The following is a 72,089-nucleotide window of genomic DNA, read 5'->3' as shown; positions in this document are numbered from 1 at the left end:
ACAAACCTAATTCCCCCAAAAAGTTGGGATATTGTGTAAAATGTAAAGAAAACAAGAATGCGATGATTTGGAAATCTGACATAAAGGATATTTTATTCACAATAGAACACAAGTTATATATCAGAACTTGATTTGTCACATGACTGTGCATCACAAGAGCATGTTAGAGGGTCAGAGTCTCTCAAAGTCAAAAATGGTCAGAGGCAGTGTTGGACTGGGGTGTCTAGGGCCCACCAGTAAAATTCATTATGGTGGGCCCTATCCGGCCCTATCTGGTGCCTATTTGCAGATTCTTAGTGCAGTAACTGTAATATGCTGTGCACCACTCTTGCAGGGTTGATCATCTAGGGTCCTACTAGGTTCCTTGGGTCGGGGGCCCACCACAAAAATCACCCGTTCCTTTTCTTAGAAGTTCACCAATCTGTCAAAAACTGCATCTAAAAATCTAAAAAGTTTCAGAAATAAAAAGTGTAAAATTAGAAGCACTAGTATGTTTAGCAAGTCCCTAAACCCTTAAAGATGTCTTAATAAAGGCAATGTCTCCTCAGGAGACCTAGTACCTCTTCTGAATGAAACACACACATTGAAGAAATACACAAGAAACAGGGGCATAGCTATAGAGGGTGCCAGAGTAGCAGTCACTATAGGGCCCTGGACCTGAGGAGGCCCCAAAAATCCCTCTGCTATATAAAATATACCACCATTCTAAATTCTAAGAAGCAATATCCAGTCATTCAAATCAAATAAAAATGTACATATGCATCTTCTGAACTAGGTCTTAGATTGTAATTCTTGGATTGTGGCTCCACCTTGTGCCAAAGCTCAAACATGACAAAGTGAAATTCTTTTAGTCTTTAGCATGTACATGTGTAATAGCACCCATAGGCTTGTCAGAAATTGTGCAAGTACTGACTATTACATGGGTTCCAAATTTTAGCAATCCATTCCCCCCATAGACATTATTGTTGTATCTCCACCACTGTGAAAAAATTTGGTGCTGATTTTGACGCTGATTCCACATCAATCTCGGCACGTAATTCAGCCCATAATCTGCTTCCTTTTGCTTTCAGTACAAGGTAGAGGTAGAAAAAAGCTGTAAAAATAAGCGTCTTGCTCGACCTTGATGAGGATTCTGTCGCTGATCGACCTGAGACTCTACATTTTTGGGTGTTGAATTATTGAAGTAGAGGCTAACTAAGTCTCTCCTATATGCAACCCTAACCTGGTTTGACATCGATACAGCAGTTGATGCCCCATACTAAGGCAGTGCTGCCTACTCGATCCTCAGCATACAGGGCAGCACCTGATTTTTCCCACTCCGTTCTATCATCTACCAATCAGCGAGTGAAAGTTCTGTTTTGTTTTACTGCTGTGAGGAGTCGGAGGGCAGGAAAACATGGGCATGGGCCCAGAAGAAGTGACATCCCGCGCCCAAAAGGTCTGGATTGGAAGAAAGGTAATTATAATGGGTTGAGGGGTTTATTTATTTAGGAAGGGCTAGCAGTGGGCAGGCTAGCTAAGGAAACAGGGAGGGGGTGCAAGTAAGAAAGGGAGGGTGAGAAAGGAAGGGGGAGGGAGTGAGAGAGGGAGGGGGTGTGAGTCAGCTCTGAGTGAAGCCCAAGGCATCATGGTAGTTGTAGGAAAATACAGAACAGGAAGATACCCAGGCAAACAAATGCAGAACATGCCAGGAACTGACAGACTAACTCAGAAATCACTTAAAACACTGCTAAAGGTATGTGGGTGCACTAATTATTTGAGTACATTAATCTATTAATAGCACTAACAGTCCTTTTTTTAAAAATATCTTTTTGTTCAGAAAACCCCTTTAATAACTACTATGTTCCTAAAGTATGAAATTAAGAAACCTTGCAAACATTTATGAATAAAAATCACCTACAGTTTTGTGTAAGCAACTCAATTCAGACCTATACATCTCCAGGGTTACCCTCTTTGTTTAATCTGACTCTGTAGACATGTGTTACTCCTTGTCCTTTGGCCTAATAGAAGTATTTATAACCTACAGTTAATAAAAGAAAAAGTGCAAATGGAAGAAGGCTGCACATGACTACAGGACCAGACTACAGAAAGGATTTGTGTGTAGTCTGTAACCATGGATACACCTAGGTCTGCATAAGGAGTAAGGATAAGTTCACACGGGTTTTTTGGACCGGAACCTGTGGCAGAGGCTGCCTCAGGTTCCGATCCGAAAACCAGGTAGCTGCGACTGAAAGCTGGTGCACTGCATCGGCATCCAGCCACGCACTCTGCTCCGGAATAGGCCCAATGAATGGGTCTAGTCAGGAGGAGGGTGTGTCTTCAGGCCGAATCGCGAGTCGACTCAGCCTGAAGAATGAGCATCTTGCTTCTTTTTTTCCGGGAGCCGGAAGAAACGGCTCCCAGAAAAAAGACCTGAGCGGCTCCCATTGATTTCAATGGGAGCTGTCTTTTTGGTCATGGTTTTGAGGTGGATACGACCTCAAAACCCTGACCAAAAACTCAGTGTGAACTTACCGTAAGGGTCAGTGCACACTGAGTGGTTTGGCGCTGATTTTGACGCTAAATGACCCCTAGTATAATAATTTCACTTCCGGTTCATGACAAACTTATTCAACCTGAAACACATGTCCTCTACTAGTAAAAAGTCACCACCGTTTGAAAGGTCTTTCATCGACAATCAATATTTCCTTAAAAGAACATTTGTCATTAGCCTTAGACCATGCATGGCTGGTATCAATGACCTTAACAGCCAACATGGACTCCAATGTGTTTGACTGTATTGGCAAAACAAATGGGTGTACAACCATCAAACAAATTCTATCCAATTTGTATAGCCATCTGGACTTTGTCTAACCATCGAGAATGCACACATGGTGGAATTGGATGGGATAGCTGAAACAAGAGCTTGGCCAACAGCCTTTGAAGGTGATGGGCGAGATCTTGGCCAACAGTCACTAAAAGGCCATCCAAATCTAAAGAAAATCTATCCCCTTACTTGAGTCCTACATTTCCTTTTGAGCCTATCCTACTAAGTTGTATATTTTTCTACCGCTTTGCCGTTTTAGTGCAGTGCATTAGCCCGAAACTTTTTCTCGCTGTTTTCTAAAGACATTTATGAGCAATGAGCAGATCATCTTAGATTTGAATACATGCTTCAGGGCATATTATTTCCTGTTATTGCTTTTTTCTTGGGCTTTTGAGCAGAGCTGTATTGTCGGCCTCTGCATTAGTAGATGATTTGAATGGCTGCTCTACGGTTTATTACTTAGATAGCATAAAAAAGACGAGGAGAAGGAAGATTAACCACTAGGATTTTTGACCTTGAAATGTGTAGAAGTTCATTTTATTGAATAATCCTTTCATACTTTATAACTTCCAGTAAGTGACAAAATCCATAAATGTGTAATAAAATGTTTGCGATGACTGCTTTTATGTCTGCTCATTTGGCTTTACGGCTGAGCTTTTAAGCGTCCATTTCCATACAATTTAAAAAACATTGTAAGTGTAGACAAAGTGCTTGATCAGACGACAAAACCGCTGAAGAAAGTGTCAACAAGCGGTGACTTGGGTCAGTCATCACCGTTCACTAAACATCTACTGTCAAACATCCACGGAAAGGAGACATTGATTACTATTTTTGTCTTCCAAGGTCACGGCCATCAAGTCTATCACTGAGTAATAATTTTAGATGTTTTTGATGCCGATGTAATGACAAGCCTGAAGTTCCATCATAAACCTTGTTATTTGTCACCAAGGTTGTATAGTTAGGCGTATAAAACTTTGGAAATTCCATCCGGGGCAATGTATTTAAATCAGTAATTCTAGAAGTTTTTGGAACCGCAGTCCATTCTGGTAGACTCTAATTGAGCAAATGTTTCATTTTTACATTCCCCCCAATTTTTGAACCCCAGAGTGAATAAAAAAGAATAGCATCTATAGAAGTTTTATCTATATACTACCATTGTTCGATAGGATTTCCATCACGGCAGATGTCTACACGGTAGTCCAATTTTGTGCAGACGTGTGCCTGCTTATACTCCGATATGACTTCATCCATTTGGATGCTGTGGTTGGGGGAGCAGTCCTTGATGTATCCCACTGAAAGAAGTCACTGGGTGTTAGATCGGGAGATCAAAGACGCGACAACATTGGTAAATTTTTGTTTCATTCAGGTATTGTTAAACATCGTAATGGAAATGTGCAGGTCCACCATCCAGCTAATGGACTGCATTTGGCAGATCTTCCTCTATCTGTGGAAATAGCCTTGTTTTAAATATGTTGGGGAAGGTGACATTTGTTTTTTTTTTTTAAATCATATCCGGCGTCCTCCCAATGTAGTCCGGTACTTCTGCTTCGGCGGCTTCTCGCTGTCTCTTCCTCAGTTCCACTGATTGGCCTCAGAGGTCATGTGTGGCTGGGAATTTTACCACACGTCAATGCTGGAACTGAGAAGACCGGACCGCGCTGAAAGGTATTGGAGCACTGTGGAAAAGTGAGTTTATGAATTTTTTTTTATTTTTTTCATTACTGCTGGCTGATTCAAAAATTAAATGGGTTGTCCATTTTTTCCTGGACAACCCCTTTAAACTACAGGCCTTTGCTTTTTCACCATCCTTTTTGAATTATCCTATAGTGTTGTATGTAACATCTTGGGATGTTGGAAAAATATCTTAAGACTATGAATTTTTTTTTTTCCTTCATGGCCACAAACAATCAGATGAAATTGTTTATTCAACATATTTTTGCATCTACGTGAGGTTTAATTGATTCTTTGCATTCACAAACCATTTAGAGACCCATTACCAGCATGGGGGTCCACTTTTGGCTTAAGTTTAATCTTCACAGTGGGTTCTACAATGGTGATACTACCATGCCATAACAAAAAGTTTTTTTTGGGAACTGTCATTAGATTTGGCTAAACATGTCTTCTAATATTGTGCCCAAAGAACTCTATGATTGATTAGTGCTGTAGGTACTCAATGCATTGAATACATGGTGTGGGAATATACTGCGGTTCAGATTTTGTGGTCAGTGGTATAAAACTTTCTCAATGTTGTGGTAGGCCTTCCATGTGCATGGTCTTTAGATGTAAGACTCCTGGAATTAGTAAAATATAGTGTCCACACCAAGTATTGTTGAATGTTATATCATCTTCTAAGTCCCCATCCCCCAAGCTCCAAGGTCTTTATTCCAGTGTAGTAATAGATTCTGATTTACCCAAGTACAAGTTACATATATGGAGCACTTTATACCGATCTCAGATCCATGGATCAATGTACAGCTGGCCATTGTGTCACTGCCATTGTAGACCGATTCTGACAAAGTTGTGCGCAAAAGTAAATACGTGAATGTGTTGTAAACTGTGAAAGTTGGAAGATGTCTGAGTCTATAAAGAGGTCCTACAACCCTCCCATATCTTAATTGTTCAATATGGAACAGCACTTAGGGTAAGTTCTCACAGGGTTTTTTGATCAGGATTTTGATTCTGTCTCAAGATCCTGACCAAAAAGACGGCTCCTATTGAAAGCAATGGAACAAATGGCTCCCAGAAAAAAAAACGGACATGCTCATTCTTCAGGCCGATTCGCCTTGCGATTTGGCCTGAAGACACTCCCTCCTCCCGACTAGGCCCTTTCATTGGGCCTAATTTGGAGCGGAGTGCATGACTGGATGCCGCTGCAGTGCACCAGCATTCAATCGCGGCAACCCATTTTTTGCTCTGGAACCTGAGGCGACCTCTGACTCAGGTTTCGGACCAAAAAACCCTGTGTGAACTTACCCTTACTCTGTGCTTGACCATTAGACTTAAAAACAAAATAAAATTTTTTTGCTTCCTTTTTCCAGACACCCTAGTGTTTACTAGCTGTTTATTGGTAATGTCCAACTTTTTCCCATACTCAGCATGTAAAGCCAAAGTATTGCAGAGTGGATAAGGGTCGGTTCACACTAGCATTCAGGGACTTCATCCCCCCATTTTGCTTAAAGTAGGCGGCGAAAGCAGGACTTTTTTCCTGCCAATTTCAGGCAGAAACTGAGCAAACCCAGCAGACCCCATTATAGTCTGTGGGGTCCATGGGTAACCAAGCAGACCCATAGAATGGAAACCTGAACACTTGTATGGACCTAGCTAAAAACTGTCCATTAAATATTGGCATTTTGGCCAATATCCATCAAGTACAAAATAAAAAAAAAGTTTCCATATATATATATATATATATATATATATATATATATATATATATATATATATTGGATGGCTTAGGAGAAAACCCCAGGCAGGTAAAAGTTGCATACAGCAAGTGTCAAGAAAATCTTTTAGATGCAATCCCGTTAAACTTTTCTTATGCAGGCTAAGTAAAGCAACTGGCCTATCCACAAGATCCCTAAATTTCCTATTGTTCCAATAAGACCCTTAGTCTGAGTTTACATAATCCTGAGTTTTTTGGTCAGGATTTTGAGGCCAAATTCGCCTCAAAATCCTCAAAATCAGTTCTTTTTTCCGGGAGCTGTTTATTGGACAAAAGAAGTGACACTCCCTCCTCCCGACAAGGCTCATTCATTGGGCCTAATCCAGTAGTGGAGTGCGCGACTGGATGCTGATGAGCTGCATCGGCATCAAGTCGCAATTACCAGTTTTTTGGTCCGGAAACTGAGGTGGCCATTGTCTCAGTTTCCAGCCAAAGAACCCCGTGTGAACCCGACCTCATTGTGTATTTGGTAGGTCCCAAGCAAGGCTATTATAATTCCTTTAACATACAGTAGCCCATTAATACTAAGATGAAGGTGATATATGAAATCTTTACAGCCCATATCAAGGTATGTAACTATATGGGGTGTAAAAGTAGCACTCATCTCTGTGCCCTAGTGTTTTGTAAGAACCAAGAAGTATGGGAGTATTTAAGAACCTTTAAATACAGAGAACTGTGCTAAATTTAGAGATGAGCGAACAGTGTTCTATCGAACACATGTTCGATCGGATATCAGGGCGTTCGCCATGTTCGAATTGAATCGAACACCGCGTGGTAAAGTGCGCCAAAATTCGATTCCCCTCCCACCTTCCCTGGCGCCTTTTTTGCACCAATAACAGCGCAGGGGAGGTGGGACAGGAACTACGACACCGGGGGCATTGAAAAAAATTGGAAAAAGTCATTGGCTGCCGAAATCAGGTGACCTCCATTTTAGACGAATAGTGGATTTCAAATCCGGGTCATATGAGAATGTGAACTTTGTGACTATGAGACAGGGATAGCTGTACAGGCAGGGATAGCTAGGGATAACCTTTATTTAGGGGGGAATGTTATTAAAAATAACTTTTTGGGGCTCTATCGGGTGTGTAATTGTGATTTTTGTGAGATAAACTTTTTCCCATAGGGATGCATTGGCCAGCGCTGATTGGCCAGAGTACGGAACTCGACCAATCAGCGCTGGCTCTGCTGGAGGAGGCGGAGTCTAAGATCGCTCCACACCAGTCTCCATTCAGGTCCGACCTTAGACTCCGCCTCCTCCAGCAGAGCCAGCGCTGATTGGCCGAATTCCGTACTCTGGCCAATCAGCACTGGCTAATGCATTGTATTGGCGTGATGAAGCAGTGCTGAATGTGTGTGCTTAGCACACACATTCAGCTCTACTTCATCGGGCTAATAGAATGCATTGGCCAATCAGCGCTGGCCAATGCATTCTATTAGCTTGATGAAGCAGAGTGTGCACAAGGGTTCAAGTGCACCCTCGGCTCTGATGTAGCAGAGCCGAGGCTGCACAAGGGTTCAAGCGCACCCTCGGCTCTGATGTAGCAGAGCCGAGGGTGCACTTGAACCCTTGTGCAGCCTCAGCTCTGCTACATCAGAGCCGAGGGTGCGCTTGAACCCTTGTGCACCCTCAGCTCTGCTACATCAGAGCCGAGGGTGCGCTTGAACCCTTGTGCACACTCTGCTTCATCAAGCTAATAGAATGCATTGGCCAGCGCTGATTGGCCAATGCATTCTATTAGCCCGATGAAGTAGAGCTGAATGTGTGTGCTAAGCACACACATTCAGCACTGCTTCATCACGCCAATACAATGCATTAGCCAGTGCTGATTGGCCAGAGTACGGAATTCGGCCAATCAGCGCTGGCTCTGCTGGAGGAGGCGGAGTCTAAGGTCGGACCTGAATGGAGACTGGTGTGGAGCGATCTTAGACTCCGCCTCCTCCAGCAGAGCCAGCGCTGATTGGTCGAGTTCCGTACTCTGGCCAATCAGCACTGGCCAATGCATTTCTATGGGGAAAAGTTAGCTTGCGAAAATCGCAAACTGACAGGGATTTCCATGAAATAAAGTGACTTTTATGCCCCCAGACATGCTTCCCCTGCTGTCCCAGTGTCATTCCAGGGTGTTGGTATCATTTCCTGGGGTGTTATAGTGGACTTGGTGACCCTCCAGACACGAATTTGGGTTTCCCCCTTAACGAGTTTATGTTCCCCATAGACTATAATGGGGTTCGAAACCCATTCGAACACTCGAACAGTGAGCGGCTGTTCGAATCGAATTTCGAACCTCGAACATTTTAGTGTTCGCTCATCTCTAGCTAAATTAAATTAGAATTAAAAAATTTGACCTTTGTTCAAAATATTTAAAATAAATGTCAGCCAACCTGGTCAACTGGTAAAAACTAATTACAAAAAGATTTTCTTTAAATAAATCGATTTTTTTTAAAACAAATATTTATTTGTTCCGTTTCCATAAATCAACCATTTTTAACAAATTATTTTTCTAAAATGAATAATTTTTATAGTCACCTAAGAAATAACACAACATTAGCATTCTGTACCATATATATCTGCGTGTAACCTTTTTGTTCACCAACCGTGCGAAATTTAATCACCAAAAAATTGGAGCGATCCATAAAAAGCTTTGCCTCATTGTTTGCTCCAAAGTAAACTCTAAGTTTAACGATGTGAATTATAGCTCAATAGGAAATGACCTAAGTGCATAAAACTCCAGATTTTCGGTTGTACTGGAAAGTGTTTTCACCCCTTTTCTTCTTCTTTCCTTGAGAGAGTGGTCCTCCGGGAGAAGAATTACCTTTCCTCCGCGCACTCCTCAAACCCCCTCCTGTGATTTAATTACGCTTGGGTCAGTAAAACAGCCAGCTGAATTAAATTAAATGAAAGAAACTAAAGACAACGTGGGCCGTCGTGATCCGTATCTTGACATTTCGCTGCAAAATGACAAGACGTGAGAAAAAAAAAAAAAATCAAAAAATTCTTTCGACTCGAAGTGCAAAAGGACATTCGGCAACAAGTAAAACACAGCTCGGTTTATGTAACATTTCCAGTTAAAAATCTATCTTTGTAGACAGTTCAGTGGAAAGTTAGTCTGAAAAAAAGTGGCGTATCGTATATCATGAATTTAATAGGGTTTTTAGGATTTTCACAAAGTGCCTTGACCAGACTTGCACAGCTGGAGGCTTCGCAGCAGGAGATCGAAAACACTGTATCTGTGTTTTTGAAACTCCTGCCAAAATCCATTGAATTTGATCTGGAATGACTATGAATCTTGGGAATGTACATTCACTTTTCTCCGTACTTATCCAAATAAAAAAAAAAAAAGTTGTCCTGGGAGAATTCCAGATGGAAACACTAAATGTGCATTATAAAGGATTTCCTATAAACAAAATTATTGTCCCAGATTTTGGATTTCGGCCTTGGTTTGAACAAAGGAGCTTTTGTGATGGTGAAAAAAAAAATAATAGTAAAAAAAAATTGCAAATTAATGGACGTATAAATCTATAGGGGTAAGAATTTTTTTTTTTTTTTTTTTAAATTCATGCAAGCCAACGAAAAGCAGATATGAAGAGGAAACGTAGCGAGCCTGTGCTGTAAATCCATCGTAATAAATATCCTGCGTGACATCAAAGGGTTTTTAATTAGAAGCACATGTGTGCGGCAACAAATTCCTGGCAAAGTGGGTGAGGTTGTAATTTAATGTTATGATCTGCAATAAATGTTGTTCGCGGTGATCAGACTTTGTATCGCACTTCTGTGTGTCAGAGACTTGGACTTTGTGTCTGTTTTGTTTGCTCGTTAAATTGTAGGTTCGAGAAAATTAATCTTTTAGTCATTTGTAAGTTATTGTTTTTATTTACATCAATATGTAAATGACACCAGCGTGTAAGTGGTCTGCATGGAGTGTTAAAGACACAGCAGAAAGGGCCTGTCATATATGCATCTGGACTCCTAAATGTAAATTACAGAGTACATCCAGCACATTACTTAGTGTCTATACTGTACATTACTATAGTAGTTATATTATTGCTCAAAGATGGCAGTTTTATTGTAGTCATACTCTGGTACAGTACTATAGTAGTTATATTCTTGTACATAAGGGCAGTATTATAGTAGTTATATTCTTGTACATAGGAGCAGCATTATAGTAGTTATATTCTTGTACATAGGAGCAGTATTATAGTAGTTATATTCTTGTACATAGGAGCAGTATTATAGTAGTTATATTCTTGTACATAGGAGCAGTATTATAGTAGTTATATTCTTGTACATAGGAGGTAGTATTATAGTAGTTATATTCTTGTACATAGTGGCAGTAATATAGTAGTTATATTCTTGTACATAGGAGCAGTATTATAGTAGTTATATTATTGTACATAGTGGCAGTATTATAGTAGTTATATTCTTGTACATAGGGGCAGTATTATAGTAGTTATATTCTTGTACATAGGAGCAGTATTATAGTAGTTATATTATTGTACATAGTGGCAGTATTATAGTAGTTATATTCTTGTACATAGGAGCAGTATTATAGTAGTTATATTATTGTACATAGGAGCAGTATTATAGTAGTTATATACTTGTACATAGGAGCAGTATTATAGCAGTTACATTTGTGTACATTAGGAGCTGTATTATAGTAGTTATATTCTTGTACATAGGGGCAGTATTATAGTAGTTATATTCTTGTACATAGGAGCAGTATTATAGTAGTTATATTCTTGTACATAGGGGCAGTATTATAGTAGTTATAGTCTTGTGCACAGTAGTCAGTATAATAGTTATATTCTTGTACATAGGAGGCAGTATTATAGTAGTTATACTCTTTTACACGAGCAGTATTATAGTAGTTATATTCTTGTACATAGGAGCAGTATTATAGTAGTTATATTCTTGTGCACAGTGGTCAGTATGATAATAGTTATATTCTTGTACATAGGAGCAGTATTATAGTAGTTATATTCTTGTACATAGGAGCAGTATTATAGTAGTTATATTCTTGCACATAGGAGCAATATTATTGTAGTTATATTCTTGTGCACAGTGGTCAGTATGATAATAGTTATATTCTTGTACATAGGAGCAGTTTTATAGTAGTTATATTCTTGTACATAGGAGCAGTATTATAGTAGTTATATTCTTGTACATAGGGGCAATATTATAGTAGTTATTTTCTTGTACATAGGACCAGTATTATAGTAGTTATATTCTTGTACATAGGAGTAGTATTATAGTAGTTATATTCTTGTACATAGGAGCGTATTATAGTAGTTATACTTTTGTACATAGGAGGCAGTATTATAGTAGTTATTTTTGTATACAATACATTGGGGGTTTTATAGCAGGTGTATTCTTGTAGGAAGGGTTGGCTTAATAGTATATTTTTTTTATAGGGGACATTTTTTAAATGGTTATATTCTCAGAGTCACTATTATAGTAACACTATTCTATATATAGTATTATAATAATTACAATCTATTCTGTAGTTATATTCTTGTGCATGAAAAAAGTATTATAATAATTATATTCTTGTACATAGAGGCAGTATTATAGTAGTTGCTGAAGAGAAATCCTTGAAACTAACACATGATACATTTGTTTTTCAAAACATATTATTTGTAAAAAGTTTTGAATGAGATAAATGAATATTCAGAATAAACCTCCTAGTGTAAAATAGTAAAGGAGGAGGAGGGGGATGCTGCTGCAAAATCTCACTTAGTCATTCCGTTAAATGGTATGAAGAAGAGAGGGATGGGAAACAGAGGAAACAATCTGATAAGAAAACATATTGATGGTGCAGTCTTTAGCTTGATTCTGATAACACACTGCAGCATGATATCACACAACAAAAGCCATTGATTTTTCATTGGCACAACGCTTTTTTTTCCGAGTGAGGATATACTATACTGTGTATCATCTTGGGATGTCATTTTTCCTTCCTGACATGTGCAACATGTAATTTTCTCTAGCCCTCAGGTCTAAGGATCAATTGATTAAATGCATCGATTTCTCTGGGGACCCGAGTCACTTGAGGTAGTAAAATTGATCCTTCAGGTTTGAGATTCATAGTAAATAAGTGATTTTACACAATTATCTGTAGTTGTTACTTTTGGTCTTTGCTCTCATCAGTTTACATCTGTTTCCATTCTTCTCCTTTCAGGATGGTCCATATTTTTTTATTTCTTTGTGAATGATATGGCAAGTGTACTACTTGGATATGAAAAGGGAAGTCTATGTATAATACATTGACTGAAATATAATTGATAACATATCACTTTGTGATGTAATATCGTGGAAATCTCTTGACACATATATCTGAACATTTATAGCCAAGAGGGGAAGGTAAGGAAGGAAACTACTGTACAAGCATGTCCTGGACACCTAAGAATACAGGTGCAGATGTGCATGAAGACACCATCATGAAGATAATAAAAATTCAGCATTTCATATAGCTTAACATTCATAATGTGTATCTAATATAGTTAGATAAATAATATCTATATATATGTTTATACATTTGACATATATCCAGAACTTAGTCATAGCATAAATCTCAAGAGGTTAGTGGTATATATAGTCACATGATCAGAAAAAAGGGATAAAGACGTGTACATGAAGGTAAATGGGAGGGGGAGGGGGGAGCAGAGAGGATGTGGATAAAGCAAAAAGCGAGCGGAGAGGAAGGGGCAATAATAAATACATACAGAGCTGCTGCTAGTACTACTTTTACCAATACTACTATTACTATTGTTATTACTGCTACTAATATTATTACCAATACTATTACTACTACTATTATAGCTGCTACTACTATTACTACTATTATTACCTCTACTACTACCATTACTACTACTATTACCACCACTACTACTACTACCCTACTATTACCACTACTACTACTACTACTACTACTACTACTACTACTACTACTACTACTACTATTACTACTACTATTATCGCTACTACTACTACTACTACTACTACTATTACTACTACTATTATCACTACTACTACTACTACTACTACTATTACCACTACTACTATTATTACTACTACTACTATTACCACTACTACTATTATTACTACTACTATTACCACTACTACTATTATTACTACTACTACTACTATTACCACTACTACTATTATCACAACTACTACTATTACCACTACTACTATTACTATTACCACTACTACTACTACTATTAGACCCTGTTCCCACGGAGTAACCTGCCGCTCATTTACACATGTATACACATGTCAGAGTGAGGCGCTTCAAAACAGATCCTATTGACTTCAATGGGTGCTGGTCTTACATGCACTACACATTGAAATCAATGGGTTATAAAGCCTCCCATTGATTTAAATGTGTAGCGCACGTAAGCCAGCACCCATTGAAGTCAATAGGATCTGTTGTGAAGCGCCTCACTCTGACACGTGTATACATGTCTAAATGAGTGGCGCATTACTCCGTGAGAACGGGGCCTTGCTACTACTACTATTACTACTACTACTACTACTACTACTACTACTATTATTGCTGTTGCTACTACTACTATTACTACTTACTTTTACTACTACTGTTTACCACTACTACTATTACTACTTACTTTTACTACTACTGTTACAACTACTACTATTACTACAACTGCTACTACTTGTATTACTACTACCCTTACTACTTTAATTTAGTACTACTATTACAGGTATTACAAATAATGTTACTAACATCATTATTGTAAGTATCAGTATTATGTAACTACTATTATTAATACTATTACTAATACCACCATTATTACGACTAGAATTACTAATACTACTGCTAAATTTAATACTACTAGAATAAATATTGCTTTCCTTACTATTACTACCACTATCAGTATTTCCATTACTATTACTACTACTAATGCTATTACTTATACTATTACTAGTATTAAAATTACTGATTCTACTACTTTTAATATTGTTACTATTATTATTATTACTAGTACTAATACCAGTGACTTATTAATACTATAAATCATATCAGTGTCAGTGACAAGGGGCCACCAGCATCATAGAGGGAGACTCTTTACTGTAAGAGCAGTGAGACTAGGGAATTCACTGCCCCAGGATGTGGTGATGGTAGATTCATTGTGTAAGTTGAAAAAGGGCCTGGATGCTTTTCTTGAATAAAAAAATATTACAGGTTATGAGTTTTAGATTTTTAGTAAAGACAAGTCAATCCAGGGTTTTATACTGATTGCTGAATTTAGAGCCAAGAAGGAATGGGAAAATTGCCTATAACTCAACACTGTAGGGTTGTAAGCTGAACTTGATGAACCTGTGTCTTCATTCAACTTCATCTACCATGTTACTACTACTATTACTACTACTTCTATTACTACTACTACTAATACTAATACTACTGCTATTTTTACTACTACTACCACTACTACTTCTATTACTACTACTATTACTACAACTACTACTACTACTATTACTACTACTACTACTACAACAACTACTACTACTATTACTACAACAACAACTACTACTACTACAACAAGTACTACTACTATTACTACTACAGCTACTACTATTATTACTACTACCACTACTAATACCACTACTACTATCACTATTACTACTACTACAACTACTACTATTATTACTACTACTACTGCTATAAATACTAAGACTGTTAAGCTGCTTTATTAAAGTGAGGTATCTTTGCACTATACTGTTTTGTACTCTTTAACCCCTTAAGGACCAGGCCATTTTTTGGTTTCGCATTTTAGTTTTTTCCCTCCTCACATTTCAAGAGCCATAACTTTTTCATTTTTCAGTTCACAGAGTCACATGATGGCTTATTGTTTGCGGGACAAATTGTACTTTGTAATGGCACCATTCAATATGCTGTGCAATGTACTGGGAATCTGGAAAAAAATTCAGAATGAGGTGTAATTGGAGAAAAAATGCATTTGCGCCATTTTCTTATGGGTTTAATTTTTACTGCGTTCACTGTTTGGTACAAATGACATGTTACCTGTGTTCTACGTGTCAGTACGAACGCGGTGATACCAAATTTATATAGTATTTGAAATGTTTTGATACTTTTAAAAAAATGATAAACTTTGCAAAATAGAAAAAAAAAATTGTGTCATCATGTTCTAACACCTGTAACTTTTTCATATTTCCATGTATGGAGCTGGTTGTGGTGTCTTTTTATGCGGAACAAGATGACATTTCTATTTATACCATTTGGGGAAAGATCTGATGGTTTGATCACTTTTTATTCAATTTTTTATAGGAGGCAAAGTGTTGAAAAAAACGCTTTTTGGCTGTTTTTATTTTTTTTGCCGCTACGCCATTCGCAGTACGGGATAAATGTTTTAATATTCTAATAGTTCAGGCATTTTGGAGCGCGAGGATACCTAATATGTTTATGTTTAATGTTCTTTAATTACTTTTATAGCTAATCTAGGGAAAGGGGGGTGATTTGAACTTTTATATTTTTTAAATTTTTTCAATACTTTTAAAAACTTTTTTTTTTTCTTGTTATACATTTATGATCAGACCCCTTAGGTACCTTGAAACCTAGGGGGTCTGATCGCTCATACTATTCACTGCAATACTACAGTATTGCAGTGAATAGGAAAATCCCAGCACTTCTATTAGAGGCTGCCTCTGGCATCGTCTAATAGATCTAGTGCAGAGACAAGCCTGGAAGCCTTCAATAGGCTTCCGGCTGTCATAGCAACCGATCACCGCCCTCATGTGACGTTCAGGAGGGCGGCGATCGGCGAAACATGGCGGCGCCCGTGCCGCCGGCGCCGTTTACACACTGCGGTCACGTTTGACCGCAGTGTGTAAAGGGTTAACAGCAGCGATCGGCTCGGGCACCGACCGCTGCTGTTAGTGGCAGGTCCTGGCTGTATGATACAGCCGGCATCTGCTGTGTATGGAGCGAGCTCAATACATCCCCATGCGACCCATGACGTACAGTTACGTCAAGGGTCGCTAAGGGGCTAATACTTATTTTAAATTTTTCATCGTATAAAGTCCAACAACAAAACAAGGGTACAGAAACAGTGTCCCGATCAGACCATACAAAAGAAAAGAACAGAGAGCAAATTCACGACCAGCTGTCAGAATAACATAAACAAAAAAATAGTACAAGCATTAAGTACAATGTATGAAAATAGCGACTGTATCAATTCACGAACGTCGTCCAACGACAGATTGAGCCGAGCCTAGGACAGGGCGGGGTGGGGAACTGGGAGGGGCAGGGGGTGGCAGGAGAGAAACGGGACAGAAAGGGTATAGGATGTAGGTAAAGAAACGAAAAACCAAAGCCCACAAATAACATAAGTAAACCAGTGACTCTATATGTATGTAAGGTACCTCATACTCAGGACAAGGTGATACCATTCTACATTTGGCATGACAAGCAACGCACAGAGGAATAAGCAAACATTTGTGACTAATAGGGTAATAATGAACCAGCATGTGAAGCACTTCAGGGAGTTGTGTCAGGGGGAGGACGTGGGGCCTGGGCTAGGGCACCCTTCCTGTTCTCCATAAAGGAGGACCAAAAAGCCCATCTGGAGCGAAAGCTAGAGAAGGTATGATTTTTGGAGACCAACATCCGCTTCAGGGTAAAGGCCAAGTCTACGTGATGAATTAGTTCGCCTACCGTCAAGCAGGGCGCAAATTTCCATTTCACTATCATGGATCTGGTTGCTAAAATTATTTGGCCCAGTACCACCTGCATACCTGTGAGAAAAGACCTAGTGTCCAAAAAGCAGAGTGCTAGGCTTGGGGAGTTAGGTATAGTGAGACCCGCCATAGAGGAAATAAAGTGGAAGACCGCTATCCAAAAGGCTTGGACCAAGGGGCATTCCCACCACATATGTAGGAGGGTGCCAACCTGCAACCTGCCTGCAGCCTCGCCAACAGAATTTCGGGAGGGAGGCATCAATATGGGCCGGTTGGCTAGGGGTTCTGTACCAGTGCAGCAGGATTTTTTGGGCTGTCTCCCAATGGGCCGCTCCTTTTGAAACATGTTTCACAAACCCACAGGCTTCGTACCACTCAGGCAGGGAGATAGGTTTAACCCGTTCAGAGGGGGTAGAGAGAAAAACATAAAAAGCTGAAATGCCACCCTTGACAGGGGCGGAGTGTCTCCACAATGTCAAGGCAAGCCTGGGGAAAACGAGTCTCGTCATTCCGTGGGTTTGAAAAAGGTGCCTGATTTGCAAATATTTAAAGAAATCCCTATTGGGGAGGTCAAACTTCTCCCGTAGCATGGAAAAGGATTTAAAGCAGTCATCTGCATAGAGGAGGGAAATTTTCCATAGACCATTCACTATCCAACCACGGATCCTCATCTGGGGGAGGAATACGGTTAAGTAGAGCAGCAGCAGGGGCCACACGGTGGCTCAGTGGTTAGCACTGCAGCTTTGCAGCACTGGAGCCCTGGTGTTCAAATCCTGCCAAGGACAAAAAAACATCTGCAAGGAGTTTGTTCTCCCTGTGTTTGCATGGATTTCCATCCCATACTCCAAAGATATACTGATAGTAAAAAATGTACATTCCCCATACGTCAAACAGCAGCGCAACAACTGGGGTATTCCTGCCCCTGCGAGCAATTAGGACAGGTGGAACTTTTACTTAATCAAAAGTGGAACCTCCCCTATAAGAGGCCAACTGACCCCCTCCCCCCCGCGTTTTCCTCTGTCCTGCTGGGCAGGACAGGTGGCAGGGAAAGGTGGGGGGGGGGCAGAGTTCTTCTCTCCCACTTTCCCTTTTCTTTTCCTTGTATTTTTTGCTGTGGGTTGGGCGCCCCCCTCCCCAAGATTGAGGGGGGGGAGAGCTCGACTGCAGCCTACCTGGAGCGTTGGCGGCACGGGCAGGGACCCGCGCACTTCGGCGTTCTGCGCCGGCTTTCCTGGGCTCCTGTACGGAGCTTCGGAGTTCGGCACATGCGCAGGACGGGTTCGCGCGTGTGCGCGCCGGGCCCGGCTGTTTTATGCGCGCCCGTGCCGCCGGGCATGCGCAGTAGCTCGCGCCTGTCCGGCGGCTCTTCTGCTCTCCCCGGCTCTTAGAAGCTGAGCGGGAGGGAGTATTGGGGCACTGTGAAGGGGCATGGAGCTCCCCCTCGGTGGGGGGAGAGTATGAAGCCCCTGGGTCCCTCACCTTCCCCCCCCCACCGGGAGGGGCGGGGTTTATTGTGCCCTCCCCCTCTGGGAGGTATATTAGTATGGCAGCTTCTGCCTGTCAGTCACTGCTCAGGTGTTGCAGGGACTGGTTCAGGCTCTGAAGCTTGCTCAGCCTGGTGGTGTACAGAGAGTCTTCAACTCAGCGTTTTGAACTTTCTGGACTGGATTGTAAGGTTTTTGTTTTTTTTTTGGTTTAGGGAAGTGTCCTGTGGATCCCTGTCAGGTATGGGGGGAGATATTTTATGAATCTGGTCTCTCTTTTAGATGGCTTCTTCATCCTCATCGTCAAGTTCCGACGAGGGAAGACGTAGGAAATCCGCATCGGTGCGCAGACACGCACCATGCAAGGATTGCAATATTCCGTTACCTGACGGATATGAAAATTCACGATGTCGCCAATGTAGGGCTCCACGGGCGGAAGAAACCCAGGTTCATGAGGTCATCTCCTGGGTGAAAGGCTTTGTGGAGGAGTCTATGCGTGAAATGAAAGATTCTATCGCCCATCTCACGAAGAGACCTCGTCTGGAGTCCACTTCCCGTCCGCTTCCTCTGAACGAGGGATTTCAGATTGTGGATGAAGTCTCTTAGGATGAAGAGTTGGTGGATACGGGTCCGTCTTTTCCCTTGGAGAAAATGCCAAGGCTGATGAAAATGGTGCGTCCAGAGCGTGACGGGGACCCGGACCAGAAGGGACAAAGGTCCTTCAAGGTGGAGCCGGCAGTGGCGAGGAACATGGAGGCGGAGTGGAAACGCCCGGAGAGGTAATTTCAACTCTCCAAGAAGTTTCGGACCCTCTTTCCGGTGGAGGAGGATCAGTTTGATCGCTGGGGTCCGCCCCCGAGGGTCGATATGGCCGTTTCGAAGCTGTCGAAACGAACGGTGGTGCCATCGGCAGATGGCTCTAATCTACAGGATGCGATGGATCGGCGTACGGAGGTAAGTGGCCACCTTAAGGTGGGGAGACAAGGTCTCAGGAGAACATACTTAATCCCTTCTCTTTCTATCAGGGTTCCCTACGTTGAATTTATACTTCAGCAGCTGCGCAGGCCTCCGTGGGAATTTCAGCGACCGAGGTCGTCCAGTTTTTGAAAGGCAATGTTTCAACCCTTCGGAGGAATATTGATGCGGGGGTTCCACGCGATGAATTACTGGCGTTTCTGTCGTCCACTTCGTTGGCGGTGGACTACCTGGCAGAAGCGGCATCATATCAAGTAAAGATCGCGGCGAAGGCTATGGCATTAGCCACAGCGGCTAGACGGCCCCTTTAGTTGAAGCCCTGGAGGGCTGACAATACATCAAAGTACAACCTATGCGCTCTCCCCTTCGAGCCTGGTAGGCTCTTCGGTAAGGAGCTGGATGCCATTATGGAGGGGTTAGCCGACAGTAAGGGGAAGAATCTTCCCCAAGGGGCTCTGGGAAGAGCAGGCCCTTCATTTCGGGGTCGAGGATTTAGAACCTTCCCCTCTAGGGGAACATATCAAAGGCGCCCCGGGGCCCGGGGCAGAGGCTTTGGTCGGCGTCTCACCCGTGAGGCAGAGAAGAAGAAACCAAGTTTCTGACATTCAATCCTCCCCTCCTCTACCGCCCGTTCCCATTTCCCCAATTCCGGTAGGAGGGCGTTTGTCTCTTTTTCTCCCAGCTTGGGTTCGCTGTATTCAGGATCCGTGGGTTCTGCAGCTGGTAGCTGCAGGATTCAGAATAAAGTTTATTTCTAACCCCCCCGACAAATTTGTCAGAACCCGTGTTTTATTGGATCTCAAGCAAATTCTCCTAGAGAGGGCCGTCCAGGAGTACCTGGACAAGGGCGCCCTAGAGCCAGTGCCTCAGGCAGAGCAGTCAACTGGCGTATATTCTCCAGTTTTTTTGGTACCAAAAAACTCAGGGGGCTGGAGAATGGTGGTGGATCTAAGAGGTCTCAATCGTTACATCGTCAAGACTCATTTCCGAATGGAAACTATCAGGTCAGTATTGCTGTTCCTGCAGCACGGAGACATGTTCGTCACGTTAGATCTGAGAGACGCATATCTACACGTCCCAATATTTCCACCGCACAGGAGGTTTTTGAGGATTGCGGTTGTGTTGAACGGTATGCTGCGCCATTTGCAGTTCGCAGCCCTGCCGTTTAGGATTTCTTCGGCCCCCCACACCTTTACAAAGGTTGTGGCTCCGGTCGTTGCGGCTCTTCGGCTCCAGGGTATCTTCATAGTACCCTACCTGGATGACTGGCTGTTGAAAGCCCAGTCAGCAGAGGTCCTCACTGCCCATCTAAACACCACCATCGCCTTCCTAGGCGAACTGGGTTGGCTCATAAATTGGCAGAAATCCGTGGTTATTCCGTCCACTCGGATCCAATTCCTAGGATTCATCCTGGATTCCCTCAAAATGCGAGTTTCCCTACCTCCCGTGCAGGAGGAGAAGATTCGCCGAGCAGTACATCACTTGACGGTGACGCGGAGAGTTCAGGTGAGAACATCCATGAAGGTCCTGGGATTGATGGCGGCAGCTGCGGATGCAGTGCCATGGGCACTATGGCACATGCGGCCATTACAGTGCGAGACTCTCAGGTTATGGAACCGCAGCCAGACGGGGCTGCAAAGACTCATCCAGTTGTCTGTCGAAACCCGTCGGTCACTACGGTGGTGGTCCCATCTGAAGAACGGGAAGTCCACGGTCCAGCCTGTCTGGACCCTGTTGACAACAGATGCCTCCCTCCATGGGTGGGGAGCGCATCTGGGGGAGACCCTAACAAGCGGAACATGGGGGCCGGAGGAGAGGTCCCAGTCATCAAATTGGCGCGAATTGTGCGCAATCCTCAAGGCGCTACATTATTTCACCCAAACGCTCCGCAGCAAGGCAGTCAGGGTCAGGACAGACAATGTCACGGCGGTCCTGTATCTGAACAAACAAGGAGGGACGAGGTCCCCATCTCTGCTCAGGTTAGTAGGCCAGATCTTCACCTGGGCGGAAGACAACGTAAGTCATCTCATGGCGGTGCACATAAGAGGACATCTAAACACGCTGGCGGATCAGCTAAGCAGAGGCTTGACTGTGGCGGGCGAATGGTCTCTGAACCAGGGAGTTTTCCATCAACTTACCCAGATGTGGGGTCTCCCCGAGGTGGACCTGATGGCCACCCAGTACAATGCCAAGGTGGAGAGGTTTTGTTCCCTCTACCAGGAGGACAACCCCTTGGCAGTGGATGCCCTATCAATACCTTGGAGGTTCAGGCTGGCTTACATCTTCCCTCCACTTCCCATGATTTCGAAGGTATTGGCCAAGATCAGACAAGACCAGGTATCGGTCATTGCGATCATACCATTCTGGCCAAAGAGGGCATGGTTTACCCACCTCATGCAGATGAGTCGAGGGAACTATTGGAGACTTCCGCTTCTTCACAACCTGGTAACCCAGAACAATCGGCTATGCCAGGACCTGGAGACGTTCAACCTAACAGCCTGGAGGTTGACCGCACCTTTTATGGACACGGAGGACTATCCCAAGCCGTTCAAGTGACCTTAGCTTGTTCTAGGGCACTGTCAACTAACAGAGCTTATGTAAGGATTGGTAGAATCTACCAACAATGGTGCGATCCGGTTCGGAGATTGAGTCGATGTTGGAGTTTATGCAGAATGGCCTGGACAAGGGGCTTGCTCCGGCGACACTAAGAGTACACATGGCAGCATTGTCTGCGGTCCTGGGGATCAGGTCCCAGAATCCCCTGGTGAGTCAATTCTTGAAAGGAGCCTCTAGGCTCCGCCCGTCTGTTCACAGCCCAGTCCCTCAATGGGATCTGGGTACGGTACTACAGGGACTTTGTGAGCCCCCCTTTGAGCCGCTGCAGGAGACAGATTTGAAGTGGGTGTCTTATAAGGTGGCATTTTTGTTGGCGGTTACCTCAGCAAAACGAGCTGGGGAGCTGCAGGCTTTGGCTGCTACAGAGCCTTACTTATTATTTTTCCCAGACAGGGTCCAGTTGAGGTACCTGCCGGGGTTCCTACCCAAGGTGCCCTCTGGGCAGAATATAAACCACGTTATCTCACTGCCCACCTTCTTTCCTTCCCCAGTGAGCCGGGAGGAGGAAAGGTGGCATACCCTGGACCTAAGGAGATGTCTAAGTATCTACCTGGAACGGACTAGCGCGTTCAGGAGGGCCGAGAACCTGTTTGTGAATGCGTCAGGTAGGAATAGAGGGGAAAAAGTATCCAAGGGTACCCTTTCACGTTGGATAAAGGGGGCCATTTTTCAGGCCTTCCAGAATCAGGGACTGCCACCTCCGGACTTCGTCCGGGCACATTCCACCCGTGCGGTGGCCACCTCCTGTGCGGAGAGACAGTCCGTCTCTTTGGATCAAATCTGCTCAGCGGCAACATGGAGTTCGCACTTGACATTCGTAAGACATTACAGATTGGAGCGGTTCGCGGCGGAGGCAGTGGCCTTTGGCCACTCGGTCCTTTCATCAATCTGCCAGGAAGTCCCACCCTAGGGGGGATTTACTTGCTACCTCCCCAGTTGTTGCGCTGCTGTTTGATGTATGGGGAATGGAAGATTATGTAGATAATCTGTTTCCCCATAGTCCAAACAGCAGCGCAAGCTTCCCTCCCTTCCTGTTCTGAAGATGTTTCGGAATATTATACTTTATAATTACGCGGGGGGAGGGGGTCAGTTGGCCTCTTATAGGGGAGGTTCCACTTTTGATTAAGTAAAAGTTCCACCTGTCCTAATTGCTCGCAGGGGCAGGAATACCCCAGTTGTTGCGCTGCTGTTTGGACTATGGGAAAACAGATTATCTACATAATCTTCCATTGTGAGCTCTATGTGGGCTCACAATTTACAAAAAAAAAATAAAAAAAAGGTAGAGCAGTGGCAACTTCACTAGGGGGACAAGATCTTCCAAGGAGGTATGTGACATATTGTACCTCCAAGCTCATATAGAAGTTTTAATGCTTAATAGGGGGACCTGAACACAGTAGGAACCACAATCTTTAGGACGTAAAAGACTCATGAGAGGAGCGCCCAGCATCACCTCTTCCATCTCCACCCATCTCCAGTTAGCAGTATCATCCCACCCGACTCTAAGCTGCTCCAAAACCGCTGATGCGAAATATTTTTTGACATCCGGGACTCCCACTCCCCCTTGAGACCAGGGCCTAGACATGACCTGAAATTGGACTCTGGACCTTTTGCCCTCTCATATAAAATGGGACAGGATATGTTGAAGCTTAGCTAGGTAGGGGTCTGGTATAGGGATGACCACCGTGCGGAATAAGTATAAAATCAGTGGCAGCGCCATCACCTTAACAATGGTGAACCTACTCGCCCAAGACAGCATAGGCTTAGCAAAATTGGCTAAGGGGTAGGACACCTTAGACAACAGTGGAGAGTAGTTCACAGAGAACAAATTGGAGCTAGGGGACGTCAGGGTGATGCCTAGATACGTAATATAGTTGCCCTTCCACTGGTAAGGGAAGTTAAGTCGGAGGTCATCTCGTAGGGAGGGTGGAATGAGAATAGGCAGAATTTGAGATTTGGAAGGATTTACTTTATAATAAGATACTCTTTCAAATTTTTCAAGGACGGTAGTAGCAGCCCGCAGAGAGGGGGCAGGGGAGGTCAATGCTAAAATGACATTGTCTGCGTACAAACCTATTTTATGTTGTGTCTGGCCCACAGTGATACCCCTGATGCCCCCATTCTAATGAATTCCGCCAGCGGTTCCATCACTAAGGCGAAGATGATGGGGCAACCTTGGCGAGTGCCATTAGAAATGAGGATAGGTAGATGAACTCCACACAGAATTTGCGTAAACCAATCACCATTTTTTGTAGGGTTTTATTGTACTCAAATCCTACAATAAATGGTGTTTGGTTTACGCAAATTCTGTGTGGAGTTCATCTACCTATTTACAAGATGGAGTGGGACCTTAACTTCACAAAAGGGACCACGGCTGTATCCCTACACATATTAGAAATGAAGAAGGATTCGGACAGGAAACCCGAGGACAGCACACGAGCAGATGGGCAGGAATATAAGGCTAATATCGGAGACTTACAGGCAGGACCCATGCGGAACTTATCCAGTAGGCTGTCCAGGTAGTGCCAGTGGACTCTATCAAATGCCTTTTCAGCATCTAAGGCAAGGAACAGGGACGGTGCCCCACCACGCACTGTTCTACTCTTTAATACTGACTTTTTGGACCCGACATGTAGGGTTTTTCTGTCCGCTTGAAAAGTCGGACATCTTTACTTGCGAACAGTGAAGGAAGGGCACGGAGTGCAAAAGAACGCACCCGATGTTATTTAAATAAATGACAGGTGTCACGGACACAGCTAGTGTCCGCTCCTAATGTCCGTGCCAGATTTTGAGCGGACACTAGGAGCGGACACTACCTGTCGGACACAGACGGTAGTGTGAACGCCCCCTTAGACTAGGCCACTAGCTTGTAGAGCACCGTCTGCTCCTCAGCTTAGTGACAGTCCCATGTCACCGGACCCCTGCTCACAGAATCACACCATCTCCACCATCTCAGTGAGGAAACTGTGGTGACCATGGCCGAAATGTTCCCTATATTTCCCCAAGTGTGGCTCTAAAGAGAGGACTAAGCCCCAAGGTTGGCCCAGATTGCAATAGCGTGAGGAAGGGGTGAATAGCCACTACTCTATATACGATAGTCATTCCAGTCTTTGTATGTAAAGTGCCATACTTCTGGAACCTGTTTTCTGTGCCTTCTACTAAACTATCACACAGGAGACAAACAGCATGGAGTGCCACAGGGAATCCTTCATCATCAACTCAGTGCAACCCCCAATAGTGAGAGTAGTGCTGCACTGTTATTACTATTAGTATTACTGACTACTACTGTAAATACTTATACTATGACTGCTGATTCCACCACTGATACTACTGCAACTGCTACTACTACTGCTGCTTCAATGACTTCAATTACTACAACTACTACTACTACTGCAGCTGCTGCCATCACTGCTACTACTTATACTATTGCTGCTGCTTCTGCCACTGCTAGAACAACTACCACAATTACTATTACAATTACTACCACTACTACTGCACCACTAGAACTGCTGCTTCTACTACTAAGTTTTCTTCTGCTACTACTACTACTACTATTACCATTGCTACAGCTGCTGCTTCTGTCAGTAATACTACTATTACTACTACTACTTTGTCTGTTGCTATTACAATTACTCCAATACTACTACTAGTACTGCAGCTTCTGACGTCACTGCTACTACTTGCATTACTGCTGCTGCTTCCACCACTGCTACTACAACTACTATTAATACTACCACCACTACTACTAATTTTACTATTACTTTGACTGTTACTGCTGCTGCTATTACTACTACTACTACTACTACTACTACTACTACTACTACTACTACTACTACTACTACTACTACTACTACTAAAGATGAGTGAATAGAAGCTGATGAAGTGGAATTTGATCCAAATTTCAAGAAATATTTGACTTGCAATGAATACGAATTTCCTCACACTTCATATTAATGAATTGCATGTTTTCCTGAAATGGCCACTGCACATGATGAAGCTGGTATTTATTACACAGGGTGATAGACAGGAAAAGACCGCAGGGTGACATTTGTCCTCAAATCTCTAATTATCACTACTACTACTGCTATTACTTTGACTGTTACTACTACTACTATCTATCTATCTATCTATCTATCTATCTATCTATCTATCTATCTACCTATCCAGCGCCGTACCTCCCATTAGGCGACTTGAAGCGACCGCTTCAGGCAGCACTATGCCAGGGCCCCGGGGAGGGCAGCATTTTTGCTTTCCTAAGCCAGTCCAGGACAAGCTGTCACTGTCACCAAGTGGTGGATTGGGGAGGCTCTGTGGATGCAGCGCTGCTCCAGCGGACTCCCTTCACGCTCAGGCAGAGAGCAGGTCCTCTCGCTGCCTGCTCTCTGCCTGCTAACGCCGATCAGCTCCGCCCCCTTCCCTCCACCCCACCCCCTCCTCCGGGGGGGGGGGCGGCTTTCTGTCGTCCGCCTCGGGCGGCAAAAAAGGTAGGTTCACCCCTCTATCTATCTATCTATCTATCTATCTATCTATCTATCTCCTATCTATCTATCTATCTATCTATCTATCTATCTATCTATCTATCTCCTATCTATCTATCTATCTATCTATCTATCTATCTATCTCCTATCTATCTATCTATCTATCTATCTATCTATCTATCTATCTCTCTATCATCTATCTATCTATCTGTCTATCTATCTTAGAACATATGGACTGTACACAGGTATCATTTTCATATGTTCATGTGAATCAAGCCTCATGTGCTGTAATACATGAAGGTGACCACTAGATGCTGATATTTGACAATATAATTTATAGTATAAAATCTGCTGCTCAGTTCTACGGCCCAGATCATTGGAAACTTGATGAAGCTGGTATTTATTACACAGGGTGATAGACAGAAAAAGACCGCAGGGTGACATTTGTCCTCAAATACATGAAATCTTCTGTTATGTTGGAGTTCTGAAATTTGTGTACTGACTTATTAATGCTAGAATCTATGGAAACAACAACCCTGTAGGTCACAGTATTCTCATATCTTTATATGTGACAGATGTGGCTGAGCTGAATATAAACCGTAAAATTTATATGTTGATTTACCTGCAGTCTTATGTAAAATCACTATTACTTGCAGTATCACAAATGATGTGAGTATGCTGCACTGACAATCTCTTTTCATCTAGATCGGTATGACTTTCAGGATTGAGAGTAAGTTGCATTGGATTTCCATATCTTAAAATGATCACTAACTTTTCAGACCACTCAGTTTTATTTAATAGAGCAAATTATTGTAAAGTAAATGTAATGCACTTTAAAAATGTTAGTGTTTTCTGCCTGAAAATCTCACTAAAGTTGCTGCCACTAGGGGTCTCCCTTCTAGCTAATTTGCTGTTCACTCCCTGTTACTCGGGAAGGTCCTTCCATAGATATCATTGAAAAAGCAAGACAGATTCACAGTAGGTGAAGGAAGGAGGGGATAGCCCCACACAGATTTCTCAGCTTCTGCAAAGCACAGAAGATTCTCACAGGTCAAAATAAGTGGATTTATTTTTAAATAGAAATTTGTGTTTCTACTGGTGGGATGTTAGTCACAGACAGTAAGCAGCTTTCCTTACTGTGCACAGGGTTTTTCTTCCCCAGATGTATCATAAAAAGTATTTGCAGTGTATTTGTCCACTGTCCTTTGATCTCCTTTATTATCATCTGTAGTAGGAATGATATAATAGTTATATTTTTGTACATAGGAGCAGTATTATAGTAGTTATATTTTTGTACATAGGAACAGTATTATAGTAGTTATATTCTTGTACATACAGTCCTATGAAAAAGTTTGGGCACCCCTATTAATCTTAATCATTTTTAGTTCTAAATATTTTGGTGTTTGCAGCAGCCATTTCAGTTTGATATATCTAATAACTGATGGACACAGTTCTGGAATGGCCATCCCAGTCCCCAGACCTGAATATCATTGAACATCTGTGGGATGATTTGAAACGGGCTGTCCATGCTCGGCGACCATCAAACTTAACTGAACGTGAATTGTTTTGTAAAGAGGAATGGTCCAAAATACCTTCATCCAGGATCCAGGAACTGATTAAAAGCTACAGGAAGTGACTAGAGGCTGTTATCTTTGCAAAAGGAGGATCTACTAAATATTAATGTCACTTTTCTGTTGAGGTGCCCATACTTTTGCACCGGTCAAATTTTGGTTTAATGCATATTGCACATTTTCTGTTAGTACAATAAACCTAATTTCAATCCTGAAATATTACTGTGTCCATCAGTTATTAGATATATCAAACTGAAATGGCTGTTGCAAACACCAAAATATTTAGAACTAAAAATGATTAAGAATAATAGGGGTGCCCAAACTTTTTCATAGGACTGTAGGTGGTAGTATTATAGTAGTTATATTCTTGTACATAGGAGCAGTATTATAGTAGTTATATTCTTGTACATAGGAGCAGTATTATAGTAGTTATATTCTTGTACATAGGAGCAGTATTATAGTAGTTATATTCTTGTACATAGGAGCAGTATTATAGTAGTTATATTCTTGTACATATAGAGCAGTAATATAGTAGTTATATTCTTGTACATAGGAGCAGTATTATAGTAGCTATATTCTTGTACATAGGGGGCAGTATTATAGTAGTTATATTTTTGTACATAGGAGCAGTATTATAGTAGTTATATTTTTGTACATAGGAGCAGTATTATAGTAGTTATATTCTTGTACATAGGAGCAGTATTATAGTTGTTCTATTCTCCTATATAGGAGCAGTATTATAGTACTGTAGTTATGTTCTTGTACATAAGAGTGGTATTATAGTAGTTAAACTCTTGTACATAGGGCAGTATTATAGTACTTTTCTTATTGCTTAAAGATGGCAGAATTAGAGTAGTTATATTCATGTACATGGGGCAGTATTATATAAATTATGTTTTTGAAAATTGAGTATAGACAAGTGAAGAATGTACAGGATAGACAGACTATCTATCTATCTATACAGACTATTTTGACAGAGTATCAGAAAATTATGTTATTTAAAACACTGGCCATTCTGTGACACGTATATGTGGACATGCCCAGTCAAGAGTCAATTATGTTTTACAATACTTAAAGGGGTTGGCCACTTTCAGACCAATATTGAGAGACAAATGTTATGGTTTGTATAATAAAAAGTTGTACAATTTTCCAATACACTTTCTGAATCAATTCCTCATAGTTTTCTAGATTTCGGCTTGCTGTCATTCATTCTGTTACTTCTAGAGGATAAAACTCTGATCATGGTCATGTGATTTACGGTCCATGGTCATGTGATGAGCACACAGGTGCCGCTCATTATAGTCACAGCACAGTAATCAGACATCTGCCTGGTAATCAGCCGTGCACCCGTGTGCTCATCACATGACCATGGACTGTAAATCACATGACCATGGTCAGAGTTTTATCCTCTAGAAGTAACAGAATGAATGACAACAAGCCGAAATCTAGAAAACTGTGAGGAATTGATACAGAAAGTATATTTGAAAATTGTACAACTTTTTATTATACAAACCATAACATTTGTCTCTCACTATTAGTCTGAAAGTGGACAACCCCTTTAAGGTTTTTTTTTTTTTTTTTTGTTCAGTGTGATGGAGCCTGCCTATCTAAAAAAAATTCTCATTTTCTTAAGCTTTTTTTTGTTGCTTACCCAATATATAGTCTTTCACCTGCAGTAATCTGAAAAAGATCTCTATTATTTAATGGGGGACTTACTGCCACTGGTGTTACCACAGCTCCCATCACTACCACCACTCACCAGTTGCAAGGTCCATCTCATTCCAAAATGCCAAACTGTCCAAAACTTTATTGATTTCATATTTGCTCCCATAAAGGAGTAATTTTTGGTGTTTTTTTCAGGCTCATCCCAGCTCACAGCCACAAAAATGTCTCCCAAGTAACAATAAATCTGTACCACTTACCATCACTGTTCAGGTTGATAGATTACAGGGAGAGGGAGGAAGTACAGCACCACCTTCAGAATATTAAAATAGAGAAATCACCAGGTCTGGATGGCATACACTGCCATGTTCTGTCCTTATATGCTTATATCTAATATCTAAGGATTCAGTAATGACTGGGTCTGTTCCATAGAATTGGCCGTTCCTGAAGAAGATGGAGGCAGCCCTAGTGACAGCATTGGGGATGCCCCCAGTGCTGTTTGAGTGCTGGGGCCGCTCCCAGTGCTGCAAGAGAATTCATTTGCATACTGACGAAAACCAGGATTTATACCAAATGGCAGTCCGGAGAAGACATCTAAAGGTAGGAGAAGAATAGCCTTTCTTAAGGCTATTCCTACATGTTAGGGACAAAAAATGTAGTTTTAATGATAGGATCCCTTTAACAAATTTGGAGTTATTCAGTTTAGAGAAAAGACGTCTACGGGAAGATCTAATAACAATGTACAAATACATGAAGGGACAATACAAAGAACTTTCTAAGGATCTTTTTACTCCTAGGCCAGTGACAATGACAATGGGACATCCTCTACGTCTGGAGGAGAGAAGGTTTCACCAGAAACATAGAAGGGGATTCTTCACAGTAAGAACAGCGAGGCTCTGGAAGTCTCTGCCCCAGGAAGTGGTGATGGCGGATTCACTGAACAAGTTCAAAGTGGGCCTGGATGCCTTTCTAAAACAGAAAAACATTACGGGTGATGAGTAGAGATGAGCGAACACTAAAATGTTCGAGGTTCGAAATTCGATTCGAACAGCCGCTCACTGTTCGAGTGTTCGAATGGGTTTCGAACCCCATTATAGTCTATGGGGAACATATACTCGTTAAGGGGGAAACCCAAATTCGTGTCTGGAGGGTCACCAAGTCCACTATGACACCCCAGGAAATGATACCAACACCCTGGAATGACACTGGGACAGCAGGGGAAGCATGTCTGGGGGCATAAAAGTCACTTTATTTCATGGAAATCCCTGTCAGTTTGCGATTTTCGCAAGCTAACTTTTCCCCATAGAAATGCATTGGCCAGTGCTGATTGGCCAGAGTACGGAACTCGACCAATCAGCGCTGGCTCTGCTGGAGGAGGCGGAGTCTAAGATCGCTCCACACCAGTCTCCATTCAGGTCCGACCTTAGACTCCGCCTCCTCCGGCAGAGCCAGCGCTGATTGGCCGAAGGCTGGCCAATGCATTCCTATGCGAATGCAGAGACTTAGCAGTGCTGAGTCAGTTTTGCTCAACTACACATCTGATGCACACTCGGCACTGCTACATCAGATGTAGCAATCTGATGTAGCAGAGCCGAGGGTGCACTAGAACCCCTGTGCAAACTCAGTTCACGCTAATAGAATGCATTGGCCAGCGCTGATTGGCCAATGCATTCTATTAGCCCGATGAAGTAGAGCTGAATGTGTGTGCTAAGCACACACATTCAGCACTGCTTCATCACGCCAATACAATGCATTAGCCAGTGCTGATTGGCCAGAGTACGGAATTCGGCCAATCAGCGCTGGCTCTGCTGGAGGAGGCGGAGTCTAAGATCGCTCCACACCAGTCTCCATTCAGGTCCGACCTTAGACTCCGACTCCTCCAGCAGAGCCAGCGCTGATTGGCCGAATTCCGTACTCTGGCCAATCAGCACTGGCTAATGCATTGTATTGGCGTGATGAAGCAGTGCTGAATGTGTGTGCTTAGCACACACATTCAGCTCTACTTCATCGGGCTAATAGAATGCATTGGCCAATCAGCGCTGGCCAATGCATTCTATTAGCTTGATGAAGCAGAGTGTGCACAAGGGTTCAAGCGCACCCTCGGCTCTGATGTAGCAGAGCCGAGGGTACACAAGGGTTCAAGCGCACCCTCGGCTCTGATGTAGCAGAGCCGAGGCTGCACAAGGGTTCAAGTGCACCCTCGGCTCTGCTACATCAGAGCCGAGGGTGCGCTTGAACCCTTGTGCACACTCTGCTTCATCAAGCTAATAGAATGCATTGGCCAGCGCTGATTGGCCAATGCATTCTATTAGCCCGATGAAGTAGAGCTGAATGTGTGTGCTAAGCACACACATTCAGCACTGCTTCATCACGCCAATACAATGCATTAGCCAGTGCTGATTGGCCAGAGTACGGAATTCGGCCAATCAGCGCTGGCTCTGCTGGAGGAGGCGGAGTCTAAGGTCGGACCTGAATGGAGACTGGTGTGGAGCGATCTTAGACTCTGCCTCCTCCAGCAGAGCCAGCGCTGATTGGTCGAGTTCCGTACTCTGGCCAATCAGCGCTGGCCAATGCATCCCTATGGGAAAAAGTTTATCTCACAAAAATCACAATTACACACCCGATAGAGCCCCAAAAAGTTATTTTTAATAACATTCCCCCCTAAATAAAGGTTATCCCTAGCTATCCCTGCCTGTACAGCTATCCCTGTCTCATAGTCACAAAGTTCACATTCTCATATGACCCGGATTTGAAATCCACTATTCGTCTAAAATGGAGGTCACCTGATTTCGGCAGCCAATGACTTTTTCCAATTTTTTTCAATGCCCCCAGTGTCGTAGTTCCTGTCCCACCTCCCCTGCGCTGTTATTGGTGCAAAAAAGGCGCCAGGGAAGGTGGGAGGGGAATCGAATTTTGGCGCACTTTACCACGCGGTGTTCGATTCGATTCGAACATAGCGAACACCCTGATATCCGATCGAACATGTGTTCGATAGAACACTGTTCGCTCATCTCTAGTGATGAGTATTAGATTTTGGTAAGGGCAAGTTGATCAAGGGTTTTATACTGATTGCCAAACTAGAATTGGGAAGATTTTTTTTTTTTCTGACAGAGGGCAATGGTGTAAGCCTCATGGATTTTTTGTTTTGCTCTTGTCTATCTCTGGACCAACACTGTAAGGTTATACGTTGGTTTTGATGGACATGTGTCTTATCCAACCTCATCTACTATGTAACTATGAAACCACTTCCAAGTCATCTAAATGCTATGGATTACTAAAAATACATTTTTTTTCTATAAAACCATTACTTTTTGCAATATAACCACCATGTGTGTCTAAAAAACCACAAGCAAGAACCTTTCCTGAAAACGGGTGATTTTGGAGCCTTTTAAATGCTAAAATGTATAAAAGCAAGTTGCAGTGTGGTTTATGATTAAACTCTAAGTTTACTAGGACTAGGAGACGTCTTTGAAGGCAATGTCCTTCTTTCATTTCAGCTACTCAGAAACAAGTTGGAGATTCCACAGTTCAGCTTTTATAGGCACTTGCAGTAAATGCACAATTCCCTATAAGACATCCCCCCATATCTAGGGTCCCTCTAATTGGTTTCCTTAACACAGTGGGCCCTCGGGAAATGATCTCTGCTCTCTACACACATCAACTATGCGCATATTCCCTCTCTTATGGCGGAGGATTGATCCGAGGCCTTAGAATCTTCTACTTCTTCATGTAATTATATATTATCCACCACAGCTACCTAATTCCCACCCACTTGTATAAAATGGTCAGTATACCCCATGCTGAGTGCCATAGATATAAGTCCCAGAGAGCAGACTTTAACCTATTATTGTGGGGATGTAATGTAGTGAGATCCTTTTAGAGTGAAGTGATCTCCTATTTGGCAGATCTATTGTAGATATCTGTCCCTGACACCCCAGAGTTGTGCCTACTAGGCTTATTGCAGAAGTTACATGGCTCCAACATACCAGAATATTAAATCGAGAAATGCTTTTCATGGCAAGGAAAGTGGTCGTGATGCGATGGATGACAGGTAGACCTCCCTTATTGTAAAAAAGACAACCTCTAATCTATAAAACACTGAGTAAGAGAATACTATTAAAAAATTTGAAATTTCGAAATTTGAAAATGTGTGGGGTGCTATGCAGTGATACTCCCGTCAATGAGTTCATTTTGTTCGTCATTGAGCCAGGTCCTTTATCCCTCCATATGAACCACTAGCATTTACCTGTGACATCGTCGGCGGGTCGCGGAGCTTACTCCGGGTGGCGGGTAAGAGACGGAAGTTGGCGGCCTTGGGAGACAGGGATACCTAATATGTATTTAATAACTTTTGTATGTGTTCTAGGAATAGGGGTGGTGAATGTTTTTGTTTTTATTCTTGGTTGCTGTTTTTATTTTTTATTTAAATGTTTTTGTTAAATTTGTTTGTGCATTTCCTACAATGTGTTTTGGGGTCTTGAACCCCAGGGTGTCTGATGAGCAACGCAATGCTTATGCATTGTAATGCATTTCATAATACCGTGGCTTCTATTGCAGACCATGTAGCATAGCCCACAATAGAAGGACCGGTTTAATGCAATGCATTGCATAAGACCTGTCGGTGGCCACAACGATCGGCGACATTAACACTTCCTGCACCTCGCTCAGCTGTCACTGAGGCCACTGACAGGTAGTATGCAGTTCCTCCGGCTGCCATGATCGCTGTTATCGCTGGCTCCCGGAGGTTGAGGCGGGGGGTGGTGTCACCTTGCTATGGCAGCCAGGAGCCTTGCGCTGGCTCCCCGGCCTGTCAGTCTTTCGCTTCGATGGCAGCCTATGGCAGGTAGACTGCAATTGAAGCGCCGGTTTTATGCAATGCATTGCATAATACTGGTGCCTCTGTTGCAGGCTACGCAGCCTAGGCTGCAATAGAAGCGAAAGACTGACAGGCCGGGGAGCGTGCGCAAGTCTGCTACACTCAGCTCTGCTACATCGGACACTGCTACATCGGCCAGCACTGCTACATCGAGCCGTGCACTCAGCTTGGCTACTCTGGAGTAGCCGAGCTCAGCCAACGGCCAGCTCTGCTTCATCTCCGATGTAGCAGTGTTGGGTGTGCGCTCTGCTCGGCTGCATCTCCGGAGTAGCCCAGCTGAGCGCACGGCCCGATGTAGTAGTGCTGGCCGATGTAGCAGTGTCCGATGTAGCAGTCTGATGCAGCTCTGACAGTGTTCTACACTATGTTTTATAGATAGGTTCCTAGGAGCCCTGACAGTGTTCTACACTATGTTTTATAGATAGGTTCCTAGGAGCCCTGACAGTGTTCTAAACTATGTTTTATAGATAGGTTCCTAGGAGCCCTGACAGTGTTCTACACTATGTTTTATAGATAGGTTCCTAGGAGCCCTGACAGTGTTCTAAACTATGTTTTATAGATAGGTTCCTAGGAGCCCTGACAGTGTTCTACACTATGTTTTATAGATAGGTTCCTAGGAACCCTGACAGTGTTCTACACTATGTTTTATAGATAGGTTCCTAGGAGCCCTGACAGTGTTCTACACTATGTTTTATAGATAGGTTCCTAGGAGCCCTGACAGTGTTCTAAACTATGTTTTATAGATAGGTTCCTAGGAGCCCTGACAGTGTTCTACACTATGTTTTATAGATAGGTTCCTAGGAGCCCTGACAGTGTTCTACACTATGTTTTATAGATAGGTTCTAGGAGCCCTGACAGTGTTATACACTATGTTTTATAAATAGGTTCCTAGGAGCCCTGACAGTTTTCTACACTATGTTTTATAGATAGGTTCCTAGAGTCCCTGACAGTGTTCTACACTATGTTTTATAGATAGGTTCCTAGGAGCCCTGACAGTGTTATACACTATGTTTTATAGATAGGTTCCTAGGAGCCCTGACAGTGTTCTACACTATGTTTTATAGATAGGTTCTAGGAGCCCTGACAGTGTTATACACTATGTTTTATAGATAGGTTCCTAGGAGCCCTGACAGTGTTCTACACTATGTTTTATAGATAGGTTCCTAGAGTCCCTGACAGTGTTCTACACTATGTTTTATAGATAGGTTCCTAGGAGCCCTGACAGTGTTCTACACTATGTTTTATAGATAGGTTCGTAGGAGCCCTGACAGTATTATACACTATGTTTTATAGATAGGTTCCTAGGAGCCCTGACAGTGTTATACACTATGTTTTATAGATAGGTTCCTAGGGGCCCTGACAGTGTTCTACACTATGTTTTACAGATAGGTTCCTAGGAGCCCTGACAGTGTTCTACATTATGTTTTATAGATAGGATCCTAGGAGTCCTGGCAATGTTCTATACTATGTTTTATAGATAGGATCCTAGGAGTCCTGACAGTGTTCTACACTATGTTTTATAGATAGGTTCCTAGGAGCCCTGACAGTGTTCTACACTATGTTTTATAGATAGGATCCTAGGAGCCCTGTCAGTGTTCTACACTATGTTTTATAGATAGGATCCTAGGAGCCCTGACAATGTTCTACACTATGTTTTATAGATAGGATCCTAGGAGTCCTGACAGTGTTCTACACTATGTTTTATAGATAGGATCCTAGGAGTCCTGACAATGTTCTACACTATGTTTTATAGATAGGATCCTAGGAGTCCTGACAGTGTTCTACACTATGTTTTATAGATAGGTTCCTAGGAGCCCTGACAGTGTTCTACACTATGTTTTATAGATAGGTTCCTAGGAGCTCTGACAGTGTTCTACACTATGTTTTATAGATAGGATCCTAGGAGCCCTGTCAGTGTTCTACACTATGTTTTATAGATAGGTTCCTAGGAGCCCTGACAGTGTTCTACACTATGTTTTATAGATAGGATCCTAGGAGCCCTGTCAGTGTTCTACACTATGTTTTATAGATAGGATCCTAGGAGTCCTGACAGTGTTCTACACTATGTTTTAAGCCAATTTGAGCTGTGGTCCATGCTGAACCTGTTCAACCCAAAACTAACCTTGGTCTTGAGCCACCACAACCCAAAAGAAAACAAATCTTGAGAAGTTCACCATCTTTAACTGTTAATCTTTGGCGATATACAGTAGGCATATGGTGTCTTAGCCTAAGTTTATGTGGCAGATTTTTTTGCATTAAAATATTTTGTGAAAATTCAATCTCCTAATAATTTCAAATGAACCCCAGCTATTGAACCTCTGCAAATAAGGACATATATTAAAAGTAGACTTTGTCTTCCATTTTTGCACTTGAGTTTCCCCCCCCCCACCCCCTTCACTTTTTTTTCCTGAATAATCTGGAAGAAGGATGAATGAAAGGAGCCATGGGATTATCAGAGGTTAGTGTAGACCACAATATTTCCTCTTCTGAATGGTTGGGATCTCCTAATATAATTGGAATACCCACTATTGTTGAGTTTTAAAGCCTAAATCCTCCAGAAATCAATGGATTTGATCCAGCAGATAATTTTAAAAAATCTAAGACAACCTTATAAATGAGAATTTGTAATGTATGAGGTTGCGGTCTTAACAAGTGGTATGGGAATCGACAGCGGCGCTCCTGCCAGGACTTCCTTCCCTGTGATGTTATTAATGGACTTAAAATTCCAGAGAATTTTTTTTTTTCTCAGAATCTGAAGTTCAAGTTCCCTTTAGGATATATGATAGAGTAATGGAGTAAGAAGACCACCCAAACGTTTTCTTGGCATTTCCTGCTGTGTTTATTCCAAAACCTAAAAGAGACGAATACAGTGAAACGAGGGGAGATTGGAAAGGAGATAAAATAGCTCAGCTGGGGACAGAGACCACAAAATCATGACAACTGGAAGACTCTCATGCAGCACGAGAGCTGCCCATACGCTTTAAGGGATTACCATGAACTTTGTATGCACTTACTTCCTGGCCAGTACTATTTACCGAAACATCATGGATTTTTTCCAATTCAGGCTCACAGTACCCAAGCACTTTGCCTCCTTCTTACTCCACCTCTTCTATGTATATTACCTGTACTATGGCAGCCCGCTTTACTATGTAATCTGTTATACTCTATGGTAAAGGCATTACACACTGTAATACAGGTTACTACATTACTACACTGTACAGGTAGGGAGGAGGCAAAGTGATTCAGGTTCTGGTTCTGATCAGGTGTTCATGAGACACAACCAGTCCAGACCCGTGACAGTCATACTAAATAGAACCTGGGTTAAGGGGATATCGTCACTCCACAGGGAGAGACCACCATATAGGTGTGTGGAGTCTTATTAAGCCATGAGCACACAACTGCAGAGGATCATGGGAATAATATGCAAATCTGACTTCCATGATGTAATTAGGAAGACAGAGTCTTCCTATGGAGTGACAATATCCCCTTAACCCTGTCTAAGCCTCTCACCTCTGCCAGATCAGTCCTCTATGCGCCAAGCTGATGAGATGCAAGTACATCAAAACAGCTGTCCTTGGCTGAGAAGACTGTATCTGGTATAATCCCAACATCATTGCAAACAAACGCCTCTGAGAAGGTCGGCATGATGTTAAAGGGAGCACCCTCTATAGGCTTGCTTGACTGAGACTCTGTCTTCCTAATTTCATCATGGAAGATAGACTTGCACATTCTCAGTGAGCGCCCTCTATTGATGTGCATACTTGAGGCACTGGCATCCTAATTACATCATGAAAGTCAGATTTGCATATTCTTCCCATGTTCCTTTGCAGTGGAGCGCTCATGGCTTAATAAGACTCCACACACCTATATGGTGGTCTCTCCCTATGAAGTGACGATATCCCCTTAACCCTGTCCAAGCCTCTCACCTCTGCCAGATCAGTCCTCTCTGCGCCAAGCTGATGAGATGCAAGTACATCGAAACAGCTGTCCTTGGCTGAGAAGACTGTATCTGGTATAATCCCAACATCCTTGCAAACAAAGGCGTCTGAGAAGGTCGGCATGATGTTAAAGGGAGCGCCCTCTATTGGCTTGCTTGACTGAGACTCTGTCTTCCTAATTACATCATGGAAGACAGACTTGCACATTTTCAGTCAGTGCCCTCTATTGGTGTGCATACTTTAGGCACTGGCATCCTAATTATATCATGGAAGTCAGATTTGCATATTCTTCCTAAATAGAACCTGGTCAGGAATATACAGATAACCCCTTTAAATAAGTGTTGGCAGAATAGCTATTCCTTATGACTCTGACATATAAATGTCTGATGACTCTTTTCTATGAAACCTGCCAAGACGGAAAGTTGGGAACCCACGAAGATAATTGAAGTCAGGTTTGTATAACTTTCATCAAAGGTGTATGGTACCTTCTAAGATGGTTAAAAATGGTTCAACGCCTTCTTACAAAAGAAAGACACCAACTTGAACTGTTGCATCATTGTTGCTACTGGAAATATTAGCTGGTTACTGTTATTATTTGATTGCATTATACATCTTGTACTTGATAACAGTATCTACAGTATAGTCTGCTATGTGTTGCCATATGTTCTGTTACATAATATGTTATTATGTGTATAGTTAGGACTGCCGACTGATGTCACTGTGATAAGTATGTGTTAATGCCCATGTTTTAAAACATTATGTAATGCAACAATTTTGCAACTGACTTCTATGCAACCAATTTATGTTTGATGTATGTACAGTACTGTGCAAAAGATGTAAGCAGGGGTGGAATGAATAAAGTTAAGTGAATGAACAAAGGTAATTCTAAATCACATCAATAGTTGTTGCGACAGCCCTTTGTCTTCCATCAATTTTTCTATGTACTCTTGCAGATAGTTTTCAAAGGAACTTGGCGAGAAGGTTGTTCCAAACATCTTGTAGAACTAAGCACAGATCTGTGGATGTAGCTTGCTCCAATCCTTCTCTCTCTTCATGTAATCCCAGACAGACTAGGTGATGTTGAGATCAGGGCTCTGTGAGGGCACTTCTAGGACTTTTCTTCTTCTTTAAGGTGAAGATAGCTCTTAATATATTTTTTTATTTTTTTTATTTTTTTAAATGTAGATTGTGAGCCGCACATAGAGCTCACAATGTACATTATTCCCTATCAGTATCAGTCTTTGGAATATGGGATGGAAATCCATGCAAACACGGGGAGAACATACAAACTCCTTGCAGATGGTTTTTTGCCCTTGGTGGGATTTGAACACAAGGACTCCAGTGCTGCAAGGCTGCAGTGCTAACCACTGAGCCACCGTGTGGCCCCCACTCTTAATATTTTTGGCTGTTTATTTAGGAGTGTTGTTCTGCTGGTGGTACAAACTGGCTTCTGTCAAATTGGAAAAGCAATAAGAAATGGACAATGTAGAGGACTAGAGATGGGCGAACTTCTCAATATTAATTTCGGTTGCAGGTGGTATGGGACCCAGATTTGTTTCAGGGTGGAGAAGTTTGGTATAAACCACACCTTGGATAAGCCTAAAATATAGTGTATGACACTTGCAGGGCTCCTATGAACCTACAGTGAAGGAAATATTCGATCCCTTGCTGATTTTGTACGTTTGCCCACTGACAAAGACATGAACAGTCTATAATTTTAAGGGTAGTTTAATTTTAACAGAGATAGAATATCAAAAATAAAATCCAGAAAATCATAGTGAATCAATTTTATAAATTTGTTTGCATTTTGCACACAGAAATAAGTATTTGATCCCTCTTGCAAACAAGACTTAATACTTGGTGGCAAAACCCTAGTTGGCGTACAGCAGTCAGACGATGATGAGGTTTGCGCACATGTCAGGAGGAATTTTGGTCCTCTCCTCTTTACAGGTCATCTCTGCACCATTAAGATTTTGAGGCTGTCACTTGGCAACTCAGAGCTTCAACTCCCTCCATAAGTTTTCTATGGGATTAAGGTCTGGAGACTGGTGAGGTCACTCCATGATCTTAATGTGCTTCTTTTTGAGCCACTCCTTTGTTGCCTTGGCTGTATGTTTTGGGTCATTGTCCTTCTGGAAGACCCAGCCATGACCCATTTTTAATGTCCTGGTGGAGGGAAAGAGGTTGTCACTCAGAATTTTCCGGTACATGGCTCCATCCATTCTAACATTGATGTGGTGAAGTAGTCCTATGCCCTTAGCAGAGAAACACCCCCAAAACATAATGAACATCAAGGGAGGAGTAGGGTCAGATGGAGCACAAACAATGGAGGGGTGTGAATAAAGGGGATGACATGGGGGTTCTCAGAGGCCTTGGGGAACGCCCAGGGTGCTTGGTAGGCTCATTTACATAAAGTAGTTAAACAGAAGGTAATAGTAGAATAGCCTTTTAAAGGCTATCCAGGCATGTCTTTATTTTCAAACCACTGACTCCAAAGATGGAACCCTTAAAAACACTGACCCCTTTATTGTGGGAACACAGACAAAGTGCACACAACTGCTGTCAGTGACCGCCTGCTAAAAACATTTTGTTTTCATCTTCCAGTCATGAGTGCATTGTAGCTGAATTCCTTATGTGACGTTACATATGTTATTCTGTGGGGACTAAATCAAATAAAAGAAAATATATAATAATTTATGAACTTCGACATAAAATATTTCTATTTATTTGATTTTCAGATTATTTTTTCCTCTCTTTTTCCTTCCAGCTGCAACATCGTAATAAACATTTTATATATCTCTGGTGATTGCATTAGAAGAATCCCAGACTATGTGCTGAAGATTATGTCATGTGCATGTGCATGTAAAGCAGATGTTTCAATCATAAGGGTAAATACATTATATGAAGTTGAGGTCCTTCCCTGCACTCTGCTTTATGAGGACCCGCATGTGTTTACATTAGAAGGAACCAGGATCATCAATGTGCTGTGGGATAGAGGACATTTATAGAACATCTGCTGCTACATGCAACTAAAAATCGAAAAGCTGAGGGAATATTATGGGATCCTCCACGTGCTACTCAACCCCAGATTCACATATACTTGTAATGTGCAGATGATTCAATGTCCAAAGTCTATGCCAATCCTGACAGTAAATAACCTGTGAGAATGAGCTGTTTGAAAGCCATAAAAATGTTCTCCATAATTTAACACAATTGGTTTATTCTTCCTACAGTCCGTTTTTTGCAAAATAATTTCTGTGTACCGTTAAAGAGAACCTTTCACCAACTCCACCAACTCCTATTTATATCATAGGTGCCGCTCCACTGTTTGAAGGATGAAAAGTACTGGACATGGTAGAAGTGGTGAAATGTCCTTTTTTAATGTGGTAATTGAAAAATATAGCCCTAAGGGTGGGTTCACACGACTATTGTTAATGTTCATTGCTGTCATCCATCATAGGATGACAGCAACGGACATTAACTGTGGCACAGAACAGACACAGACTAAGTCCTATGTCCAACATGATGGACTCTGGATTCCATATGCACAACTTTTTCTTCTGTCAGAAAAGTAAACAAACATAATGGACGTCATTACCCATCATGCTATTTACATAAGTGTCAATGGGAATGGACACAGACTCGGTCTCTGTCCATTCTCTGCCAAAGTAAATGTCTGTTGCTGTAGTGTGAACCCACCTTTACCTACCAATAACCCTAAACTAATACAGATGAAGCTTCCTAAATAAAGACCCTCTAAAATAATACAGAACCTTTTCTAAACCTCTCTAAAAAAATGAGCCCAAAAAATAGAGCCCAATAAATGGAGACTGGACCAGACTGTGCAGATTCTCACTATTCCTCATCCCATCAGTTTGACTGATTTTTTTTAAATTATTTTAAAAACAGTGCGTGACACTCTCCTCCTCCCCAATATATTAATATAATGAGAACTTCTTTATGGGCCCCCTGGGCCCCATCCCTCCCCACCGAGGTACTGGCTCCCCAGGCCTATTACAATCAACAATTCCATATAAGTGATGGAACTGGTGTTTGCCCAAGAAGTGGTGTTGCTGTCTTGACATGACAGTTTTTAAGAGTTTTAGTATTGGGACCCCTTTATGTAGGAGAAGGAGTCCGCCACATCCCAGGGCTCTGTGCAGCCAAAAATGGGGTTACTAGAGTGGATTTGACAAAAAATTGTATTAACCCCTATCACATGATGTAGTCATTGGCTGGTTTATTCCATTAGAGGACGAGGAGAGGTGAGTGTAATAATTGTGTTATTCATTTCTGTTTTACTAATGAACATTTTTTCATATCTTTCTTTTTTTTCAGATCCACTAATTGGACTGACAGATTAAATCGATGACTATTGAACATAGGTAGCTGTAGTTTTATTTTTTTTTTGTTTTAGCTCAATAAAATATTTATTAATGTGTAAGTGTTTTTATCTTATTACTATTGTTTTAGTAATGGCCACTGTCTACTTGACAGCATCCATTACTAAGGCAGGGCATAGTGTTAGATGCTAAATAGACTAACTCTAAGTCCCAATTATTACCCAAGTATTACCATACCATCCTGGTATTGCTAGGCTGCTGCTTTATCATATCTGGAGGTCCACTCTATATAATGCCTGACACCGATTTGGAAATTACTACAACTGTACTGGCAAATGTTTTTCAGTAGTAAGTTGCTGCAATTTCATTGCTTTAGGTTGTTTCTAGATATGAGTGACCCTATCAGGATTCTTTTCATTTTGAGTTCACGTCCAAAATTTGTTTCTGGTCAAACAAGTTTGGTACTACCCAAACCCTAAAGTGGCTTAAAAGATAGTGTAGAACACTCTTAGGGTTCCTAGGAACCTATATATAAAACATAGTGTAGCACAATAGTAGACCTTATAGGAGCCTACCTATAAAACATAGTGTAGAACACTGTCAGGGCTCCTAGGAACCTATCTATAAAACATAGTGTAGAATACTGTCAGGGATCCTAGGAACCTATCTATAAAACATAGTGTAGCACAATAGTAGACCTTATAGGAACCTATCTATAAAACATATTGTAGAGCGCTGTCACTGTCACTGTCTATAAAACATAGCGTGGAAAAATCCTAGACCTTTATAGGAACCTATCTATAAAACTGTAGAACACTGTTAGGACTCCTAGGAACCTATCTATAAAACATAGTGTAGAACACTGTCTGGACTCCTAGGAACCTATCTATAAAACATAGTGTAGAACACTGTCTGGACTCCTAGGAACCTATCTATAAAACATAGTGTATAACACTGTCAGGGCTCCTAGGAACCTATCTATAAAACATAGTGTAGAATACTCTTATGGCTCCTAGGAACCTATATATAGAACATAGTGTAGAACAATCCTAGACCTTATAGGAACCTATCTATAAAACATAGTGTAGAACACTGTCAGGGCTCTTAGGATCCTATCTATAAAACATAGTATACAGTAGAACACTGTCAGGGCTCCTACGAACCTATCTATAAAACATAGTGTATAACACTGTCAGGACTCCTAGGAACCTATCTATAAAACATAATGTATAATGCTGTCAGGGCTCCTAGGAACCTATCTATAAAACATAATGTATAACGCTGTCAGGGCTCCTAGGAACCTATCTATAAAACATAATGTATAACACTATCAGGGCTCCTAGGAACCTATCTATAAAACATAATGTATAACACTGTCAGGACTCCTAGGAACCTATCTATAAAACATAGTGTATAACACTGTCAGGGCTCCTAGGAACCTATCTATAAAACATAATGTATAACACTGTCAGGACTCCTAGGAACCTATCTATAAAACATACTGTATAACACTGTCAGGGCTCCTAGGAACCTATCTATAAAACATAATGTATAACGCTGTCAGGGCTCCTAGGAACCTATCTATAAAACATAATGTATGACACTGTCAGGGCTCCTAGGAACCTATCTATAAAACATAGTGTATGACACTGTCAGGGCTCCTAGGAACCTATCTATAAAACATAATGTATAACACTGTCAGGCCTCCTACGAACCTATCTATAAAACATAGTGTATAACACTGTCAGGGCTCCTAGGAACCTATCTATAAAACATAGTGTAGAACACTGTCAGGGCTCGTAAGAACCTATCTAAAGAAAACATAGCCAAAGTTATGTTAAAGTGAAAAGTGGTATACAAAAAGAGTGAGGTGGCACTACTTAATGCAGATTTGAAGTAGCAAGTTAGGATAGGGGAAATATACTATTGAGTAATCCTTTGGTGGTGCTCTCAGTGAAAAACATAGTCCATATTGAATATAAAGAAGAAGAAAAAAACTGGGCACTCACCAACAGGAGGATACAGTAAAACCTTACAACTTTATTTTCAAAAATCCATTAAAAGTATACACGGGAGGAGACACGCCGGAGAAGAGGGAGCGACAGCCGTTTCGTGCTGTTTTAGCACTTTTGGAAGCTCAAAGTGACATTATTATACTCTGGAGACTCTTCAGGAGAGGTAAAAATTAAAAAAAAAAAATTCATTCTCACTTACTCTTACCTCTTTTGGGCCTTCTCAGAGAGTCCAGTGTTCTCTTAATGATGTCTGGTGCTCTTTGCAGTGACAAAAGAAGTGAGAGAAGTTGAGCATGAATATTTTTTTTTCATCTCTTCATGGTCCTCCACCTATTATACTTTGAGGTCTGAAGAGACCCCAGATTATAACACAGAGGTCAGTTTAATTCACCTGAGATGAATCTTCATTTGTTCGATTTTGTAAAAAAAAAAAACTAACAATTTGGAATATTTGGCTTGGTACGAGTCAGTTCACCCATCTCTGGAGCCACCAGAACAATGTCAAGAAGACGGGTCTGGGCAGAGAGGATAATGGTTAGACTTACATGTCTAGATGTTCCTTGCAGTCACCTGATATGTCTATATATTAATAAATAGTTTGCTAAGTAATCTATTTAGTTTATTATATGGATAAATAGACTGGTTAAGATGCTGCCCATTGATTATCTGTCTATAGGGCAGTCAGTATACTGTGCATTGCTAATGCAGGGGCTTATTCTAAGTTGGGGTCCACAGGGGGACTGACAGACGGTATATGTGTGATGCACAGATCGAGGGGTGCAATACAATGGCAGAAAGGTGACTAGAGGCAGGATCCTGGGCAATGGAGTACCTACCATGGAGACTAGGTAGGCAAATGCTATAAGTCTCTGTTAAGACTCAATTAACCCTTAAATTAAAAAGCCTTGGTAGGTCAGTATACAGTCAAATATGGGAGGCCATGGAGAAAATGTAACTAAATGGATTACTGCCTGTCAGCTGGCCTAGTAGACTTTGTAGGGATCAGTGATCACACCATTGTTGTAATTGTTGCTGGAGTTTTTTTTAAATTATTTTATTCTTTGAACTTATTTATTTAAAAATTAATGTGAAAACATATTTCTATAACCAATGTCCTTCTTTACTCTGTCTTTTTTTTTAAAGGGATGGACCAATTTTGACTTTTGCTATGGGGCCCCATGATTTCTCTGATACCGGGCACAACCACCGATCAGCTGGGGAATAGTTGCCACTTTAAGCCAATGACAAATTCAACCTCAGCTTCTGTTCATGTTTTCATGCAAAAATAGAAATTTATTAGAAATAGCAACCATTGGCATAATAACCATATATAACCATTTACAGAAAATCTACCCTGACCATAAACAATATTCTGGGAAATCTGACAAGGGAAATAATGGCGCATTTTAATGTGGACATATTGTTACAGGCAAGAAGCCAGGACAAAGATTTATCCTATATTTGCATTCCTCAGATATACCTCAGATAAACTTAAGGCATACATAAGACGTGCTTCTCCAAGTTCTGAACAATGTTGACTTTCACCAAAGTGACTCTAATTCTTTCATTATTACATGGATAAAGTGTGTGCGGCCAAGTCGTACCAATTACCACGTTGTATTACAGATCACACCTACAAAAAGTATTCATCTCAATCACAAAGCTTATTCACTAAAGTGCATGTTGTTCAGCGGCGCAGGCGTATTTATACAAGACTATCCCAGCCTCCGTCTTGTTCCAAAACAAATCCAAGAACTCACAAATCTGTTTTCCTAGGATTCCATCCAAAATCTTGATTTTTTTGTTTTATTTTCTAACATATCGCTATAGTTTGACAAGATTTTGGTCTTAAAAAGGTTTTATACTTCAAGATGCTATATGACACCGTCAAGGCCGTTGTAATACATTGGTGGACTCAATGCAAAGGTTTATAGTCAAATGTGGTGTTCACACCAAGCATCTGCTGTCTGCCCAGGGGTTTCCATTCTCAGGACGGAAACCCCTGAGCGGACAGCAGACGCAAGTATGAACACCCCAAAACTCTATTAAATAATTCTATATACTTAGGAACAGGTTTTTTAGAAGTTTTTTTCAGGTAACACTGGCTCCTTTTTGGTTTTGTTCTCTTCGCATCCTTGTTCTGTTGGATCCAGACCACCTTGATAACTTCTTCCACACTTCTTCCAGTATGCACTCTCCGAACCTATTACCAAACTTTATCATCATAATTCACCTTCAAGATTACCATCCTACTGCTTCCTCAATACTGTGCCTGCTGCTACCCTCAGTGCCCACAGTAGTAGTGTGCCCTAGATAGGGTCAAATCTTGTGAGATCCATTTCTGAAATATTTGCCCATTTGCTTCACTTAGAACTGGAATAAGGAAAATGTTTGTTCTCGTACCGTGTTAGCCAGTGGGTAGGAAATATAAAAAAACAAAAAACTTGATAGTCTTCAGTAGTTGATACCTTTTTAATGGCTAACTAATAATGATGACAGATTACAACGTTTTGGAACTCTCGGCTCCTTTCTCAAGTAAATTTAAAACCATTTCTGAAGGATGCATATTTATATACAAAGAGGGAACATAGGGTTAGAATTCCAGGAGCAAGGGGGGGGTAGAGGGTTGTTAGTAATTGGTACAAACAATGCAAACAATTCCAGGTTTTTATCAGTTCTCAGGGTCTCAGGTCAGTGATTTCTGTAAGATGCCATAAAACCATGTGATGGATTTAGCCCCTTCTCCAGTATTTGAAGCAGGGTCATAAATAATAATACGTCCATGTACATTGCATGTTGGCATGAAAAAGCAAAATCTCCTTAAGGAGACATAGCATCCCCCTGAAAAGTCACTCATGCACATCTAGAACAGATGGTGGCAGTAGAGTGCAGGAAAACTCAGACAAAATGTATGGGAAGGGGCTTCAAACAGATGAGTATTTGAGTATAAGTAGGGAGATATCATCACTCCTTTGGGAGAGACCACCATATAGGTGTGTGGAGACTTATTAAGCCTTAATCCACTTTGCAAGGGACCATGGGAAGAATATGCAAATCTGTCTTCTATAATGTAATTAGGAAGTCAACACTGAGGCACCTGACTACAGATTTGCATATTCTTCCCATGAGTATAAGTAGTTAACATTTGGGAAAATTACTTGTTAGGGCCACTGATGCCACCATTGAAATCCGAAATCATTGGGTATTTTAAGCTCCACCCTTCCTCCAATTGTAAACACCCACAAAATGCCCAGAATTGTACATTTTCTAGTAATAAAAATGTAACATTTTATAGAGAGAATCCACTAGTGGACACTCTGCCTTGTAACTAGATTGTAACTCCCATTGAGCATATTATTTTTTAATCAGTGTTTCCTATCTGTCATGCCAGCTTATATAACTTTTCCCCCCTTTGATCCATTTAAGAACAGCTCTCTACTCTTCGCAGGCATGTTTAACGTTGTTTCAAATACTCGCAAAGATTGATTTTCCAGATGTGCATCAGCACAGGAAATAATTACACTTCTGATCACTTCCAGCTGCCCAAAAGCCTTGCCAGCGTATTCCCAGGAATGAGCGATTGTTTTGTGTTGCAAGAGAGCCGAGAACACTGTAAACGAATAATGTGTGACTATACATGCTGTAGAAGGTCTAAAAAATATGGACTCAATAACTGAAATGGAGAGGTAATGAGGCCGATCGTTCTGGTCAAGGCTGTATCGAAATGGAACAATCAAACGTCTTATTTGCTGGACAGATTTTGGAAATAAATATATAACATATTCAAAATGAAGTGTTTTTTTTTTTTTTAATTATTTTAATCAAGGATTATTTTTCATTTTAACACTAATAAATAATAATAAATAATAAATTTAATTAAATAAATAAATACATCAATTCAATGTTTTAGTAATCATTTTAACAGTATTGTCAATAATAAATTTTATTGAATAATAAAATAAATAAATACATAAACTCATTTATTTTTTTATTCATTTTAACACTAATGTCAATAATAAATTTTATTGACTAAAAAAACTAAATAAATATAAATTGAATGATTTTTTTTTAGTCAATAATACATTTTATTGAATAATAAAATAAATACATAATTTGATTTATTGTTTTATTCATTTTAACAGTATTGCCAATAATAAATTTTATTGAATAATAAAATAAATACATTGATTTTTTAAAATTCTTTTTAGCATTATTATCAATAATAAATTTAGTTGAACTAAAAGCTAAATAAATACATAAATTCAATGATTTTTTTTATTCACTTTAACACTATTGTCAATAAATTTAATTAATAATAAAAAGCTAAATAAATAAATACATTTAATGATTTTTTTAAAATTCATTTTAACACTATTGTCAATAATAAGTTTTTATTGAATAAAAAGCTAAATAAATACATAAAATATGAAAATAAATAAATAAAATAATATCAAATAAACACAAAAAATATTCTATAAAATAAAAATGCTATTTTTTTTTTAACAAAGTAACTCATCCGTGAAATGTATTTTGAGATAAAATAGCATAAATTATTTTTCAAGATGTAAAACATCTGGCGCTTCGTTCTGAGTTTCCATTCGACTCGCCCTCAAAGGCTAATTCTCACCTAGTCTATGTGTACTAAATTATGGACAGCCAGCTAGACAGATACTACACAAGCATGACAGGTTTTCAATTACTGTAGCTAATGGCTTTCGTCCAAGGAAAATTATTAAATGTAAATGTAAAAAAGTTTACCCCCAGACAATCAGTCTAAGGAAAAATCTATAACATTTTTGTATGAATTGTAAACATTAACATGAAATTGGTCTGAATATAATTAAATTCACATGTCCATTAAGTTGTCTTGGCTGCTCTTAACATCTGTATTTGCTTGAATAAACCTGGGGATTTAAAAGTATTTTGGAATTGAATCAAGCTGAGGCCTTTATGTGAGAACATAGTAGATTTCAGAGAGATAGGCAATTATACGTGACTGAATTCTGTCTAGAACGGCTATTTGTTTCGCTACCAATGGCAACCAATGGTGTCTTATAGCCAACAGTTACATAGGCATGCAAAAAGTTTGATATTTTTGTATTAGTTATAAAATATAGGTTTACTAAATATTTTGAATTTGGAGCCTTTCATAACTCTCTTACTTCCTTTCTGTTTGTTGTACGATTTTTATGTTGCATTGATACGACATGCTAGTAATAGTTATATATAGAAAGCTTTATATAGAGTTCTTTGTTCAATGAACACATTATCTCTACAGTTCCATATTATTCATGCTTCTCATTGTTTTCCATAGGGTAGTCCGCTTGTAGACCCCCCCCCCAAACAGAAACCTAATCCGCATAAAAACGGTTATCTTAGGAAACCCATGGACCCCATAGGCTATAATGGGGTCCATGTGGTTTCCACTCAGTTTCCGTATGAAAAATGCAGAGAAAAGTACTGCTTGTAGTGCTTTTCTCCAAAATTTTCATGCAGAGAGCAGAACGGAATGACCCAAACGTAGATGTGAACCAGGCCTTACTTTCACCCTCCCTGCAAAGACCACTCATAATACACAGTCCAGTAACATTAATGTGACCACCTGTCAAATTCCAGAATAACCACCTTTGGCAGAGCGGACTGCTGTGATACATGCAGGAAGAGAGGAGATGTTGTGATGATGGTCACTGGGATGTTGAACCATGCCGACTCCAGTGCCGTGGCCAGCTGCGCTAGGTTACACAGTTGAGCATCCATGGCATGAACAACTTGATTGAGGTGGTCTCACAGATTCTTGATTGGGTTCAAATCCAGGGAATTTGCTGGCCAAGGAAGTAGGGTAAACTCATCCTGGTGCTCCTTGAACCACGCACGTACACTGCGAGCTTTGTGACACGTCGCATTGTCCTGCTGGTAGATGCCATCATCCTGAGGAAAAACAATTCACATGTAGGGGTGAACATGGTCCGCAAGGATAGATGCATACTTGTGTAGATCCATCGTGCCTTCCACAATGATGAGTGCACCCAGATGGCTGATGGCACGTGACTTCTGAGATTGGTTATTTTATGTTGACGTCAAAATTAGGCGGTGGTCACATTAATATGACTGGACTGTGTATATTACCAATTACAGTACTAATACAGTCCGCACCTGCAGGTTTTGTATCCTGCTTCTCCAAATAGAATTTGCTTTAAATTCATTTAATGAGTACTTAAAGCCAAATTAGATCTTAAAGATGGACACATCTGTATTTCCACCTCCTTGCACCTCCATACCTATATGAAGTCATCTTATATATAAAGGACATTTCACCAATAGGGTATTAAAGGTTACATGTGAATTATCCCATAAGAAACAGACCATAGTCGCAATTATTTGACTTGAAAGTCATCTTCAAATTGGGACCATTATTGTGCCATTGTGCGTGCCCAACAGAGGATCCTTTGGTCTTTGGATGGGGTAGCCCAGACTCATAGGCATCAGCCCAAATTTACAAAGCACATCAAGACACATGTGTAAAATGAGTTACATTATTGGATATTAACTAGTTTGTTTATCCTTACCTTGTCACCTATTTAAAGATATCCCCAAAAAATTGGCATGGGATGATCAGCTTTGGAAAAAAGGAAATTTGAAACAGGTGAAAAGTTAAGGAAGAACAGTTCTGCACCTTCATTGCAATGGGTAAAGGGATTTTATCATTAAAAAAAACATATTTTAAAGTAAAAGCACATCAAAGGAATAGCCTTTATTAAGGCTATTATCTCTTACCTTTATCTTGAAGGTCCTTGCCACCATTTTTGAATTTTTCTTCATTCTTCATTGTGCCCAGAAAACACATGGGGCATTTCGTCTATGCTCTGTGCACATGGTTGTCATCCATTCAATTGCTGCATTTCTTCTGCTCCATCAGCCATTCTCCTCCTCTTCTTACAGGAGACCACCACAAAATGGCTGACGGAACAGTTGACTGCGCAAGTCCATTGGCCATTTTGTGGTGATCTTGTGTAAGAAGTGGAGGAGAGTGGCCGACGGAGCAGAAGAAAGACGGTGCTGGAATAGATGACTATGCTGTGCTCAGAGCCCATGGGGAATGCCTCCTGTGCTTTGTGGGCACAGTGAACAATGAAGAAAAATTCAAAAATGGTGGCGCGGACCTTCAAGATAAAGGTAAGAGATGAATAGTCTTTATAAAGGCTATTCCTGTGTTTTTTAATGATAGATTCCCTTTAATTCATCCCTAAATACTTATAAATAGGCCAAATTAGGACATTAAAGTCCTGCCCCTGGGAATACCCCAAAAGCACCCCCACCTCCACCTTTTATGTTCCAGTTTTCAGAAATGTGCTGCTAAAACCATCTGTTAAAACTAAATGATAACTAATGTGATTAATGATTTCTCACGGAAATAAATCCAAAACAATCTACTTCTACCTTAATGGAAGAAAAAATATTTTTTTGGTCTACATAAATTCTAAAAATGTTTTAATTTTTCACCCCCCTGCAGTTACTCCTATGGCTTACGTTCATTTTTTTTCTTTATTTCAGTGAATAGAAAAAGGAAATTCTAAATAAACACAGCTGGTGGAAGCCAAAGGTGAAATAGTTTATGGTCACTGTGACAAAACAGCCGCAACCCTTCAACCAAAATTTGTAAAAGGCTATATTTACATTAGCTGCTTGGAAGTCCATGACTTGTTCACTGAAAACTGTCAGAGGTATAATTTACCTTTAAAGTACAAACTGGCAGAAAGTCACATTTCTTGTATTTTTAATACTATTATGCATTTTTCACAGAGAAATGAAGCTAAAAATCAAATGTCATTTTATTTTATAACTTTTGCAAAAAAAATTTACAGCATGATAATATTTTTTGTAACTGTTGATTTTTTTTTTTAAAAAAACATTTTAGAGTTTTTTTTTTCAATAAAAAAGATTTATAAATTTGATTCATTTTAGGTAGTTGTATTTAATATTATAAAAGAATTTGTAAGAATGGGGAAAAAAATTGCAAGTTTTTGACAAAGGATGTAGATAAAGTTCTGTGTAAAGATTTTAGGCCGATGTGGGGAATAGAAGTGTTAATAGTTTATTTTTGTCAACTAACAAAATAAAAATCTAAATCTAAGCAATATTTGGTGTGACCGCTCTTCGGGGGAGGAGTCCTGGAAGTGATGATACTGCCCCCACAGAGCCCTGATCTTAACATACACTTGTATAAGAGTTCCCAAAATAGCTAAACAGGCAGTTTCTGGTGTTTCCGCAACTCCTGTACAAGTGATTGGAGAGACCAGCACTTCTTGCTAGGGTTGAGCGATCGGGATCAGAGAAGATCGGATCCCAATCGGCGATCGAGCAAATTTCACAATTGGGATCAGCTGGAAAATTATGGGAAATTGGACTTTAAAATCAATCCTAAAATCTCAAGATCGGCTCAACCCTACTTCTTGCCCTTCACTGTACCCACAAGATGTTGGTCAGGGCACCTCAATTCTGAAGACAGATATGGGTCCTAGAGGTGGAATCCACATCTATTGAGCATGTATAGCATATTTTATAGAATATACACCTTTAAGTGTCAATCACTTCCATGTATGCCCCTGCTCTTTTATACATTTTATCCTTATTATATTATTTCCTAAAAATGTGACCTTTCTTAATTCTTATTTTCAAGCAATTTTAACCACATTAGAAATGCTTTACACGTAACATGGATAGGAATGTGTTTCGCAACCAGAGACCGAAAATCCATCCTTCTAGGAATACATGTGTTTTCATTTGTATTTATGCCATGTTTCAGGGTTAAAAACAATCTTGTTTACATTATATGTTACATAAAATCTACAGTAAATGTAAATATTTTAATACAAATGATCTCAATAACATCCAATTAAGTTTTTAAGTTAAGAGGTAAATATTGACAGATGTACCGATCCAGGTTTTACAAATGTAATGTTAATGTTCTATGTCTAATAAAGTTTTATAATACAAAGTACCTAATTACAAATTGTCATTTAGAGTTATAAGCTTGTTGTGTTTCAGATCTACCATGCAGGGGAGTTGGTTGCTTAGGTTGGAAAATTACTTTTTATGACCCACAATCACTACAGATGTGTCCTCCATTAACTTTGTTCTTGGCTCAACATATCTTTGGCGTGAGATAACCAGCTTAAAAGAAAATATGCTTTTGCAATACTCTGTTATAAGATGTCTATACTGTAAGGTTCTAAGTGTGGCCAACAAGTGGTTGTGATATGAACTGCAGCCCATAAAGGGTTTTACCAGCATGTCATAGTAATATGTTAAATATATTTCATGAGAAATTGGGAGACCTTAACTAAATTCTAGCAGATTTAATGGTGGACAAAACTGTAAGTGCAATCCATTGGCCATAAATATTGTGAAAATAGAAGTGATACTTGTTGCCCTAATTCTGAGAATTTGTATTATATTTTTAAGGTTCTGCCACAAGGTGTCTCCCTTCTAGGTAACATGCTGTTCACTTCCTGTTACTAGTCAAGTTCCATCCTTAGTTACCTTTAAAATCAAGACAGATTCACAGCAAGTGGAGAGAGAAGAGGCTTTTAAGTTTAAATAAGCTGGGGGCAGTGAAAAAAAAAAGTATACTCACCTGTCCCCGTTGCTCCGGTGTCGTCCCATGCTTCCCGGTTCATCTGCTCTCCCTTGTCTCTTCTGACATTGTGCTGAAGCCACAGAGGCCAAATCAGCGGCCTCAGGCCTCAGGAAGAGGACCTGTGATGTTACAAGTAGTGATATTCAGGCCCTTCGCTGATTGGTCTCAGCAGTCACATGACCAGTGAGGCCAATTAGCGGCTTCTGCAGAATGCCGGAAGATGCTGCTGAAGCAGATGAACATTTTTTTACTGCCCCCAGCTTATTTAAACTTTAAAAGAGTTGTCTGTTGTTGCCTGGATAATGCCTTTAACTCTCCTTACACAGTGAAAGGAGAGGTGAGGGGCTGGTCTCTCATTACAACCTGCACTTAGGTACCCTTTAATTGTAATAATATTCAAATTTTATAGTTGATAGATTTATGTAGATGGGTTCTTGATCCTGGGATATTTTTTAATTGCCAAACATGGAGTCAGGAAATTTTTCCCCCCTTTTTTTCCACTCTCTCCGTAGGTGTCCCCCAAGGCTCCATCTGTTAGGATTGTGCAGAGACTGCGGCCATGATATGGGCGTCGCTGTCTGTTCCTTTGCAAAATCCAGGGTTGCAAGGGTTAACCTGCCTTGCAACAGCCGGGCGTGGTCGACTGGTTGATCGACATGTGTATCAACCAATGGACGCTCGGATTGGGCAGCTGGGCTATTTGCTGGTGACCGCCCCTTGCCTATATAAGGGGGCTGGTCTGGACGCCCGGCGCTCTATGATCTCATTCAAAAACCTGAATTGATGTGTGTTGTGTGTGTGCTTGGGTTCCTGCCTGAAATATTATTTGAATTGCCCTAGTTAGCAAAAGGCCCCTGAGCTAGCAATGCCACTGGTAGTCAGGCAGCATGCTGCCTTGTATGTTTGTGGTGCAACTCTGTAGGGGCAGCTAGCAATACTTCCCAGACAGGGTGACTGGGAGTGGGCTTGGCAGTAGTTGCCTGGGTGGCTGGGTGGAACTGCACACAGGGTTTACTTGGTCTCTGGCTAGTCCTGGAGTTCAGGCTAGCCAGCTTGTTTATTTGTGCGGCTGCTCTGACTGCACAGGGCTCTGTGAATTTCAACAGAACGCACCTGGTCCTTTTAATTTGGCTAGCAGTGACTGGAACTGTTATTCGGTGCTCACGCCAGGTTGGTTTGCAGTTAGTGGCCCAGAGGGCTCCGTGGGGTTTTCATTTAAGTTGTTTTTTTTAATAAACCCTGCTGACCATAACACCATCCTAGGACCCCTCCTGTTCTCCATCTACACCCTTGGCCTGGGCCAACTCATAGAATCTCATGGTTTTCATTACCATTGCTATGCCGATGACACCCAAATATATATCTCTGGACCAGACATTACCTCCCTGCTGGTCAGAGTTCCAGATTGCTTAGCGGCCATAGTCTCATTGCTCTCCTCCCTCTTTCTCAAACTGAACATCATTTTCACCCCATCCCGTATGGCCCCTCCACTTGACCCATCTATCAACGTTAACAGAACCCCATTTTCCCCAGTCCCACAGGCCCGATGCCTTGGGGTTACCCTGGACTCCAACCTATCCTTCAAGTCACACGTTCAAACCCTCAACACCTCCTGCCGCCTCCAGCTCAAGAAGATCCATCGAATCTGCTCATTTCTCACCCCTGAAAATACTAAGATGCTCGTCCATGCCCTCATAATCTCCCACTTAGACTACTGCAACACCCTTCTCCATGGATTCCCAGCAAACACCCTTGCCCCCCTCCAGTCCACCTTAAACTGTGCTGCCCGCTTAATCCACCTCACCCCCTGTTCTTCATCGGCTGCTCCCCTCTGCCAGTCCCTCCACTGGCTACCTATAGCCCAGCGAATTGAGTTCAAGCTACTAACGTTAACATTCAAAGCCATCCACACCCTGTCCCCTCCATATATCTCTGACCTCATCTCCCGCTACCTGCCCACATGTAACCTCAGATCCTCCAACGACCTCCTACTCCGCTCTGCTCTCATCCGCTCCTCACACAACCGTCTCCAAGATTTCTCCTGTGCATCCCCCATACTCTGGAACTCCTTACCAAGACACATAAGACTGATCCCCACAATCACAGGCTTCAAGAAGGCCCTGAAGACTCACCTATTCAGGAAGGCTTACAACCTCCAATAACACTATCACCGCACCCCCATCTGTACAGTCTCCCCCTCTCCTTCTGTCTCTACCCCCTTCCCCCATAGATTGTAAGCCTTCGCGGGCAGGGCCCTCTACCCCACCGTGCCAGTCGGTCACTGTTAGTATTATATCTACCTGTATATTCTGTGTACTATATGTAACCCCCAAATGTAAAGCACCATGGAATTAATGGTGCTATGTAAATAAACAATAATAACAATAATAATAAAAAAAAAGATAATGAATATTGTCTTTTACATCATGCAAATTTTTGCTTCCTTCTCGATTTACATGGAAGAATGATAGAATGAACTGGGTGGACATATGTCTTTTTCAACCTTACACGCTATGCTACCATGTTAGCATACATGTTTGCAAACATGTTTGTTTTTGTATAGTCTTTGTTTTTGAAATGTTAAGACAGGAACACTTATTTAAAGAGTCCTACCAAGAATGATAAGAATGGTGAGAATCGGGAAGCTGGGATCACTGTCAATGTAAATTATAGTGTCAATAATGGAGTACTGGTCCTAAATGAACTAGAAAGATGCTTAATTGTACCTGTTGTTTCAGGTGACCTTTCAGGATAAGCCACTGTATGTGTAGATTAGGAGTAGAACTGCGCACAGTGAGTAGATAAGAATCTGCTCTAGACAAAAATGTATAGACAAAAATGGCTTGTACTGATAACATGTTGTAAAGTTTTTTGGTTGTGAGAGACCATTTCGGCTCCAACATTAGTTCAAGCCTGTCTTATCTTCCTCTCTTCTGCTCATTCTTCCCCTTCACTTCCATGGATTTCTGTAGATAGGAGTCACCTTTGTCATTGTGACCTGTAGTCTGCCAATGGGACAGATAGAGCAGTGATTTTCACAGTTAAAGTTATTTCAGTAGAGGACGATGGAGCAGGGAAACCTGTTGTTATATGTCAATAAAATACTTTTAGTGCTTTTAGCAATTATTAGTCCCCATATATTCCAAATACATGTGGTGCAAAGGGGAAGAAGATATATCTAATTTACTAATATACAGTATATAAAATCGGTAGTGATCTCCAGCCTAAACTGGTTTTCCCAGTGTGGGGAATCGCTCCGGTAGATGCTCGGTAGCTGTGCAGGAAACAGGGACACAGAGACTCGGTTGCACTCAAGTCCAGTATTTATTCACTTTTTGTGTATAAACTTCTTTTGCAAAGGCACAAACAAACAAAACAAAAGCCATCTCGTCTGAGAACTAACTATAACAAAATAAACTGTACCCTGACTATACAGGAGCCTGGCTGCCAGACTCTGGCTCTGGTAACAACCACGGGTGGCACAGTACCTGATTTGAAGGTTCAGTTCACACAGGAACTCTCACCTTTGTCCGTGTGGTGCCACACTTACTAGTCCTGACATACAGACTATATCAGGCCTTAATTACACAGCTAACCTCCCTGGTGTGGGTCTTTACTATACACCCTTTAATTGTCTGGCTGGAACCTGTTCTCCCAGACCACACCCTTTACTCTCTAACACCAGTAAGAACACGTATCCACAGAATATGGAATACTGGTCTAATTGCTGGGAGTCTGACCATTGGAACCCCCAGTAATCACAATAGTGAAGGCCTCCAAGTCCCCTGTAAGATTGGGGCAGTAGTTTGCACATGTGGTGACCCCTACATTTATTCTTAAGGATATGAATTAATTTTTGTGGTTAAGTGTTGGTAATGATACGAAAGTGCAACAGCCATCTAGCCCTAAGACCTGCCAGCCATCAGAGAATGTTGGGAGTCATATATTGTCAACATCTGGAATGTCACAATTTGATAACCACAGATCCATAACACGTGTATCACACAGAGTAGTCATAGTGCTCTTACCTGGTCTATGTTTTTCGGCTGTTGTGTTTGGATCTGTCCTCTCTCTTCTCTTTCAGTGGAAAATTACTGGCTAGATAGAAGTGACAGGATCCTCATCATATGCGCGGAGCTGGCTCTGATCATATGATATGTACATTCTTCAGGCATCATTTTGCCTTTACACTCACACATGAAGATTACCCCTGTAGGCAACGTAAACAGCTGCTAGATGGAACTGTATCAGTGTGAAAGCAAACACACACAATGTGACAGTGTGATACAATAATATGGACAAGACAGAGTTAAATCATCTTTCTGTATTTATCTATAATGGTAAATATAACTTCAGGATTTTTAACCAAAGTAGACAGATGTGACATGACAGAGACTATTTGTGTGTCCTGCAGAGATGTGTCTTAGGCTGAGCTAGTTATATAACATGTATGTATTTTATAGCTTTTGAAAACTTTTAAAACTAGAAATGAGCAAATTGTTTCTTAATAAACCAGGTTCATCCTGAATATTCCAAATTGTTTTGTTTTTTTAACAAAATGGAACAAATGTTGAATCGCTTCCAATCAACAAAAATGGCCAAGAAAAAATGGCAATGGCAATATCATGTGTGACTCTCACATTACATGATAGCAACATCTGACAGCCTCCAATACAGGTGGTAGGTGGACCTCAGAGTGATGATGTCATGTAAGCTATATAAGCTTGTGCACTCCAGATCAGCCTTAGTTGCTGCACACAGTAGTACAGTAAAGTAGTAGTGGTGGCTGTGGCAGTAGTGTAGCATACTTTTGGGTAGTGTACCTTGTGGAGAGAAATTGCTGGAGATAGATACAAGTGTCACCTTTATTACACAACCCTATCTGTGTCCTGATCATTTCCAGGGGCTTAGCAGAAGGAAATGTGGTGTCAGTGCTCATTATGTGTCCTGTTATTGAAAGCCAGCCACAATCACCTTAGTTTTCAGTGATGTCATACACAAGAAACCTATGGTCTGGAACCTTATCATTTTAGTGACAAATCCTGGCTCTTTTTGGAATCTGATGATAGCTTTAATCCCAACTTTGCTGTGCAAAAACACACTGCTCCAAACACTGGTGTGATAATACAGGGATCTATCATATATGAAAGTCCATCCCCCTAATAGTGATGTAAGTGATATTAACAGCTCAGCAATGCGCAGAACATATGGCAGCCACATAAAGGAATGAGGAATGAGGAAATTCAGTGTGTTAAGGCAGCAAGGATAATGCAATAATAATACAAAATACAAATACAAAAGTTCCATGGTAGAGGCATTACAGTGACAGCGGGTACAGATAAAAAGACAAAGGTAAAACATAGTAGAAGGGATATCACAACTTAAGGGTCTTTCAGTTCTCTGTATGGAATGATCTCCGCTTAGCTCGGTGTTGGTTGTACAGCCTAACAGCAGTGGGGAGGAAAGACCTCCGATAGCTCCTTCTCATACTTGGGGTGAAGCAGTTGGTCACTGACAGTGCTGCCCAGTGCAATCGCAGTCTCATGCATGGGATGGGGTTATTCTTTAGCATGACGCTCACCACGGACAGTATCCTTCTGTCACCCACCACCTGTACTGGATCCAGGGGGGTTCCCAGGACAGAGCTGGCCCTTCTAATCAGCTTGTCGAGTCTATTCCTATCCCTGGTTGGTATACTGCTCCCCCAGCAGGCCACTCCGAAGAAGATGGATGATGCCACAACAGAGTTGAAAAAGGCCCTAAGAAGTGCCCCCTGGACACCAAAGGCCCTCAGCCTCCTGAGCAGGTAGAGCCAGTGCCGCACCTCCCATGAGGCGACCTGAAGCGAGCGCTTCAGGCGGCACTATGCCAGGGCCTCAGGGAGGGCGGCATTTTTGCTAACCTAAGCCAGTCCAGGACAAGCTGTCCTGGACTGGCTTATCACCGAGCGGTGGTTTGGGGAGGCCACTGGAGCAGCGCTGCTCCGGCAGCCTCCCCTCACGCTCAGGCAGAGAGCAGGCAGTCTCCGGGCCTACTCTCTGCCGGCGAACGGGGCTAAGCCCCGCCCCTTCACTCGACCACGCCCTCGATTCACCTGGTCACGCCCTCGATCCACCTGGCCACACCCCGATCCGCCCCCTCCTCCGGCGGGGGGGGGGGGGGGGGCGGCTTTCTGCAGTTAGCTCGGGCGGCGAAAGGGGAAGGTTCACCCCTGGGTAGAGCCTACTGTGACCCTTACTGTATAGTGCATCCATGTGCTCAGCCCAATCCATCTTATTATTGAGGAACACACCCAGGCACTCATAGTCGTTGACTATTCTAATGCCCGTCCTCTGGATGTCCACTGGTTTTGGAGCATATCTCTGCTTGTAAAAGTCAACCACCATCTCCTTGGTCTTCCCAGCATTAATCCTAAGGTTGTTCCGCTGGCACAAGCCACAAAATCCTGGTTCAATTCACTGTACTCCCTGTCATTTTTGTCTGTGATGAGGCCTACTATTGCAGAGTCATCCAAATACTTCTGTAAGTAGCAGCTGGATGAGTTTCACCTAAAATCTGCAGTGTACAGTGTGAAGAGAAATGGGGCAAGAACTGTACCTTGTGGTGCCCCCATACTACAGATCACAGTGTCTGACACACAGCCCCGGGCTCTCACATACTGAGGTCGGTTTGTCAGGTAGTCTAGGATCCAATTGGACAGGTGATGATCCACACCACCAAGGACCAGCTTGTCCCTCAGTAGTCCTGGCTGAATGGTGTTAAAAGCAGTGGAGAAGTCAAAGAACATTATTCTCACAGTGTTCCCGGGTTCTCAAGGTGACAAAGAGCCCTGTGTAGCATGTACTGCTTCTCAATGTAGGGCTTCCAACTGGCATTTTTCAGCAATATAATGTTTACCACACTCTATTCAGATATTGATGATCTATCCTAAGGATAGGCCAACAATATTTCAGTTCTGTAAAGCCCCTTTAATAAATATGTTCTATGGCGTGTAAGCCAGAATTGAGCCAGAATTCTGAGTATTCCCTAAGTTCATAAGCTCCCCATAGTGGTGGCTGAAGTCTTGAAGACTTGACTCTAAGATCAGAAAAACTGATCTCTGACTGTCATAAAGATAGAATTTAATCAGTAAAAGATTAAAAATAAAAAACTTGGATTCTGAATTTTTTTTTAGTTTTAGACCCAATCAAAAAATTCTATTATTATTGTTTTATCACGTGTTTTCTGGTATCTCCACCACTGTATTAAGCTTTCTTTACTAGAGATGAGCGAACAGTAAAATGTTCGAGGTTCGATATTCGTTTCGAGTAGCCCCTCAATATTCGACTACTCGAATCGAATATCGAACCCTATTATAGTCTATGGGGGGAAAATGCTCGTTTCAGGGGTAGGCAACATTCGATCAAATTATACTTACCAAGTCCACGAGTGAGGGTCGGGCTGGATCCTCTGAGAAGTCTTCTCTGTGCAGCGTCCCCGCGGCATCTTCCGGCTCTTCATTCACTCTGCAGGCATCAGGCCTGGGCAGAGCCGACTGCACATGCCCGCACTATAAGTGGACATGCGCAGTCGGCTCTGCCCAAGCCCGATGCCTGGCAGAGTGAATTCAGTGCTCGAAGACGCCGCGGGGAAGCTGCACGGAGAAGACTAGAAAGTAGAAGAACCAGCGTTGATTGGCCGACTGTATAGCATTCGGCCAATCAATGCTGGTTCTGCATCGAATTTTACATTCGAACAGCGAGTGTACGAGTATTTCGAATACCATAGTATTCGATCGAATACCCACTCGATCGAGTACTACTCGCTTATCTCTATTCCTTACCAAAGAACTTTCCCCACTGTACCGTATCGTTACAGACATAACCTACTTTCCATAAACTGAAATCTACAAGAAAACAATAGTCCTAAGTATTTGTAAAACTAAAATAAAAGTCATAAAATAAGATCTGTTTTTAGGTCACGGTACTTTTTGACAATTTAAAATTCTCGAAATTCAATTTTGGCAACATACAATAAACTCCGAGCTTGGTGTTTATAATTTTTTAGTTATTTGTTCTTATTTATGATATTTTTTTCCATTTCATTTGTTTTTGACATCATGAGAATTGCCTAAAGAAAATTAAAAAGACATCTTAAACTCCACTTATAAAGGAGCCTTTCTCTCTCTCTCTTTTAAAGAATTTATTGCTTAAGTCGAAGGAACCTGGCAAACATCTCGGAGTGTATTAAAACTTGGCAGAATCCTAACATTAAATGGGGACATCAAAAGGAACATGTTTTTGGTGTTTTTCCCATGTGTCCCCCATCATAACAAAAATATTTTATGGATGAAGAAGTAAACTATATGCAGCTGGATTAGAGACAAACAATGACTTACATTATCTACGTGGAAGCATAAACCAGAAATCAGCGAAATTGCTTTTGTCATTTTGTTAAATAACTAAGCAGAAAGAAAATCTCGGCTCTGTTTTCCAAAGGAGGTGTTGCCACATGGAGTCAATGACCGCACAAAATGGCACAGCGGCTCCTTTTTTTTTTCCATTCCATAAAAAATGGTTTGAAAACATTTAAAAAAAATCAGACATTCTGTTTTTTGTGTCTGAAAAATTTTGTTTTTCGAAAATATATAAATTTCAACTTCGGAAAAAGCCAAAAAGTTAAACATTTACTTAATAGAATTTTCTCTGAATCGGTTTGCTGTTAACCAGGTTTCTCTTTGTGCCATGTACTACGGAGTGACAACAAGTGTATTGATGGGCCCGGGGTTTGTATTTGTTTTTCTCTAATGTTTCATTAAGTTGGATTTTCGGGATAGGTTTTCAGCCTTCATCAACACAGCAGTCCTGTGAGTTGTGTTACATGGCACAAGCCGAAACTGTGTAAACTGAACGATATAAGTTGGCTCCGAGCCTGTAGACCTCCACTGACCTAGACAATAGTCACGTTTTATTTTGCATTTTGTAAGTCTTGATGAAATAGGTTGCCAAGAAATGTTTCCCCAGAAGTCGAAGAGTTTAATCCGAACAAGTTATTCAAAAGAATAATATTGTAAAATCAATTTTTATGCAGATACATAGTAATGATATTCTGTCCATGGGGGATGAGTTGGATACAATAAAAGAAAGCAAATAAGCAAACGTTCTTAGGCCCGGTTCACATCTGCGTTCGGTATCCCGTTTGGGGAGTCTGCTTGGGGACCCCCTGAGCGGATTACTGAATGCATTAAAAAGTGGTGAGCAATGAAACCACATAGACCTCATAGATTATAATAGGGTCCGTGTGTTTTCCATGCGGTGTCAGCACGAACCATGCGGAGAGTAGAGTGCCACAAGTATTACTTTTCTCTCTGCATCTGCATGATTCGTGCGGACACCACGTGGAAAACACACGGACCCTATTATAGTCTATGGGATCTGTATGGTTTCATTGCTCCCCATTTTTTAATGTGTTCAGTATTCCGTTCCCCAAGCAGACTCCCGAAATGGAGTACCGAACGCAGAAATGAACCAGACCTTATAGATAGAGATGAGCGAACACTGTTCGGAACAGTCATTCCGAACAGCACGCTCCCATAGAAATGAATGGACATAGCCGGCACGCGGGGGGTTAAGCAGCTGGCCACCGGCAAAGTGTACGGGAGCGTGGGAACAGTGTTCGCTCATCTCTACTTATAGATACTTGAAAATCATATTTTTCCAAAATTTTTAGTAGGTAATTTCAACTTCTATTTGACTATACATGACCATACACTTGGTGGTATGCTTCAAACAGGCTGTGTCACAAGTGGTCCGTAAAGCAGAGGTGGCACTCACTGCTAAAAAGTTGGTGCCCCCACCAACTGCTAAAGAGGCAGTAATCCCTGTCAAATATTTTGGACTCAAATTGTGTTGGTCATGTACTGATCAAGGACCTCAATAGGCAGCCAATTGTTCTGTTGTTCAAGTGTTGGCTTCTCACTACGAGTATGTGTAACCTATAAGCCTTTGAACAGTTGGATTTGACTGTAACCGCCAAGCTTGATGTGTCTCTCTCTGGGAAGAAATACAAGTACTTATCCCTACATTTAAGAAGGGTGCCACCTTTCACAACTTCCTGCTGCTGTTTTCACCCTTGATAGAGTGCCTGGTCTTCCAAATCTTCCTAATATGGTGTTTTTGTAGTCACAGATATAACTGTATTCTAATACACTGTACTGTATCCAGATTATATAGATAATGGGATAAGGGTAAATGTTACTGCATTTGACAACGCCGGCCACATTGCTACTGCTTCCGAGAAAGCTGTAATGAAGGTGATGTATAAGGTAACAAGTGTTTGATCTCTGTCTCTTCAGGAGGTCTTATCACAAGACATGAACGCTCTGTGATCTGTGTATGTGGTGGGAGAAAAAAATAGCATTTTAGAAATCTGTTACTGGCAGCAAGAAAATACTTTGATCTCTTCAGCTAAGGTGACACCTGCTCACATCCTTAGAAAAAAGTACTTACAAGATTTTTTTTTTTACTAAGTTTCCTTTACTTTATAGTTTATCTTGTCCGCGCTCCTAAAATCTCCAAAAGTGATCAAAATAAGGGAAGAAGAAGAGATGGGAGGTTTCGGCACACAAGGAGGACCAATGATCACCTTATAGTGATGGTGATCCCTCCTGATGGTACTTGCTCATAGCCCTGTACTGTCAGGGGGCATTCCTTACTGCCCAACCAGGACACTAAATTGTGAGGAATGCCCCCCCCCCCCAGACCAGTGGCGTAACTACCGTCATAGCAGCAGAGGCAGCTGCCACAGGGCCCGGGACATTAGGGGCCCGGTGACAGCCGCTGCTATCATTATCCTCGAAGGTCTTTTCGGACCCACAAGTATAATGATTGGCAGACCGGGAGAGGTAAGAAACATAAAAAACACTGTTACTTACCTCTCCACGATCCTGCCAGGCCTCCTTCCTGACATCCTTTCTGACGTCTCTGACGTCACATGAACCCGGCCTGCGTCTCGGGTCATGTGACGTCCGATGTCATTGAAGAAGGACGGCAGCAGAGAAGACAGCGTAGGAGCCGGGGACAGGTAAGAAACAACATTTTATTATGTTTTTATTCCCCCAGGTCTCCGATTATTATACTCTGGGGTCTAAAAAGACCCCAGAGTATAATAAATTGTTTATGGGTGTCCACAGTGGGGCATAATACTGTGTGCAGGGGCAACTATGGGGGATAATACTGTGTGCAGGGTCCACTATGGGGGATAATACTGTGTGCAGGGACCACTATGGGGAATAATACTGTGTGCAGGGGCCACTATTGAGGATAATACTGTGTGCAGGGACCACTATGGGAGATAATACTGTGTGCAGGGGCCACTATGGGGTATAATACTGTGTGCAGAGGCCACTATGGGGTATAATACTGTGTGCAGAGGCCACTATGGGGGATAATACTGTATGCAGGGGCCACTATGGGGTATAATACTGTGTGCAGGGGCCACTATGGGGTATAATACTGTGTGCAGGGGCCACTATGGGGTATAATACTGTGTGCAGGGGCCACTATGGGGTATAATACTGTGTGCAGAGGCCACTATGGGGGATAATACTGTGTGCAGAGGCCACTATGGGGGATAATACTGTATGCAGGGGCCACTATGGGGTATAATACTGTGTGCAGGGGCCACTATGGGGTATAATACTGTGTGCAGGGGCCACTATGGGGGATAATACTGTGTGCAGGAGCCACTATGGGGTATAATACTGTGTGCAGAGGCCACTATGGGGGATAATACTGTATGCAGGGACCACTATGGGGTATAATACTGTGTGCAGGGGCCACTATGGGGTATAATACTGTGTGCAGGGGCCACTATGTGGGATAATACTGTGTGAAGGGGCCACTATGGGACATAATACTGTGTGCAGGGGCCACTCTGGGGTATAATACTGTGTGCAGAGGCCACTATGGGGTAAAATACTGTGTGCAGGGGCCACTATGTGGGATAATACTGTGTGAAGGGGCCACTATGGGGGATAATACTGTGTGCAGGGGCCACTATGGGGCATAATAGAACGCGTAGGAGGGGGTCGGTCGAGGTCTTTGGCGTCGGTGTCGGTCGGAGGGAGGGGCCATGTCAAAAGTTTGCCACGGGGCCCTGCCATTCCTAGTTACGCCACTGCCCCCGACCGTACTCATCCATAGATACAGAGCTCTTGACAGACTGTCAGGAGGGGCATTACTCACAGCCTGGCTAGACTTGCAGAAACTTCCTTCTGATGGTGAAAAGATATCGGTAATGGCACCGATATCTCTTGCACCGGGGCACATAATGGGATAGCTGAACTCAGCGCACTGTCGGCTTTCTAACGGTATATAAAACTGCATGCGCCCGAGGACATGAAAGGTCTTCTTTAAGAATTTGGAATGATTTCTCCATAATACTGAAACAGTAGAGCGATCCATAGTCACTTTATTTAGAGAAGAACAAGGAAAGTCTAAAGTCATGGACCCTCTCCATGCAGCATCTTCTGGCAAGATCATATAACTCATCAAAAAATATTTTTTTAGGTGGATTTTTGCTGAAATGCAGCAGATTTTGAATATCAGTATTGATCTTGGATGGAATTCTTGGGAATGAATCAATGAACAATTTAACAAAGAAATATAAAGTTCTATTAAAACATAAAAAAAACCCCAAGTGTTAAATGTTGGTGCTGCTACAGATGTTACATGGCCGGACTAATGTAAAGCCGTTAATCTTGTCTGACGAAATTTCATCGCGCTTTCTATTAGTTGAGCTTGGAGCGGCCATAGAGCGCACTAATTGTTAATGACTCCCGGTGACACGCTGATATTTTTATCATGGATAAATGACTCAATTTGCCTTTGAAGTATGAAAGTGAAATGTAATATTAGTAAACATCCATTAGTGGCCTCGCTTAATGTCACTACATAATTCTGTCTTTGTTAATAACCAAATGAGATGATATTAATTGACAAGGTTAATAGGTAGTACACTGTGAAATAAGAAGAAAATCCAGCGTGACTGAGTTACGCCGCGTTCCGGCTCCGTGACTATAACATGCAAGGATGTCAGACAGGCTTTTCTCTACTTTTTTGGGTTCATTTACAGCTGTTAGTTTTAACTGCTTTGTTCTGTGTATATGGATATATGGATATTGCACGCAGTGGCGTAACTAGGAATGGCGGACTTTTGACATGGGCCCTCACCCCTGAAGAACCCAACCGACTGACCTCCTTCCCCGCATTCTTGCATGCACTATTATGCCCCATAGTGGCCCTTTACACAGTATTATGCTCCATTGTGGACCACCCATTAACAATTATTATCCTCCCTGGGACTCTGAGCGCTGCTTGTGTGATCTGTATAAACAGGGGGAGGTGAGAGCAGGGAGGGCTGATTCTTTACACAGATCACACAAGCAGTGCTCGGAGAACATCACAGGGACTTCCAGTGCACCGTGATGGCTAATTAGCATATCAATAAAAGCGGGCTAATTCAAAAACAGCTGAGAGGATTAATGAATAAAAGGTATGTCTGCAATAGCCTTTCTAAAGGGTATGCAAATATAGGCTTAGTTAAAAATCACTATAAAACATCACTGAGGGTTTGGACATTTTATTATATGTGGAGTCAGTCTTAGAGCCATTATATTACATGTGGGGCACTCTGGGGGCCATTAAATAAATGTGAATGCACTGTAGTACCATTATATTATATTTGGGGACACTGTGGGGACCATTATATTACATGTGGGGTAGTGACTAGAGATGAGCGAACACTAAAATGTCCGAGGTTCGAAATCCGATTTGAACAGCTGCACACTGTTCGAACGGATTTCGAACCCCATTATAGTCTATGGGGGGAAATGCTCGTTTCAGGGGTACGCAAAATTCGATAAAATTATACTTACGTCCACGAGTAACGGTTGGGTTGGATTCTCCTTGAAGTCTTCTCCCGGCGCAGTGTCCCCGCGTCTTCTTCCGGCTGGAATTCACTCTGTCTAGGCATCGGGGCCTAGGCAGAGCCGACTGCGCATGCGTGGTCATGCGCGGACATGCACAGTCGGCTCTGCTCGGCCTGACGCCTGAGCTGAGCCGACTGCGCATGCGAGGGCATGCCCGCGCAAGCGCAGTCGGCTCTGCCTAGGCCGGATGCCTAGGCAGAGTGAATTCCAGCCGGAAGACGCCGCGGGGGCGCTGCACGGAGAAGACTTCTAAAGGTAAGAGAAGAACCAGCTCATCTCTAGTAGTGACGGGGCCATTTTACTACACATGGGGCACTGAGGGGGCCATTCTAGTGACTGTGGGGGCACTGAGGGGGCCTTTATCTAACTGTTAATGAAGTTTTGCTTAAAAAAGGTTGAGAAACACTGTATTAGACAATATGGACAATGGATCTGAGCTACTGGGCATGTGTGACTAATAGCCATGGACACATTAAGTGAACATCTTAGGAGCAGCTTACACCCTGGGGCTATCACCTAAATCTCCCCCAGTTAGTTCTGCGGTTATGGAATCCATTGTGTTGAGTAGGACAATTATTTTTTCAGTGTCCTACTTTGGTCTCTACCTCCTGTCAAAATCGATATCCAGTGTGAGCAAGCCACTAATAATGTTGGCGGCAGTCTTTACTCAGTACATGTAGTATAGTAGGTTTTTCTCATAGGAGCTCGCAGGAAAGAGCCATATGTTACGGTAAATTTTCATGTCAAATATTTATAAATATTACAGTAAATATTGAATAGCGTCTTCATCTTGATTCAATAAAGATTATCATCAGACTCAGCAGGTGTCCTCCGCACAATGCACAGAGATCCGTAATGAAATCCTCATCATTTCCCCAAGTCCTTATCACGCTGCAGTTTTTAACTGTACACATTGTCATTGTATGACTTAATTTTCTGGGTGTTGCTGGGACATATAATCTCTTTGCTAATTTTCAGCCTCGGGGGGCCATCGCACCGCACCCGTCTGCTCCTCCATATGTTTACTATAGAGCGCTCGTGTCCAACAATGCTTCATGGTTTTGCACCTGTGAAGAGCTGGAGAGCAAAAGTGCAAAAAATTGTCCAAAACGTATCTTAAAGACAAGGCGATCCAGATGAAGTGTTGGACCAAAAGGCACAATCGTGTTTGTAACAGGAAACATGGAGATGGGTGTCTCTGTCTTTGTACCTTAAATCAATTATTGTGTTGTGCCAGAATGACAACTTATCACCTATGAACAGGATAAGCATTAAGTTCCTGGTCTTTGGAGGGATCCTATACCGGGACCCCCCACTGATCATGAGTATGGGGGACTTGCCCACCCCTTAAATGAAGAAATGATCACATACAGTGTTGGCCAAAAGTATTGGCACCCCTGCAATTCTGTCAGATAATACTCATTTTCTTCCAGAAAATGATTGCAATCACAAACTCTTTGGTATTATTATCTTCATTTAATTTGTCTTCAATGGAAAACCACAAAAAGAATTATCAAAAAGCCAAATTGTATATAATTTCACACCAAACATAAAAAGGGGGTGGACAAAAGTATTGACACTTTTTGAAAAATCATGTGATGCTTCTCTAATTTGTGTAATTAACAGCACCTGTTACTTACCTGAGGCACCTAACAGGTGGTGGCAATAACTAAATCACACTTGCCGGTTGAAATGGATTAAAGTTGACTCAACCTCTGTCCTGTGTCCTTGTGTGTACCACATTGAGCATGGAGAAAAGAAAGAAGACCAAAGAACTGTCTGAGGACCATTCTAAATCAGCCAATGACAGCTGAAATAATTGGAAGTAGTTAATGGATTTACTTCCATTATTAATAACATTATTATTAATGACATTATTATACTAAACTTACACCTATCATTGGCTGGTTTTGGTCATGTGGTCATTCTTAGTCATTACTGACCTATTTTCAATGACACAGAGTAACCGATTCTAAACCAATCCAATGATGGCTGGAATCAGTTTACAACTGTTATTGGCTGATTTAGATCATGTGTTACACGTTACTTTTGGTCAGTAAAAGTAGTCAATGAATTACTTTCAATGACCAAGAGTAAAGTCAGCATTTTGAGCAATTTGTCAGAAAAGAATACCAAAAATCTCAGATTTGCTGGAATTCAAAACGACATTTTTGCTGACCTAAGCCAGTCCAGGACAAGCTGTCCTGGAATGGCTTAGCATCACCATCTCAGCAGCCCGGCACGGGAAGCAAGCGGTGGATTGGGGCGGCCCTGTGGACGCAGCGCTGCTCCAGCGGCCGCCCCTCACGCTTAACAGAGAGCAGGTCCTCTCCCTGCCTGCTAACGCCACCGTCTCCGCCCCTCTGCTCCGCCCCCTCCACTCGGCCCCTCCCCTCCGCTCCGGAGGGCGGGGGGCAGCTTTCTGACGTCCGCCTCAGGTGGCACAAAGCCCAGGTTCACCCTTGGCTTAGGGACCCCCCAAACAGAAAGCTTTACGCACAGAAAGAAAAGAAGATACTTGAGAAAACATTTGGATCCCATAGACTATAATGGGGTCCGTGTGTTTCCGCGTGAAGCGGGCAGAGATAAAAATCCAGCATGTAGCACTCCAAAGTATGGTGAAAAAAAACAAGCAGATCCTTTATTCATTCAGACATAGGATAGCCAATAAGAATCTGAGCAGCTGCTGAACCCCCACTAATCGTGAGAACCAGGGTCCCTTGTACTCCCATCTGAATGGAGTTATGGTCTTGCCTTCCATTCATCTCTAGGGGACAGTACAGCTAAGTTTGGCTATATACAATAATCCTACATAGTGATGAATGGAGTGACAACATGGCTGTGGCACAATACATCCCCTTTAACCCCTTCCCGCCGATGGCATTTTTTGATTTTCGTTTTTCGTTTTTGACTCCCCTCCTTCTAAACCCCATAACTTTTTTATTTCTCCGCTCCCAGAGCCATATGAGGTCTTAATTTTTGCGGGACAAATTTTTCTTGATGATGCTACCATTAATTATTCTATATAATGTACTGGGAAGCAGGAAAAAAATTCAGAATGGGGTGGATTTGACGAAAAAATGCATTTCTGCGACTTTCTTACGGGCTTTGGTTTCACGGCGTTCACTGTGCAGCCAAAATGAAATGTCCCCTGTATTCTGTGTTTCGGTACGGTTCCAGGGATACCAAATTTATATGGTTTTATTTACATTTTGACCCCTAAAAAAAATTCCAAAACGGTGTTAAAATTTTTTTTTTCTAAAAGTCGCCATATTCCGACGGCCGTAACTTTTTTATACGTAAGTGTACGGGGATGTATAGGGCATCTTTTTTTGTGGCGCCGGGTGTACTTTTTAGTTCTACCATTTTCGGGAAATGTTATTGCTTTGATCACTTTTTATTCAAATTTTTATCAGAATCAAAACAGTGAAAAAACGGCGGTTTGGCACTTTTGACTATTTTTCCTGCTACGGCGTTTACCGAACAGGAAAAATATTTTTATAGATTTGTAGAGCGGGCGATTTTGGATGCGGGGATACCTAACATGTATATGTTTCACAGTTTTTAAC

This window comes from Leptodactylus fuscus, chromosome 1, assembly GCF_031893055.1.
Source record: "Leptodactylus fuscus isolate aLepFus1 chromosome 1, aLepFus1.hap2, whole genome shotgun sequence".
NCBI lineage: Eukaryota > Metazoa > Chordata > Amphibia > Anura > Leptodactylidae > Leptodactylus > Leptodactylus fuscus.
Note: the sequence above shows the minus strand (reverse complement) of the source record.